This window comes from Bubalus kerabau, chromosome 4, assembly GCF_029407905.1.
Source record: "Bubalus kerabau isolate K-KA32 ecotype Philippines breed swamp buffalo chromosome 4, PCC_UOA_SB_1v2, whole genome shotgun sequence".
Lineage (NCBI taxonomy): Eukaryota > Metazoa > Chordata > Mammalia > Artiodactyla > Bovidae > Bubalus > Bubalus kerabau.
The window spans coordinates 116,999,306-117,060,253 of NC_073627.1; the positions used below are offsets into that span (position 1 = coordinate 116,999,306).

The 60,948-nt window shown below is 38.7% G+C and overlaps 1 long non-coding RNA gene across 1 annotated transcript; it reads right to left on the reverse strand.

Annotated features, from left to right (window-relative positions):
* Window positions 1–8,095: 8,095 nt before the first annotated feature.
* Window positions 8,096–60,201, reverse strand: LOC129651578 (uncharacterized). Its single transcript, XR_008714209.1, has 3 exons — window positions 59,947–60,201; window positions 20,012–20,131; window positions 8,096–8,222 (listed from the first exon to the last, which is right to left on the reverse strand). It is a non-coding gene; the product is annotated as an uncharacterized LOC129651578 (long non-coding RNA).
* Window positions 60,202–60,948: the final 747 nt, after the last annotated feature.

Sequence of the window (60,948 nt, forward strand, 5' to 3'; positions counted from 1 at the left end):
TGGATGCTTGTGTGGTTGGGAACTTTACCAGTCCTGCTGCTATTGACACATCCTTTAGAGAACACACCACAGCCAACGCCAAGCTCTTCTGAGACAATGAAGCGGAAGGTGAGGCTTTAATTAAAGGAGGAGAGAGAAGAGGAGGAGCAGGTGGAGAGGAAGGAGGAAGAGAAAAAGTCTCAGTGCTGTGATTTAATGAAAGCCAGGGAACCTACTTTCCAAATATCTCCTACTGCCACTCCCATGTGGAAGTACAAAATGTCATTTCTTAAATTCTTATCAGTAACAAACTGTTTTAGCAAACCCTAGGACTTGAAGGTGTGTTAGGAGAAAAGAAACGAAAGCATTCTAAAAATATCACAGGGCTGGGGGGAGAGAAGATAGGAGGGAAGAGAAGCTGGGGGAGCAGGGCATTAGAGCATGGTGCTGGGGAAACAGTATCTTGCATGGAAAGACATCTGTATATTGTGCACAACTTATTGTAGAGTAAGTTCTCACCTCATTAAGAGATCAAGGAGAAGGTGGTGACTATTACTGAAATGAAAACTTACAGTAAACCCTCCAAATTCAAAGGAGAAAATGTGAACATAGAGCATCTTGATCAAACCAACAATAATTAAGAGAAAGAAAAATACAAAGGATACAAAATACCAAAAGCGTAGGAAAAGATGAAACAAAAAACAGAGAATAGAGTGGACTTATGTGCTCAAAATATACTTTTAAATGAGTTTTTTTTTTAATTATTTTAAATGACACAACAATGTTTGTTTTCATAGCAATGCTGAATACTCATGAGGGTTTAAAATGTAGGCTCTCAGACAATAGTTCTAGAAGTGTGATTTAGATCTGGAAACTCATCCATTCCTAGAATTAGGAATGGCTAAGATCATAGACTGTGAACACAGGGCCAGCAGTCTATTTTTAACAAGTCTTCCTTATGATTTTGTTTATGTTAGGACTTATAAGAAGGTATACACATACTAGTAGTCTCAGTAGTCTAAAGGCAGTGCTCTGCCACAGAGACACTGATTTGGGCTATAGAAACGGAAAACATACCAGAGGCAGGAAAAGGTAGAGAAATTTGAAGGAATATGGTTGAGCCACTAACTACTACCTACTATAGTTTCCCAAAAAAGTTTGTTTTTAGAAAATCTGTTTTAGAAAAGAGAAACCAAACCAAACATTATTCATATGCTCAAGAAAGTTGTCTAAGTCTTTGGGTTAAAGCAGTCTTGAATTTCCCAGCTCTGTCATTTAGAAATTGGGATGACATTAGGCAATTCGTTTAATTTCCGTAAGTCTCAGTTCTTTCATATGTAAAATGGAGAAAATTTTTGTGAGAATTAAATGAGCTAAAGTAATAAAGTACTTAGCATATTGCTAGCACTTAGGAGTCTTAGTGATAGTTACAATAATAAATATGATGATAGGTAGTCCAAACTTAACTACTCTAAATGCCTTATATGTTTTAACTCTGTAAGCCTCATAATAAACTTATGAAGCATATACCATTGTCATCCCCATTTTACAGGTGAGTAAACTAAGCCATAGAAACACTGGCTGAAGGTTATCAGCTGCTAATGCTGCTAAGTCGCTTCAGTCGTGTCCGACTCTGTGAGACCCATAGATGGCAGCCCACCAGGCTCCTCCATCCATGGGATTTTCCAGGCAAGCGTACTGGAGTGGAGTGCTATTTCCTTCTCCAATGCATGAAAGTGAAACGTGAAAGTGAAGTCGCTCAGTCGGATCCAACTCCTAGCAACCCCATGGACTGCAGCCCACCAGGCTGCTCCGTCTATGGGATTCTCCAGTCAAGAGTACTGGAGTGGGGTGCCATTGCTAGTAAGTGGCAGATACAAGGTCTACCTCAAGCAGGCTGGCCTGAAGCCTGTACAGTAACCATTATGCAATAAAGCGAGGCTAATGACAATTATAATGCCTTTCCTATGATTACCAGCTGAGACACTCAAACTCAATGTATTTTTCCATTTGGCTTCCCACCCATATATCTTTGGAAGTTTATTTATAAAAAGTAGACTGCCTGCCAAGAAGGGTAATAAACTAGCCATGTCAGAGTCAGGTCTTTTCTGGTAATACAAAAGATGACTGAAGATTTGGTCCCATAAATTTATTCTTTTATTCATGGTCCATTCAGCCAGGGCTTTGGTGCAAATCTGCCCTTAGCCCCGCACAGTGCATGCTCTTTTACAACTTCTCCTATCTAGCAGAGATGCACGATCACTCCCCTCCACCTCTCCCATGCCACATCATCAATTTCCTTTTAGCACTGCCTTTCCATTGTACCCACGTGGCAAACATCCAGACCTGAATCAACATCTTCCTACACTTGCGCTGCTGAGGATCGATGGAAAAGTATACAACTATTATGTGACAGCACATATCAAACACTTAGCACTGCAGGGAACACATAGTGAGTGCACAGAAGAAAACACTAGCTATTGTTACTTGTCAATTATCTTTCATTCTTAATAGTGGCTATTTTAGACATACTCTCTTCTCCTCTCAGCAGATGAACTCCATAATCACTTAAGGATTCCCTTGGTTTCTTGCCACCAAACCGAAGGCTTCCTTGCATACACACCTACAATTGTGCTTTCCCTCACATACAGGGGATAGCATATTCTGTCTGCACTGCTAATTTTTCCATGGAGCTTTTGATGTTCTGGATCCCAGATCTTCCTGTCTTTTCCAGACTTCATTATTTCAGCCTTTCCTTTTTGTTCCTGTAACTTTAATTTTTTCTTGAAAATATTTTTTAGCATAAGCAGAAAAACTGTCCAGTTCTTACCCCCATTCACTCTTCGACCCACTAAAGAAGACTAGCTTTTATTCTCCAACATCCCATGTAATTGGTTTTACCAACATCACCAATTAAAGGGGCATGCCTTACTGTTATCTAAAAACTTATCTTAAGAAATTTCCCAGAATATGGAAGACACAATGATTGCAAGGTATTCATTGAGACACACTGAATAATCCAAAATGTTAAAAGTCAATGAGATGCCCACAGGTAAGAGACTAGTTAAATAAAGTATATCTACCTCATTGAAAATTATACAATTGTTTAAACTAGATAATTATGAGTCAACATAGCAAAACATAAAAACCCCTCCTAAACTGACTTTAATAAGAAAGAACAAAGTTGTAATGAGGACATTATGGTTGCAATAATGGAAAACTTACCATTTAAATGAAAAACAAAAGGAACAGAACCCACAGATATTGTACTCGGTTTAATGTTTGAATGTTGAGATTATGATTGATATCTTCTCCTCTATTTGCCAAACTCCCTGTAATGTTGTGACATTGTTTTCACAATTAAAAAAAAAGAGAGAGACTTTTTTTCATAGACCAGACAATTCTTATATAAGTTATGACATATCAGTAAACCTGCCAAGTTTTTGCAGCCTTTCTCACATTTAACAAATGTATTGAGGGACTGTGCATGTCTAGCCTGAAGATGGCTGGGGGGTAAATATTTTTTTCATTTCCATCTGACATCTCTTAAGCTTCCTCTGTTTTCAGAACCCTCTATTAAGCTTGAAGCTAGTCAACAAGTGAATTGAAGCCGACTTTGATTGGCATAAATACCACATTTATCTTCTCAGATATGTAATCAGGAGACAGCTGTCTGGCCACACTTGATTACTAGCATATCTAAGGTTAATGTAATATCCAAGTTCAAAATTTTGAGTATTAGAGATAAAATCTGAAGCCCTCTGAAACAGCAGGCCTCATTTACTCTGCCCACATCTTTCACAAAGAGGCTGCAATGTCTTTATTCATTAATTAGTATATCAGAGCAAATTTAAAGACAATTATATTACATTATCACTATAACTGAAGAAGTCTTTTGAAAAGGTATATGCAGCATGTAGTATTAGCAATACTCTGATTAATGAAGGAGTGGAGAGGAATCAAAAATATTGCCTACATTAAATACTATACCCATTCAAATAAATACACACAGGGGAAGGGTTGGGGGAAGGGATAGTTAGGGAGCTGGAGGTTGACATGTACACACTGTTATATTTAAAATAGATAACCAACAAGGACCTATACTGTACAGCTCAGGGAACTCTGCTCAGTGTTAAGTGGCAGCCTGGATGGGAGGGGACTTTGGGGAAGAAGGGATACATGTGTATGTATGACTGAGCCGCTCTATTGTTCACCTAAAACTATCACAACATAGTTAATCAGCTATTCTCCAATACAAAATAAAAAGTTTAAAATAAAATGAAGATGAAATAAAAAACATTTGAAGGTAAAATAAATAAATACACAGAGTGTTTTACACAACGTAATTTCAAACTTGGTAACCAAAACATTCAGCCTTTTTTATCTCCAAGTTTTACCTCATGTTCTTTTTGTTGTTTTCCAAGGATGGATGGATTACAGGATAAAGTTACCCTCAGAGGCTCACATTCCCCAGACATTATCATTCTTTTTCTACATTTACCTTTGAAAGGGGGGATGCAAATATCGTTCACTACTATTTATGGCCTGTCATTTTGATTAGCTCTTACAAAAGAGATCTCCGCTCGAAATTAGTGTTGCTGGAGTCAGAGGGACAGTGTGAGAGGTAAACAACAGTAAATCGTATTTTGCTCCAGGCTTTCTCAAATAACCATCTCCTGGATGTTGTCATTTACCCAGTTTCTTCAGTTTTCTGTGCTCGATCCAACTCCGATCCCACTCCCACTCCATCAACCTCACTGCTATATGGGTATGATTTCATATTGATCAGTTATTGGTAGCAAAAAATAAGTTGAGAACTGCTTTAAAAGATCAGAAGAATGTAACTTCTTGTACAGCACAGAGCCTAAGCCTTGCGGACTCCAACAAGCTGAACCTATTTGTGGAGGATACAGCGTTACCAAAAAAAAAAAAAAAAAAGATTCTAAATCAGTCTGAGGAAGTTCAAGACTAGACTAAGCTATTATTGATGTTAACATATAGGTGCTTGTTCCCTTAGAAGCCTGCCATGTAAAACTGCCTCTTGTGTATTTGCTTCTGTCTTGGCAAAAGGTTGGGTAAGCAGAAAAAGAAGTCTGTTGAAAGAGTATTTGAGGCTCACAGAATAGATGAGAGGACTGGAGTTCCAGCTAAGAGGTGAAGCTCCTAAGGCAGAAGTATAAATTGTCTGAAAACAGTCTTAATGATCCTCTGCTTCCGCTGCCATCACAAACGAGATGCTGAAATGTATCTGGCCACCAGGATTGAGTCTCCACTCCCATCACCATAGTCACTGGTACCATTTCTACACTAGAGACTTAAAACTGGCCACAAACACTTCAGTTCAGTTCAGTTCAGTCACTCAGTTGTGTCCAACTCTTTGCGACCCCATGAATAGCAGCATGCCAGGCCTCCCTCTCCATCACCAACTCCCAAAGCCCACCCAAACTCATGTCTATCTAGTCAGTGATGCCATCCAGACATCTCATCCTCTGTCATCCCCTTCTCCTCCTGCCCCCAATCCCTCCCAGCATCAGGGTCTTTTCCAGTAAGTCAACTCTTCTCATGAGGTGGCCAAAGTATTGGAGTTTCAGTTTCAACATCAGTCCTTCCAATGAACACCCAGGACTGATCTCCTTTCAGATGGACTGGTTGGATCTCCTTGCAGTCCAAGCGACTCTCAAGAGTCTTCTCCAACACCACAGTTCAAAAGCATTAATTCTTCAGCACTCAGCTTTGTTCACAGTCCAACTCTCACATCCATACATGACTACTGGAAAAACCATAGCCTTGACTAGATGGACCTTTGTTGGCAAAGTAATGTCTCTTTTTTTAAATATGCTATCTAGGTTGGTCATAACTTTCCTTCCAAGGAGTAGGCATCTTTTAATTTCATGGCTGCAATCACCATCTGCAGTGATTCTGGAGCCCCAAAAAAATAAACTCAGCCACTGTTTCCCCATCTATTTCCCAAGAAGTGATGGGACTGGGTGCCACGATCTTCGTTTTCTGAATGTTGAGCTGTAAGCCAACTTTTTCACTCTCCTCTTTCACTTCAATCAAGGGGCTTTGTAGTTCCTCTTCACTTTCTGCCATAAGGGTGGTGTCATCTGCATATCTGAGGTTATTGATATTTCTCCTGGCAATCTTGATTCCAGCTTGTGCTTCATCCAGCCCAGTGTTTCTCATGATGTACTCTGCATATAAGTTAAATAAGCAGGGTGACAGTATACAGCCTTGACGTACTCCATTTCCTATTTGGAACCAGTCTGTTGTTCCATGTCCAGTTCTAACTGTTGCTTCCTGACCTGCATACACGTTTCTCAAGAGGCAGGTCAGGTGGTCTGGTATTCCCATCTCTTTCAGAATTTTACACAGTTTACTGTGATCCACACAGTCAAAGGCTTTGGCATAGTCAATAAAGCAGAAATAGATGCTTTTCTGGAACTCTCTTGCTTTTCGATGATCCAGCGGATGTTGGCAATTTGATCTCTGGTTCCTCTGCCTTTTCTAAAACCAGCTTGAACATCTTCATACCATTGCAAAAACCTCCCCGAGAAAATGTAGTCACATTACTCATCTCCCAACCCAAATCTTGGGTAAATGCATCTGATTTGTGACATACTCATGTTCTACCTGCAAAGGTATTTTGTGGCTTCTTCCTTAGCGGGATCAGACTCAAAAGTATAGAAATACCCTAATAATCAAAAAGATATTTTATAATGGGGAGCAGTGGAAATCATGACAAGTATCTATTTTAACATTTTACTGTCATTTAAGTGTTTTAGTTACTTAATGAGAAATCTGTTTGCTTAAAAGAAAAAAGTTGAGCAGAAACTGATACTATATAAACTCTTCTTCTGACAGGACTGGTTGCCCTGAGAAAAGCTATTGTTTCTTGAGTTCTTTCTCTGTATCAAACAGGGCAAAGTAATCCACAGACACAATCACACCTGACCTGACAGCAATCCCATCAATTATTTATAGATGAGTTTCAGAGAGACTGGGTAACTTGCCCAAGGTCATATAGCTAGGATGAAACTGAGCCAGGATTTTGGCCCAGGATGAGTCCTGGTAGATGTTCAGTATTTCACCTGAACCACCCTCATCCCCCACCCCAGAGGCCAGTCAGGTTTGGCAATATGGCTGCCAGGGGAACTGCCAGCCACAGACTGAGACATTATCTAAAGCAAAGTAATGAGCAATAAGAAGAAACAAATTCAGAAGAACAGGATATAGAGAGATGATTCAAGAATTGCTGTGTGACAAACCTACCATTTTCCAAAATATGCCACAGTAGTGGCCTTGAAAATTTTTTCACTCATGTACTCCCTAAAATAATTTTGAATAACTATCTACCCTTCCCACATTTTCTAAGTCGATAACTTTTTTCATTATAAGTTTAAATAACCAAAAAGCAAGCAATGCCCACCATATTATAAATACTGATACTTCAAAATAAAGATCTCATTACTTTCAACATAGCCAATGGAAACTAAATACATTAGACTTCCCTGGTGGCTCAGACAGTAAAGTGTCTGCCTACAATGTGGGAGACCCGGGTTCAATCCCTTGGTCAGAAGATCTCCTAGAGAAGGAAATGGCAACCCACTCCAGTATTCTTGCCTGGAAAATCCCATGGACGGAGAGGCCTGGTGGGCTACAGTCCATGGGGTCACAAAGAGTCGGACACGACTGAGCGGCTTCACTTCCACTTCCACTTCCATCATCTATTTTCCCTGGAGCAGGAAATGGCAACCCACTCTATTCTTGTCTGAAAAATTCCATAGAAAGAGGAGCCTAGTAGGCTACAGTCTATGAGGTTGCCAAGGGTCAGATAGGACTAAGCACACACACACACCATTGACCCACTGACTTAGGAGGCCATGTAGATTTCTGAGACATGTTTATGTAGAAATTTGTTGGGAAGAGGTTACATTAGGGCTCAGACCCTCCAGTTAGGGAATGCAGCCTACCTTTTTCAAAACTCTGCATTACCTTTCAAAATGATCTGTGTCTAAGCAGACCTAAGATATTAAGAGTCTAGCACTTACCATGCTCATGATTATATTTAGTTACTGTACCAGTGTTCTGGGCTTCCCTGAAGCCCTGGCTCAGACAGTAAAGAATCTACCTGCAATGCAGGAGACTCAGGTTCGATCTCTGGGTCAGGAAGATCCCCTGGAGTAGGAAGTGGCAATCCATTCCTGTATTCTTGCCTGGAGAATTCCATGGGACAGAGGAACCTGGTAGGTTACAGTCCATGGGGTTGCAAAGAGTCAGACACAACTGAGCGATTAACACACACACACACATTATCTATTTTAAACTACATGAACAAGCCAAATGAACAAACATTTGGAACTCTACCTTTTCCTTTTCTCCCTGAACTCATATTTTCATTATACTTCTTTTATATAATTTTATTCTAATAAAATATTTTATCCTTTAAAGTGTTTTACTGATCTCTTATCATGCTTCTCTGTACCAAAAAAAAAAAAAAAAAAAAAAGTGCTGTGTTTATTAATTGGAACTTAAAGTTTACTTAAATAGATAAACCTTATTTTATTCCCCAATGTGTTAAATCTCTAAGACTAAAAAAAAACTAGATTAAATGATCATTTTGTTAGTAATAAACAGTTGATAAAAACTATATAAATAAATGTATTTAAAATGTTGATATATAATTTTTAAACATATCTGATTTCATTTTAAATATATGCACCCTAATGAGATAAATGGAGACTAAAAGAATCATCCATGCTTCTGTAGGATAGATTCCTAGAACAGTTTTTGGCTATCTCAAATTCTGTAGTTCCAAGAAGAACTTAGCAGTCTTTACTTTCAAATTTGCTCCTCTGGTCCTTAGTTTCCCCATGTTTTTTAATGGAACTTTCAGTAACCTCACAATTATACCCAGAATCAAAAAAACATTATGTTCCTCTCACCATTGTCGCCAACATCCAGTCAAGTTCCATCTGTTCAGTGTCTAGGCTCAATACCTTCTCTTCTGTGACTGTATCTTGACCATGACCCTGACCTTCACTTACTAACTGGCTTCCCTCTTTCCTTTTCCTGTTTCTTCACCCCTAATCTATCTAAAATATTCTGCCAAGTCAAGCCTGATTGTCCAGAGTAAGCTGGAGTCACCTAACGGCCTGATTTAAAACTTCCTTCATTTCCCCATTACCTAAAGAATCGCTTCCAAGTATTTTAGCCTAGAACTGCTCACTCAAGGCCAGCCACAATGAGGTGTTAATCTTCCTTTCTCCTCTTGTTTTCTGCTGCTCGTATCTGAGTGACTATGTGCCCATGCCTCTACAACTCAGGACTCATACATCCAGGAGTATGAGCCTTATTTTCCATGATAAGAGGTAAGTGCAGTCACAGATGGTAGTATCTTCCTGAAAACAATTTGAGACTTTATATATATATATATAGAAGCATATGTACTTGCATTATGAAATAAAATATGAACTTTGTATAAATTACTAGGAGAAAAAGGTCAGACTTTAAAGAAATTTAAATCATGCAGCTGGCCATCTCTGGCCCCATTGCCAATTTCCTCTTGGTTATTAGTATATTCTCAGGGAAGTTTTAAGAATCCCTCTATAATGTTAAAGCTCCTTAATAAATTAATAGCAACTATAATAAACATTATTGTTTAATCATCTTTCTCTTCATTTGCGTCACTCACTCTCCTAGCATATACCCTGTACCTTCCTGACTCTGTTAAAGGCACCTATGCTACTCATTCCCCTAAAAGAAAAACATGTATTTTACAAACGTATTATAAAATTCCATCTATCTTTCAAGGCTTGGATTTAAAAGTTGAGTCTTCCATGGAGGTTTGGAGAACCACACACCCTCTCCTCTCACTCACCCTCCTTAAGGAATAATCCTCTATTAAGGGCTACTTTAAGCATGAAGGTGCCTAAATGCAAGATGTAAATAAGTGCCCCTGTTCCTCCATCAGTGCATAGTATTATAGGTGCTTAGTAAACAGCTGAATGGCTGAATGAATAAATAAAGAATTTTTATATCCAGGTATCACCATCAAATCACCTTTGCTTTGTTTTATAATCCTGTGATCCCTTTTATTGAGCACATATAAAATATATGCTTGCCTCTGCTCAGAGTAGCAGACCATGGTCAACTCTGAGTTACTGAACACTGATTCTCCTGGTACAATTTGATATTTAGTTCTCAACCAGAAGATTCTCTCAAATCTTTTCTGAGGTTAACAATGTAACTAGAGGACTCACTTCAACTGTCAACATTCCACCTTCAAAGGAAAACACAGAGCTTTCAGTGGCATTTTTAAAAGGTGACTATATCTGATATAAATAAAATACTGAAATATTTACTAAAGCTTTAGTCTTAGGCATGTATAAAAGAGAACATTAGTGTGGGGTGTCTTTGCAGCACAGCTGCTAGGTCATTTCAGAAAATATGGGTCTAACAGATGGAGAGAAACTAGAATTAAACCTGCAGGTATTTCTTGTTCTTTCTCAAGTCATGTTTATTTTAATTAAATTAGGGAAAAGAGAGTCTCATTTCTTAAAGGGAGAAGTCTTAGAGGACTTTCATCTCCCTACCATTTCTTTCCCTATAGAATTCTGAATGGAGGCAGGGTGAGGTGGGGGAGGAAAAAGCCTGTGGCACTTTATGATTGGAATGAATAGCTTTCAAAGGGAAAGATGTATTTCTTTTTCCAGAAATGTTTAACAGATTATGCTGTGTGAGCTGTTAAGGTAAAGAGTCTTCAATTTGGAGGTAAAATGTAGAGAGAAACATAAAACCAAATTAGGTATCAAACTAATTAGAATCAATTAGTTCTTGCCAATAAATCCTGCATTTGTATCTGATGCATTATAAACCACGTTATTTTTTAAAGGTAATTATTTAATTATCATAGCAAGATATGAATTCATAGATATTTTGACCCACTTGTGAAAAACGGATTTATAGACATCCATTTTCTCTGATGTCAGGAAACTAAGTTTTACCAATTCAAGGTAAATTTAGTTCTTTCTGGTTTTAATTCCATTCCATCTAGATAAATATACTATCAATTTACTATTTTTCCTCCCCATTAATATTTTCTTCCTACCAGGGGGAAAGGATGAGAGAGTGACTTACATTTCCAACAGTTCTGGTATTTTCTTCTACAATCATTGTCATTAACAATCACTTAAGTAACAATAATATGTGTCAGAAACTTTTAAGTACTTTAGAAATCATCTGCCCACTTTACAGATTAGGAAACTAAAGAATAGAAAGGTTAATATGACATGTGCCAAACTCATCGCTAGTAAAGATTTAAGCCTAGGTGTTAGGAGAAAGACCCTTGATTCCCCACCACTAAGCATGGGCATATCTTGTAGCTATTGAGACAAACCATCTTTGATCACTGGTACCCATGACTGCTACACCTGTACTAAAACTTCAGAGGCTCCCTCTGCTGGCTGGTGACAAATTCTGCACAAGGCACAATGCATCCTCCTCTTTCTGTCTAAAATGAAAATGCATGTCAATAAATAGCTGCTGGGATTTGTGTTTGAAAAATAGTTTGAGATATTAAAATCTGTGTGGTCCTTTCTCATCTGATTGCATTATTAATATTAACTTTTTTTTAATACTATCTTTTTAAAGCAATCTGCTCTTGAAGAAATTAGACGAGCTCTGTATCTCAAGGAATGGTGGATATAAAAGTCACCTACCTACAAGTCCGTCTGGATTTTTCCCCTTACATGCACATACCATGAAGGAACTTTAAAGTACTAGGAATAGAGGCAAGGAGTCCAATAGAAATCAAGTAAGCGCACAGGTCTCTGGAAAAGGAGAATCTATGGGCTGCTTGTAGAGAGGTAACAGATTTGAAAGAGATGCTGTGTGATGCTTCAAATAAGTGACACTACAGACAGCCTGGCACAAATCTCTAAGTCACAACCATGACACAGGAAAAACAGAAAAGTGTCAGGCTTGATGAGGCCATGGGGACAGGCACAAGACCATCTCATCATCATCAGTGTAGACAGATTGTATTAGGCAGTTAAAGCTGCTATAACAAAGCACTGAGTTTGAGTTGTTTAAACCACAGACAGTTATTTCTCACCATCCTGGAGGCTGAGAAACCCAAGATTAAGGTGCTAACAGAGTCAGGCCCTAGTGAGAGATTCTCTTTCTGGCTTGTGGACTCCTCCTTCTCGATAGACCCTTACATGACAGAGAAAGAGGGAGGGAGGGAGAGAGACAGAAACAGTTCTCATCTTTCTCCCACTTTTTGTAAGACACAATTCCTATCATCTGGGTCATTTTCATGATCTCTTCTAACCCAGTTATCTCTCAAAGGTCCCATCTTCAAATGCTATCACCATTGGGGTAAGGGGTTAGGTCTCAACACATGAATTCTATAAGGATACAAATATCCAGTCCATAACACAGATATCCTATGATGACAACCAGGGAGCCTTCTTTCTAACACTTTATCTCGGCAAATGACCCCAGATTCATATTTCAACTCAGAGAAGAGAGTGAGACACTAAGAAAAGGAAAAAATCAATCTTCCCATCATCACAGCAGGAAAGGTTCTCAGAATTTGGCATTGAGTTCACTCACTGAAAAATGAAGACATGGAACATTGTGTGGACACTTGAGTGTATAGATTGAGAGCTATCCCTCTACCAATGATTTTTGTATTTTAACAAGAAGGTTGTGAGCATGCATGTATAAATGCCAGGAAAATAGAGAAAGAGTATTTACAAAGATAGATCATACTCCATGAGATAAACTATCATTTTCTCCAGTCTTTACAAATCAGAGCTGACTAAGAATAGATATTTGAAGATATGGATTAACATTTTCACATTATGCAGACATCACTCATTAGTTAGTCAAAGTTAAGCAAGTTCTATATTAGTGATCTAAAGGTATAATGGGAAAATTGCTAAACTGAGAGAAAGTTCTGATTCAATAATCAATATTTGCACATTCTAGGAACACTTTGAAATTGGGGTTTGGCAGAAATGGTCTCTTTGTGAATGTATCTTTGTATTGTGAATTCTCTCCAAAGTGAAATGATAAGCAAATTAAATTAAACTGATTCAGGCACCATTTGGTCTTAACACACAGATGCTAGAACTCTACTATGCCTGGCAGAGATGGCTGGCTCACTCCCGTAGGATGAGCTCTACGTTGTTCTTTAGACAGGTGTTTCATGGAAATTGACACCAAGAGTGTCAAAATAAAATCACAATAACAGGTTTGATCGGGCACACCAAAAACATACACAGAAAAACCAATGTGAGCTTACAAATGATGAAAATTGCAAAGCAAGATGGAAAATAACATTCAGAGAAATATTTTAAATATTATTCTTCACACATAACAGAAATGACAAAACATTTCCTGGCTCCTAACATGATGATGCTTTCAACATCTGGAATCCAAAGAAAGATCTTCTGGGAAACAGAATAAGGTGTATAATATCATTTATGTGGGAATTCAGATATTCAACGTATGGTGCTTAGCCTGAGAGACCACAGTGAGGCTGTTAGCTATTGGTCACGGCTGAAATACAGTGGAAATCATTTCACATGCTTTAAACTGAACACACAATTCATTTTCATGGGTGGGGAGGGAAGGGGATGTTCCTCATGGTAGTTAGAATGGAATACATGAACGTTTAGGATTTCTCAAAACTGAAGATATTGATTTAGCATATATGGCTAGATACAGTCAGAAGTAAACCCAGACTGAGTATAAGGAGGTAGGCTGGCCACCACATCTTCTGAGTCAGGGTAGCGACAGCCTCCAGACTATGCACATGGGGCATAAAAGCAGCCCAGATTAGCTTTCTTTTATACACACTGAGGCTGTTGCAGGTTAGATTTCCTGGGAGACAGAGACAGACTCAGAAGGCATTAGTGGGCAGAAGGATGTTGGGAATGCTCTGTGATCAACTCCTGTGGAAGTGAAGGAAAAGACGCAGGGCTGAGAAGAAGGAAGAGCTGAACTGTGATCCAGTCTCAATGAAAGCCTTAGCCAAATTCATGGAGGTTCTGAAAACAGAATGGATTTTGAACCTGTCTCAAGTTGGGATGAGAGGCCAGGCTGTTATAAGCTTCCTCTTCCCATACCCCATTCAGTGCTGGAAAGAAGCATGACCTTGGACAAGTCAGTGTTCTTCAGAAGGGGGTTCACAGCTGAATGCTGCTGCCCTGCCTGTCAACTATGGAGGTGTAATGCTGCCTGTGTTCATGAGTGAATTGCTTCATTCTTATTTTTTAAACTAATTTTATGTATTTTCAAGGACTCTTCTTTAAAATACTGTTTCATAGTTGATTGTCAGTAGGGGTACCACATATATTTTAATTCATCAAGTAACAGTCCTGCTTCAGCAAACTGGCCAATCAGGTTTTGAATATGCCCACTTAACATTTACCAATACAAGGGAAGCATAGTTCCCAATCACAGGCAGTTCCATTCTACTCACTGAAAGTTATCTAAAACAAGTTTTATTGATATTATTAAAAATACATCTGGATCAAAGATTCACTGACTCTAAATTCCAACAACCCCCACAAACAATCACCTAGACTATAGGAGAATGAATCCAATAACTATAAATAAAGGGACCAAGGAGCAAGAGATTAAATGTTGTTTCCAAACAGAATTTACTATAAATCAGAAGGAATTAGCATTCTTGACTTTTTAGTCAATGCCCAAAGTCATTATGTTGCTTTTAAATAGAATTCTCATCCCCATTTGAGAGCAAGGAAAAAATGTAGACAGAAATAATCATAAGAACATAAATATTGAGGTTGTATCTTCAGATCCCAGCTCTTTTACCATAAAAGATCTGTTTTTTATTACTACTTTCCTCCACAGTGAAAATCTAAAATGTTATCCACAGTCAATCAACTAGTCAGGGTGATACAATAATGTTGAATAAGAAAAATATTTCATTAGCCTTAGAGTCCTTTCATGCTAATGAAATGTATGACTTTTGTTAGGCTTTTGACATATTAAGAAACTTTAACGTTCCTAGCTACCTTCAAGAACCTTGAAACGAATGAAAACTCTGGATTAAATACATCTAAGAAGGAAATAAATTTTGTGGCAAAATAACACCCTTATCTATCCCTTTTAGTTTAAGTATCCTTCATGAATATTTAATAAATAAGTTAACCTATTTAGTTAGCTATTATCAGAAAAATTAAATCTTTGAACACATATCAACCTAAGAATTTTCTCAGCCAATCCTATTTTGAACTGAGTATTAAAGAACACTCATTAAAATAATGGTGAGTTTTTAAATGCAATAATTCAAGCTTTTGTTCATCCCTGGTCCCCAAGATCTATATATTGCAACAAGTTCTGTGTGTGTGTGTGTCAAGGTTTAGGAACAGAGAGGATTCACACACTGACCTATAGATGAAAAGAACAATGGGAAGAGGCAGAGATGACATGTTTTGCTCAGACTGCCTCAATTAAAGTTAAATCCTATGCCCAGAGGTTCAGCAGCTTTGCTTCCCACTATTTAAAAAAAAAAAAAAGTCCTTCTTTGACATCAGCATTTTGTTTCCAAGCAGACACAATTCCACTGAGATTTGATGCATCTCATCAACACCATTCCTTCTCCTATGTTAAATGTGCTATTAGGAAAGGTTTGGAGTGTCTGGAAACTGGAAGGGGCTGTGCACAGGCTATTCCAGCAGCTTAGCTATTGCACTGGCGCATCTCCAGCTTCTCTGCTAAATACATAATTAAATCTCACGGTCGACATGGTGTGATTCATTCCCATAAAGTGTGAAAACAAACAACTGTGCATGCGCTGTCCCCAATTTCAAATTCAAAACAAAAATATCCTGGAATCTTCTATTTCCCCTTAAGTTCCAAATGTAATTAGACCATTTTTAAAGACAAGTAGTCTTTCAGTTTCCATGTGTTAAATCCAATCTGTCAGTTACAAATGGGAGGGACAAATGACTGCAAAATGTAACATCTTGGTTTCCTCTCTTTATCATCAAGTGCTCAAATTGACTTTTTTTCCCCTAGAATTACCAAAATGTCATTGCTCTCTCATGCAAAGCCTTTGTTTATTTACCAGTTTACAGCCAAGAGCAAATGTTCACAAGTAAGAAATCAGACCCTCCAAAGTGCTGTTGACTAATGCAAACTCACAAACTGCAGCAATGTGACAAAGGGCAGCCATAATGCTGGCTCTGGCTCTATGCCATGGCCTTAAGTCACGACAAATTTAAAGGAGATGCCCAGCATCTCTCCATAGACGTCACCACTGAGTTCTGGAAGGCAAAAATTCGTTTCATTCTTCCAAACGAATGAGAAAATAAACTTCACATATAATGAACTAGATTCTTCTGGCTGCTTCGCAGAAGAATTTTAGTACAGGAGGGCCTAGAGTAAAATTTTTAATCCACAAATAAATATTTACAGTTATTTCTATTAGTAGAGCCCAAAATAAATCAGCAAATATTTCTGGAAGGAAGAGAAGTCGTAAGGATACATTTTTCTTTTCATTAAATGTCAATTCTGTGACACAAGTCTAATATTAATAGCCTGAGCAACCTGAATATAGGTATTAGCTAATAATATATGAATATAAATGTATGTAAATGTGTTTATCTATGAATATAGCACATATACACAATTCTTCAATGACTAACAATATTCTATTACTTTAAGTCTACCATTTTTCATGTCTGATTCTATTCCACTGTATTTACATACTTCTTCTTACTATATTATACTTATATACTTTTCCATGTATGCTCCCTTTACACTCTAGCCATACTACATACTTAATTTCTCTAACACGGTACTTGCATTCCCTGCCTCTATAATTCTGCTAATTCTGTTCCCTCAGCTGAAAATACTATTCCACAAACTGTCAAAACACCCCCTCTGATAATTCACAGCCCAACTCAAATGCTACAGACAGCTAAATATTTGTCACCTCACAAACCCTCATAGTATTTTGTTTGTGCTTCTCTAGTTGCTTTGGTAAAATTTCTTGATATATTGGTATGTGCATTGGTACTATTTTCTCATCACCCACAAAGTTCCAAAGACTGATGACAAGAATTATATCTCACTCATTTTTGAATGTTTTTCAAAGCCAAGAGCAGAATTTTAAAGATAATCACTTCTCAAAAAGAAAAAAAGACTAAACAAAGCAATGAATGAACTAATATATCTAGCATGTATTTATAAAAAAATTAATGCAGAGAAGCAAAAATAACATTTCAAAACATCCATAATCCATGAATATATTGTATATTCTTCCTGTGTTTTTTGCCTCGTATATATAATATATGTTCATATTTTATATTTGTGAAAATGTATTTTGTCTATCTTACAACCTACAGCATTTACTTAACACTAGACGACCCCGGTTCGATTCCTGGGTCGGGAAGATCCCCTGGAGAAGGAAATGGCAATCCACTCCAGCACTCTTGTCTGGAAAAATCCCATGGATGGAGGAGCCTGATAGGCTACAGTCCATGGGGTCGCAAAGAGTCAGACACGACTGAGCGACTTCACTTTCACCATATATCATGACTGAATGTCACTATAATTTTTTTCTGTATATTACATATATTTTATATAATATTCATTATATGGCCACAACATAATTTAGACAATCTTCTACTCTTACATACTTTGATTGTTTTTAATTTTTCTGTCATCATCTTTCCTGCTATGTTCAAACATTTTTTTAATAATGCGAAAATACAAAAGTCAACTGAGTAAATTCTAAAGATCCTCTTAGCTTTATTTAACAACTCATGAATCCAGACAGCATTCAGTCTAGCAGAGAGAAAGGAACTCCAAGGAGCTGTACAAAATGAAAGGCTTTTTTTTAGGCAGAAGGGAGCAGAAACAAAGAAGTTACAAAACAAGTAAACAAAAATGAAGGTTGTTTATTGCAAGGTTACTTTCCTTTAGGGGATGGCAGGGGTCTATCAGGTAAGCCCTAACTAGTGATCAGCTGATTCTTGATTGACTGGTTTAAAATTCCATTTCTGGAAGAGCAGAAACTGAAATTAAGTTGTCTTGATTTGGTGACATGCATTTTAGCAAAAGCACTCCATTTTGATCCTACTGTCTTATTTTTTAAGAATCATATAAATAATTCTACACCCTCACTGCTAATTTCATTGCTTGAAAAATAGAGGTAAACATGGTCTCTCACATGGACTTCTACAGTAGTCTACCAACCAGTTTGAGGGTTTTCACTCTTGGTCTTTAGGATGTTCTCAATTGAGCACACAAGAGCCTGTCACCTGTCAGATCATGACCCCACCCATTCTAATCATCCAATGTCTTTCTGTTTTACTCAGAGTAGAAACCAAAGTCCTAATACAAGACTAGATGACTCTATTTCCAACAGCACTCCTCCCATTACCACTCATTTCTTTCTGGTCCTATTTATTACTCCCCTGCCTCATCTTGCTTTAGACACACTGGCCTCCAGGAGTTCTGCACTTGATGCTCCCTGGCTGGTCCCCCCTTTCACAAGCTTAGCTAAATAAAAAACATCTCCTTTGAACTCCACTGCATTTGTTTGTATTAGCGCCATTAAAGTATATTAACTCTCTCCCCTCTTTCACAACTTTACTGAAATAGCAACTTCTCAGTGAGGCCCTGAAATCAGTCTTTGTCTCCAATCCCAAAGTATCTTGTCCATAGACTCTTTACCATCTTACACATTTAATTTGTTTAATGTCCTTCTCCCAGAACTATGGACTCTATTTCATAAGACTGTCTTCAGCCCTTAGAATTGGTACATAATTGATAATTCAAAAAATACTGTTTTAACAAGTAGATATTATGGTGACTAGACTTTAGTTAAATCTTTACATCCATTCAAGATTACTCCTTCTTAATTGCTCTGTATAATCAAAATAAATGAAGTTCATCTTTACATTTCTAAAAAAATTTGTGTCTTTTGTTACAATGAATGCTCACAGCTAGCAGACTATTCACAAGTTCAACTACGTCCTTCTGCCCACACTTGTATTGTATATTTAATAAGGATCAGTTGTGTTTCTTCCCAAACGTGTGTATGTATGTTGCACCTATTATAAATATACAACTTCAATAAATATTTATATACCAATAGACAATACATTTGAAAATAGATATATCACTATGAAAATGCTATTGAAGTTTTTAGTAAGATTCAGTAAAGGCAAGTTACAATAAAAAAAAATGCCAGATTTGATAACAACAAAATATTTGTAAAACAGCTATAACAATACAGGAGGCCGCACTCATTGTTTTAAAAAAATGTTTTTAAGTAGTCAACTCCTCCCCGCCACAAACCCTAAAAATTATAGATGATTCAATAAGAAATCATAGAGAATTTCAAGTCATCAAAAATATATGCAAATAAAAGGGCTTAGCCCATGTCAAGTTGTACACTCATATATTTAAAGTTAAAATAAAATGTTAAGGCATAGTTATAGACAGATATAGATATACTTTTTAAAATAATCAACTTTATTGTTTAACTGACTCACTACCAGTAATAATAGTAATAATAATTTACATAATATTTCTGCCTCTCAGTTTTTTTTAAATCAGCAAAATGGAGAAGATACTAACTGTGTTGCCTACAATGAAGATCTACTGTGAGAATAAAATAAAGTTACACATCACAAAGTGCCCTGAAAAGCTATTAAAGATGTAAGCTACTGTTATAATTAAATGGATTTAAGGAAAAGCTGAAAGTAATAAAAGACACCTTTACTTCCTCATTCCCCTTGGACATATTCTTTTCTGGAATTATTGAGGCATTTTCACATAATACTGTTCTAAACTTGAAAATTCAAATGCATCGACATTCCAAGCATAACTGGAACAAATTCAAATGAACATCAGATTTCCATTTAAATCCAATTTTACTCTTTCTCCTTCCTCTGTTTCAAGTCTCAGAACACTCTTTCCTCTTATAGCTGAGCTCATCTCTCAAGAGTCAAGGAACTCACTTGGGTCATCTTCCTACCTGGGGCAGCAGCCATCTTCAAGGGCCTTCGTCTGTGCCTGCATACCAAGGAGATTCCCACAGCAGAGCCCTGGCAGTATGCTGAGATGAGTCCTGAAGTGCTCCCTGAATGTAAATGACCTGAAACAATAGGACTGCAATTAAGAAGAAGGCCCAGATTTCTACGAGTACAACCATTCCAACCTTTCCATACACTGCCTGAACTGAACACGTGGCAATCACACCCACTTGGCTGGCAGCAGCTCTGCCATCTTTCTGTGTGTGTGAGACCCATTTTATCAGTAGCATGACAATGAAGCTGGAGGATATACAAAATGTGTATAGGTTCTAGTTTGGAAAATGAAAAAAGGGTCTACAGTTTTTTCAAAGATTCTAACAAGAGAGGCAACAAAATTGGTGGGCAGGGTATGGGCTTTGGGTTCAAATCTTTACCTCTCAGCATTTTGTGATTTTCTGCAAATTCCTTAAATTCTCTTGTTTCAGTTTCCACCTATCTAAAGTACACATAAAAATGTATGCCTCAGAGTGGGGGCTTGGTGTATGTGTATGTGTGTGTGTGTGTGTGTGTATGCATATATATACATATACATAGTACATATTTATTATTATATTGCATTTTAAAACTCTAAGGGTAAGACAGAAATGTGTGGTATTTCAGACTTAATAAAGAGAAGTTTCTCTTCTTCTTTCAAATCAGAAAGAAAGATTCTGTATAATTTGAAGAAAGCTTTGTGCATTCTATTTTCATACTTAGTCACACATAGGGGTTCACTTACATTTGAGTGCAGCACCCTTTCTGCCAGTCCCAGGTAAGTAGAATGCAGTAGGTACAGAAATATTTTAAATAACAGAACAGCAACAAACATGAATAATAGACACATAAATTCATGTTCTGAACCTTAACTCTGTTCTCAACATTCCGCAGTCCCAGATGTTCAATTTAATCTTAGGGGGATTAGTTTTCTAGTTCCTTCTTTGGACTAAAGACATTTAAATGAATAAAGGTTTAATAAAACAGCCCCTAAAAATATTTCAGCATATTTCCATATATTTACTATATATTTTATCCATTGTAAATAACACATTTTCTATTAATAAGAACATCTCCTAAATGATGTATCTGTTTTTAAAATACCTCTAAATAGATGTCAATGAAACAATAAAATAAAAACAATTGTAGAATATATTTGTATATTTATTGTAACAATATATAATCAGTATATATATTATCATAATTATATGTATAATCTTGGTACTTTTTCTAACAAAGTAGCTTTAAATAGATATCTGCTAAGAAAAAAAAAATATATCCACCTTCTGTTTTTAAGAAGCTGACTAAATACAAAAACTTTCTCCCAGAGACGAAAACTATGGCCAAAAATATTTTCCAAGAAAGAATTTTTTTTTTTTTGGAGTAGAAGTTTAATTTTAAAAAGTACGCCAAGTGAGAAAAAAAAAAAAAGGTTGATTCAAAGGACTTTTGTGCTTTGCATCTGATACTTAATAGACTTTTGTATACAGCTAAGCTGAAGATCGGAGAAGGCGATGGGACCCCACTCCAGTACTCTTGCCTGGAAAATCCCATGGACGGAAAAGACTGGTAGGCTGCAGTCCATGGGGTCACAAAGAGTCGGACACGACTGAGCAACTTCACTTTCACTTTTCACTTTTATGCATTGGAGAAGGAAATGGCAACCCATTCCAGTGTTCTTGCCTGGAGAATCCCAGGGACGGGGGAGCCTGGTGGGCTGCCATCCATGGGGTTGCACAGAGTCAGACACGACCAAAGCGACTTAGCAGCAGCAGCAGCAAGCTGAAGATAATCATTTTCACCATTTTATCAGAAACTTTAGAAAGCCTAGTCACATGCAGAACAGGTAACTGAGATGTTAAACAGCTGATGGTCATCCCTTTAGGGGAACTCATCTATTGTCAAAGCCTCAAATCCTTCCTTCCCCTCTAGGTTTCTAAATTCCCTCTGTGACAGCATTCCTTTTTGTATCTAATGTGTTGAGAATCTTAAGCACAGCCTCAGTTTTCCACCAGCCATAACTGCATTATCTTCTTGGATAGAAACAAAAGGAGTTTCAATAAATATTTTATAAATATAAATGGTATATAAAAAGAAGCCCAAAAAGTTTGGATAAACAGTACTTTTAAACATACTATCAATTCATTCTTGTGTTTGGAAAAAGGGAGAACTCAGACATCAGGCAATGTTAACTATAAAGCTAATGAGAATATAGCTACCTTCCAGGTCTAAAAATTAAAAATGCCTTTCAATTATTTTGCATATTTCTTCATACAAATGAACAGTTAATAGTTATAAGGATTTCCTCAGGATAAAGATACAATCAGCCCCAGATCTTCTAAAAGAATAAAGCTAAACACTGTTTAGCTTTGAGAGTCCCATGGACTGTAAGGAGATCAAACCAGTCAATCCTAAAAGAAATCAGTCCTGAATATTCACTGGAAGGACTGATGCTGAAGCTGAAACTCCAATACTTTGGCCACCTGATGCGAAGAACTGACTCCTTGGAAAAGAGCCTGATGCTGGGAAAGATTGAAGGCAGGAGGAGAAGGGGATAACAGAGGATGAGACAGTTCGATGGCATCACTGACTCGATGGACATGAGTTTGAGCAAGCTCCAGGAGTTGCTGATGGACAGGGAGGCCTGGCGTGCTGCAATCCACGGGGTTGCAAAGAGTTGGACACGACTGAGAGACTGAACTGAACTGAACTGAAACACTGTTTGAACTGCTGTTTTCTGGGAAATACTACTAAATAAAATGCAGTAGCTGGCGTTGTGGTCTCAACAATAAAGAGCATTTCAATATCACTGAGAAGCAAGTGACTTCAAACAATGTGTTTATAGAAAATTGCCATATCCCTTCAGTATATTCATATCATAGAGAACTCAGCCCAGCTGAATTATCTCCTAGCCTCAGAAGTCTCGACTGCATGCAGATTTTTAGGGTATCATTTATAGGTAACAGAATAAAGAATGATACTCAATATTTTTCTCCATTCACTTCAAATTCTTTTACCTTTCAGAAAGCAAAATTCTTTTCCTTTTTAATGCCTACAAGTGTGTGTGTGTACATGCTAAGTCACTTCAGTCATGTCTGACTCTGTGTGACCCTATGGACTGTAGCCTGCCAGGCTCCTGTGTACATGGGATTTACCAGGCAAGAATACTGCAGTGGGTTGCCATTTCCTACTCCAGGTGATCTTCCTGACCCAAGGATCGAACCCATGTCTCCTGCATTTGGAGGCATGTTCTTTAACAATAGCGCCACCCAGGAAGCCCCGCTTTTAATGGATAAACCCTTTTATTTTGAGGACATTATGTGTGCTAAATTTCTTCAATTAGATGTGATCTGAGTTGTGCTTAGACTATTATCTATTATGTCAAGTTCCAACTTAAATGCCACTTTCTTCAAAAAGCTTTTTCTAAAAGAAACCAATTCTCTTCCTAATATTCTATATATCTCTTTCTCTCTTCTGCATGTTATTACTTATTGATCACTTGCTAATGTCAGGGGAGTATGTAATCTCCTCAGTTCTGTCTCAGCACAACAAAAATTTGAAGCTATGGACCAGTGTTACAGCCTTCAGAGGGACCAGTGTTACAGCTCAGTTTTATTTAGAAAGTACAGGAAAATACTTCCTCGAGGTATGAGGGCATACCAACCCAAAAGACGCGAAGAGAAGAGAGGCACCCAGTGCAATTTTGGCTCGTCTTTTTATATGGTTTTTCTCTTCCCCCTGGGCCTGCCCTATGTCTATCTGGCTCACCAGGAGTGCTGTTGGTTTTACTGAGGTCCTCATTCTGGTGGTCGGACTTTCCTTTGTTCTATTTTTGCTTTTCCCTTCCTTGTCTTTTAGCCACCACCATTCTGGACTCCTTTTTCCTATTCTTTTTTTTTTTAATTTTATTTTATTTTTAAACCTCAAACACTGTATTAGTTTTGCCAAACATCAAAACGAATCTGCCACAGGTATACATGTGCTCCCCATCCTGAACCCTCCTCCCTCGTCCCTCCCCACACCATCCCTCTAGGTCATCCCAGTGCACCAGCCCCAAGCATCCAGTATCGTGCATCGAACCTGAACTGGCAACTCGTTTCATACATGATATTACTCATGTTTCAATGCCATTCTCCCAAATGTTCCCACCCTCTCCCTCTCCAACAGAGTCCATAAGACTGTTCTATACATCAGTGTCTCTTTTGCTGTCTTGTACACAGCCTATTCTAACTACCTAACACTAAGTAAATGATTACATAAGCTTTGTGCTATGCTGTGCTTAGTCACTCAGTCGTGTCTGACTCTTAGTGACCCCATGGACTGTAATTCAGTAGGCTCTTCTGTCCATGGGGATTCTCCAGGAAAGAATACTGGAGGGGGTTGCCGTGCCCTCCTCCTGGGAAGCTCCCCAACCCAAGGATTAAACCCAGGTCTCCCGCATTGCAGGCTGATTCTTTACCATCTAAGCCACCAGAGAAGACCAAGAATATGGGAGTGAGTAGCCTATCCCTTCTCCAGGGGATCTTCCTGACCCAGGAATCAAACTGGGGTCTCCTGAATTGCAAGCAAATTCTTTACCAGCTGAGCTACCAGGGAAGCCCTGCTGCCCATCAAAGATCAAATATACATAAAGACAAAGCACTGATGAATTATAATGCAAGTACACAGTTCAGTTTACATACACACTTCTATTAATAAACAAAAAAATTGCAGCATATGCAGCAGCAAAAGCACGTTAAGTTTTTGCATTGATCTCAAAATAGACAGATATCACTGTTTTTTGAAAGTCCAAAGGAATAGCCCACAACCTTGCAGTGAATGCATCCAATTCCTTAGCAATTCCCCCTGAGAGTTTAAAAGACCCCACAAGACAACAAACTTCACGAATAACATAATTTTCTTAAACACTGTGGGACCCCCAGTATCTTGTAAGAGCACAATTGTAGGTGCAATACTGACATCTATTAAAATATTAAAGTAATATCACATTTAAAAGTTATAATAATACTAAGAGGAGAAATTATTTTCATCATTATTTTGTAGACAAAGCAACAAAAATAAAGAAGTTAAGTAATGTTTGAGAAAATGCAGACAGGAGGAAATTCAATACACATCTTCTTGGCTCTAAGTCTCACTTTAAAGTACTCCACTATGTTTCCTGTTATAATAATTAGCATTTCTTTTCTTCATTGTATTAGACTTAACATGAGGAGTCGTGTCTTTACAAATTATCCTATGGGATCTTACATGTGTAAGAATCAAAATGCTGCTAAACTAATGTTTGAACTACTAAATCAATCAACTCTAATGCATTCTGTAACAGATTTACTAATAACATAGAGCAAATAATATTAAAAATAACTAATATTTGAAGAGCTCTATGTACCAGGATTTTCATTTTCAATTACCTGTTTTGAAATCATTGTGGATTCACATGCAGTTGGAAGAAATAATAGATTCTATTACCACCTAGTTGTACATAGTGTTAACATCTTACAAAACTATGTACAATCACATCCAGCATACTAACTTTGATCTAATCAAGGTACAGTACCTTTCCATCATCACAAGGCTCCCTGGTGTTTCACTTTTATAAACACATACACACAACCACCATCACGAGCACCCCTCCCCGGGTGTCAAGCAAGATTAATGCATCAGACAGTTCATTGTTTTTATATTGCTGAGAACTATTTCATAGTTAATCGCAGTTTGTTTACTCATCTGATTTAAGAATGGCTTTTATTATATTGTTTTGATATTTGGGGCCTTACTGACCCTGGGGAAATTGCTCCCCGATGTCCAGGGCTAGCCAGTTCCTAGAGACAGTAAACATGCACCTGTCCATACTCCCACACACATAATTCCTCTTCAGGCTTTTACACTCCAAGGCTGCCAATAAACATTTTACTTTGTGATATAATATGCCAATTATTACCACCATGAGTATACTATATCCCTCTCCAGCATCTCTTAGTAAATATGGTTAAAAACTTTAAAAAAAAATTTTTAAACTGGCATTTCTTAGGCAAACTTAAGGATATGATGTAGCCCACTTGTGTCTTGGGAGTACAACATGCCAGCTTAAAGAATAAAGTTGGACAAAGGTTTTATATATATATATATGTTTTACTCCTCCATATTGCAAAAACTTTTCAAGTTCCCCTGCTATCTCCATAATAATCCTAAAATGAATGCAAGGGCATTATCCTGAAAGATGAGAGGAGTGGAGATATTTATCCTTATAGAGTGCCCTTATCTTGGTATCTTGTCTTGAAAAGTGAAAGTGAAGTTGCTCAGTCATGTCCAACTCTTTCAACCCTGTGGACTATAGCCTACCAGGCACCTCCATCCGTGGGATTCTCCAGGCAAGAATCCTGGAGTGGGTTGCCATTTCCTTCTCCAGGGGATCTTCCCAACCCAGGGATAGAACCCGGGTCTCCTGCAATGCAGGCAGACACTTTACCCTCTGAGCCACCAAGGAAGCCCATCCTGTCTTATGCAACGCTAAAAATGTTCCCAGCTGGGTTCAAGCAAGAAGTCAGCAGCAAGGCTCTCACTTAAATCCATACTTTTCTCCAGTGTCCAGAACAAAGAGCTGAGAGATGACAGATTTCCACTCTAACCAAAACTTCACAAATGTTGCAAAAGAGTATTTAGGATATCACCGGATGGACTCATCCTTAAATAATTGAGCAGGATTTTAGAGGACTATAGTAACATGGGGACAAAAGTAAGGACAGAACAAGGCAAATATCTGCAAATATCAGGAACAGAGGCATGAACTTTTATTTATTTATTTGGTAGATTGCTTATACCTCTCCTGCTCTTTAAAATGGTTTTAAATTATCAACTTTTCTGGTAATAGAAAATTTAAGGTAATAATATTAATGAAAACTTACACATCCTCTACCACCACAAAAAAATAAAACATGGCACCACTTTGGACTGAAGACCTTTATGGATCCCTAAACAATCTCACCCTGCTTTCCTAGAGATGACTATTTTCCTGAATTTTGGGTGTATTATTCTTGTGTATATTTTTATTCTTATTATATATGTGTGTGTAACCTTAAATCATAAAAGCTTTTCTTTAAAATTTTATCCATCTTGGCACATTGGCTCTACCTTTTTTTTCATTTTCACTGCTGAATAATGTTATACGGTATCATTGTGTTTGTGTGTGTGTTCAGTTGCTCAGTTGTGTCTGACTTTTTGTGACTCCATGAACTAAATACCCCACCAGGCTCCTCTGTCCATGGAATTCTCCAGGCAAGAATACTGGAGTGGGTAGCCATTCCCTTCTCCAGGGGATCTTCCCAACTTAGGGATCGAACCTGAGTCTCCTGCATTGCAGAAGGATTCTTTACTGTCTGAACCACCAAGGAATCCTGTACTTCAATATATTGATCCATTATCTTGTTTTGGACACTTAGATAATTTTTTTTTTGCTTTTACAATAATATTTCAATAAACATCCATGTATAACTGATTGAGCAAATGTGCAAGAGTGTCTCAAGTATATATACCTAATAATTGTTACTGCTGAATCAAAGGTATACACCTATTCAACTTTACCAGGGATAATCCTTGGAATCTTATCAAGAGTTAGATAGCACATTCAAACTGGTAAATTTAAGGAGAACTGAGTAAAATTTAATATGCATTGTCAGGGTTTGGGGGAATGTCAGAAATAGTGCAGTTCTCTGGATTATCTATAGCAGAAAGATAGCACCACTCTTAAGCCTCAAATAGTGAGGGAAGGAAGCAGTTAAAATTGTTAAAAGATGGCAGGCCCAAAATGGAGTTGCTCATGCTAAGCCCCACAGCACCAAACCAAGACCTAACCTACTGATATTTTTGGCTCTTCAAGAAATAGAATCTTAAACCAGTCAGTCAGGAATTGCCTGATATGCACTAGTTCACAGATGCTAACTAAAGGAAAAGGAAAGTGACCTTTCAGTAACCAGTTTTTGTCTCGTATAACTCCCTTATTCTGCTCCCTTTTGCCTACAGAAGTCTTTTATTCTTTACAGCTCCCCTGAGCTCCTTTGTATCTACCAGATTGGATGCTGCGATTCATGAGTCATTGAATAAAGCCAATAATATCTTTAAAATTTACTCAGTTGAAATTTGTTTTTAACAGTTTGGTAGCAGTGATGGGACCCAAAAGAGACATCTGATGGCTTCAGGGACAATAAGAAATGTAAGCATTGGTACCTACAATGCTTTGTGGTTTCTTTCTCATCATTTCCAAGGGCCATGGGTAAGTTACTCTCAGATCTCAGTTCCACTCTCTTTGTGTCAAGCTTCCAATATAATTAACTTTTCAGTCTAGGGTTATTGGGTGAGTCTAGACTGACTAGAGGCAATAACAGAGCACCAGTCCTTGGTTAGCCCACAATCCCGATCCAGACTCAGCAGGTCAGCTTCAGCTAGCAGATAGTTCTACCCAGAACCTGAATCCATAGCCCTTGCTTCAGCCTACAGTCCCCATTTAGTGGAGTCTGCTGGATTAATCTGTTCATTTTGGGAACGGCTGGTAGTGTGCACCTAAGACTTTCTCTTGGTCAGTCACATAACTATCTCTTTTGTTACTGCTCATTCTGTTTCCTTGGGTTTCATTGGTTTCTGTTATTGAGTACATAAGGTAAAGGAATAATGCATGATTAGTCACTCAGTCGTGTCTGACTCTTTAGTGACCCTATGGACTGTAGCCTGCCAGGATCCTCGGTTCATGGGATTTTTCAGGCAAGAATACTGGAGAGGATTGCCATTTCCTTCTCCGGGGGATCTTACTCACCCAGGTATTGAACCTGCATCTCCTGTGTCTCCTGCATTGAGGTGGATTCTTTATTCACTGGGCCACCAGGGAAGCCCCCAAAGGAATCATAGATTTATTGTTAATGAGAACCTTGGAAACCTAAGCCACAAAGTTGGTGGGTGGGCAAAAGTCAAGCACTCAAAAGATGTTAGAGTGCTCACCATCTAACTCTTAAGACTCATGTACTAGGCTAAGTTGATCATGGAATGGGTTAGATTGCTGTTAGGTCACCTAACCAGCTCAAGAAAATTTATGTACAATTCAGTACACTATTAAAAAGCCACACAATCTGCAATCCAGCAGCCCATCCCTCTTAAGTATTAATTTGGTTCCAAGAGACCTAAAGCTTAGCTAAAGAAAGGGGATCCTCAAGTTTCAAAGAATTAAGCACACCACGTTCCAGCACAACTGCTTATTTTAGATCTAGAAACTACGGCCCCAGAAGCTGTAGATATCCACAATAATGGAAAAATATCTCTAAAACAACCTAGAATTACAATCACTGTTACAGTAAACATTCCAGTTAAAAAAGATTACTCATTTAAGAAGTGCACATGAATGTAAGAGCTCACAAATCAAACAGAATGGAATATCTATTTTAATTGACATGCAGAAGCCTTCAGAAGGCTTCCTTAAAAAACTGAAATAGAACTGCCTTATGATCCAGCAAGCCCACTGCTGGGCATACACACTGAGGAAACCAGAAGGGAAAGAGACACGTGTACCCCAATGTTCATCGCAGCACTGTTTATAATAGCCAGGACATGGAAGCAACCTAGATGTCCATCAGCAGATGAATGGATAAGAAAGCTGAGGTACATATACACAATGGAGTATTACTCAGCCATTAAAAAGAATACATTTGAATCAGTTCTAATGAGGTGGATGAAACTGGAGCCTATTATACAGAGTGAAGTAAGCCAGAAAGAAAAACACCAATACGGTATACTAACGCATATATATGGAATTTAGAAAGATGGTAACAATAACCCTGTATACGAGACAGCAAAAGAGACACTGATGTATAGAACAGTCTTTTGGACTCTGTGGGAGAGGGAGAGGGTGGGACGATTTGTGAGAATGGCATTGAAATACGTATAATATCATATATGAAATGAGTCGCCAGTCCAGGTTCGATGCACAATACTGGATGCTTGGGGCTGGTGCACTGGGACGACCCAGAGGGATGGTATGGGGAGGGAGGAGGGAGGAGGGTTCAGGATGGGGAACACGTATATACCTGTGGTGGATTCATTTCTATATTTGGCAAAACCAATACAATATTCTAAAGTTTAAAAATTAAAAAAAAAAAAAGAATCCAAAAAAAATAAAAAAGAGGAAAGAACTGTATGAAAGTGAAAAAGTGAAAGTGAAAAGCCACTCAGTCGTGTCTGACTCTTTGTGACCCCATGACTGTAGCCTGCCAGGCTCCTTTATCCATGGAGATTCTCCAGGCCACAATACTGGAGTGGGTAGCCATTCCCTTCTCAGAGGATCTTCCCAACCCAGGGATTGAACCCAGGTCTCCTGCATTGGGGGTGGATTCTTTACTGACTGAGCCACCAGGGAAGCCTAAGAATACTGTAGTGGGTAGCCTATCCCTTTTCCAGGGTATCTTCCTGACCCAGGAATTGAACCAGAGTCTCCTCCATTGAAGGCAGATTCTTTTCCAGTTGAGCTACCAGGGAAGCTCATGTATGAAAAGTAGGCAAATAAAGTAAAATGACTGATTATTTCAGAATGAAAAATAATAGCAACAGTAACAACAACAATGAAAATAGGACAAAATCTGAACTGATATTAAAAAGTTCCCTAAGGTTTGTAGAAGAGTGATCTTGGGAAGGAAATTTTATGTGTAGTCAAGCTGACTAAAATTGAAATGGATTTATTTATTTTTAATAAGTTTTGATATTAAAAATATACTGGTTCAAAACTAAAATTTGGTTTTCACTCTGCTAAAATGATAAAGTGCTATTGGACTTTTAGTCTACTTTTGATAAGCAACCGTAAAAGTATCTCTACCTTTTAAGTAATCTGCCTGGACAAAGATTTCATGTCTTAGCAATGTTATGGTACTTCACACTGACTTTGTAAAATAATTTACTGTATTTCATATTGTCTTTATCAAGTCTTTAATTATTTAAGAAAATCCAGTCTTCTCATATTAAAATAGCCAAGTTTTGCTCACAACTATGTAACCTTCTGTATTTGCTTTTAGTCTCTTCTACTATCACTTTGGTTAAATGATAATTAAGCATTATTTCATAATGATCTTTGATATAATTTAGTCAAATGTTCGGGAGACGGCAATGGCAACCCACTCCAGTGTTCTTGCCTGGAGAATCCCAGGGATGGAGGCATCTGGTAGGCTGCATCTATGGGGTCACACAGAATCCGACACAACTGAAGCGACTTAGCAGCAGCAGCAGCAGTCAAATGTTCAAACTGTTAGTCATTTTGGCAACTTCCCCAAATCAAATTCTAAATGGAATCTTTCTGACCTCAGAATAACTTGAAGATTTCCCAGAGAGAACTTGGAAAATCTCAAAAGATTTGTCTCTCACATGGTAAAATGTTACCTTATTCAGATCAGATCAGTCACTCAGTCGTGTTCGACTCTTTGTGACCCCATGAATTGCAGCACACCAGGCCTCTCTGTCCATCACCAACTCCCAGAGTTCACTGAGACTCACGTCCATCAAGTCAGTGATGCCATCCAGCCATCTCATCCTCTGTCATCCCCTTCTCCTCTTGCCCCTAATTCCTCCCAGCATCAGAGTCTTTTCCAATGAGTCAACTCTTCACATGAGGTGGCCAAAGTACTGGAGTTTCAGCTTTAGCATCATTCCTTCCAAAGAACACCCAGGACTGATCTCCTTCAGAATGGACTGGTTGGATCTCCTTCAGTCCAAGGGACTCTCAAGAGTCTTCTCCAATACCACAGTTCAAAAGCATCAATTCTTCGGTGCTCAGCCTTCTTCACAGTCCAACTCTCGCATCCATCACATGACCACTGGAAAAACCATAGCCTTGACTAGACGAACCTTTGTTGGCAAAGTAATGTCTCTGCTTTTGAATATGCTATCTAGGTTGGTCATAACTTTCCTTCCAAGGAGTAAGCGTCTTTTAATTTCATGGCTACAGTCACCATCTGTAGTGATCTTGAAGCCCAGGAAAATAAAGTCTGACACTGTTTCCATTGTTTCCCCATCTATTTCCCATGAAGTGATGGGACCGGATGCCATGATCTTCGTTTCCTGACTATTGAGCTTTAAGCCAACTTTTTCACTCTCCACTTTCACTTTCATCAAGAGGCTTTTTAGTTCCTCTTCACTTTCTGCCATAAGGGTGGTGTCATCTGCATATCTGAGGTTATTGATATTTCTCCCAGCAATCTTGATTCCAGCTTGTGTTTCTTCCAGTCCAGCGTTTCTCATGATGTACTCTGCATATAAGTTAAATAAACAGGGTGACGATATACAGCCTTGACAAACTCCTTTTCCTATCTGGAACCAGTCTGTTGTTCCATGTCCAGTTCTAACTGTTGCTTCCTGACCTGCATACACATTTCTCAAGAGGCAGATCAGGTGGTCTGGTATTCCCATCTCTTGAAGAATTTTCCACAGTTTATTGTGATCCACACAGTCAAAGGCTTTGGCATAGTCAATAAAGCAGAAGTAGATGCTTTTCTGGAACTCTCTTGCTTTTTCCATGATCCAGCGGATGTTGGCAATTAAGTTTAAATTACATGGGAAAAATATCAAATAAGAAGTTATGCTCAAACTTCTTAGTTTATATTTGTATGGAAGCATGTTATTAACATAAGTGTTATGAAATTCCTAGAATGCTGAATTTCACTTATTATCTTAAAATATTGTATATCATAGAAATGAACAAATTTCCATGTCAATTTCATTATAATGCTCTCATCACATCTTTAACAATGGGCATTTTTAAGTCTTTTGCCATTTATGGACAATTATTGTTTTACGCTTGTGCAAAAGTGAGATTCATGGAAAGGACTCTACCAAGTACACTTGACTACTGACACTGCTGCTAAATTACAAGGTGTCGTATTTTATAACAAAGGAAAGCTCTGTCTGACATCTGGTTCTGGGCAAAAGCTCAGGACTTAAAGATCAAATTGCCTTGCAAGGGACTTCCTTAGCAGTCCAGTGGTTAAGACTCCACGCTCCCAATGCAGGGGCACAGGTTTGATCCCTAGTTGGGGAACTAAGATCCTGCATGTTGTGCAGTGCAACTGAAATAAAGAAAAACAAAATTGATTAGGAAGAGAAGTAGCCAACATTAAGGTAGTCTGCTTCCCGCAAAGGTGCTAGATCAAGAACATTTCCTTCCATTCCTCCTTCCCTCTCTAACCATCCTTTTCCTAATTCTTACACCATGAAGTTCTTTATGCTTACTTTATATTCATGTTTTGCCTCAATTTGTCCTAGAAAGATAATGCCATTGTTCACATATATCCAACTCCAAATAACTGCTGGATTTCCATGCCATTGGTGATCCTATAGTTTTTAACATCTCAAATTTCTTCCTAAATTACAAGGTCTCAGTTTCTCTGGAACAAGTTCAGCCCTTCTCTGTTGTGCCAAGCTCCCTAACCCTGTGGGTCCATTTTCCTGCCTCTGCCTCTGATTAACAACTCCAAACTCAGGGAAACTTGCATCCAGGCTCTGTACAAAGAAAAGTACACAGGCCAGAGTAACCAGAATAAAACAACCTATGAGGTCTACAGACCCTTAAGTTTTATTAGACTCTGTGGCTGTCACCTTTCCAGTCATGAGCCAAAGACTCAAACTGGAATTTCCTGGAGATATTCATGATTCCAAATTTGCTTCCATTGGCAGATTCCTACTCCCATGGCCAGAAGTAAATGCAAATAAGGCTATGATTAGGAATTTCTCAACTCTTGAAAATATTGCAGAATCTGTTGCTAAAACAGTAAGTTTGCTCAACAAAAATTCCTAAATTCTCTGGCCAAAGTTGTTCTTTATAATAGCATTATCTTTTAGCAGAGCATCCAAATGTTTGTGCTGTGGCCAACACTGCTTGCCGCACTTCTGGGGAAGCTAAGACTCAGTTACATAAGATCACTGAACAAGCCATTTGGCTTAAGAAAGTGATTCCTTCAATAGGGTTTTTCTTTATTTGATTCCAATTGGTTTGGGTCTTAGAGGCCGTGGCTCTGAAGTGAACTCCAAACATTAGGAATTATCATGCTTATTATAATAATCAGGCTTCCCTGATAGCTCAGTTGGTAGGCTCCCTGGGTGCTGTATTCTCTCAGAAGCTTTAAATACATGTTCACAGCCACCAACTGCAAAGCAAATGATCTCCCTAAGACTAGAATGTTAGAAAAGGATAAAAAAAAAAAAAATCACTGACTTTAAGAATGTGAATCCAATGTCATGACCTATAAATACCACAAAAAGATTCAGAAAAATGTATATGAGAACTCCAGGGAAGTAAGCTTAGAATAGCATTGATGCCTTAAATTTTGATCAAATCTCTCAGACTGAGTCTGATCAAACGGGGGAATTATTAAAAACAAGAAAACAGACCCAAAACAGATTGCCTGTGCTAAACTCGACATCACCAAATTGAGATCCAGCTTAACTATAGTTTCAGCTCTTTTCAGGAATGGAACCTTAAACCAATCAATCAGGAGTCACCTGTCAGCACTTGTTAGGTAGTCTGCCTGATAGATCTTTGCCATTCCATAAAGGAAAATGGCCTTGCAATAACCAAGCTACTTTTTTGTTTAGTATAACATCCTTATTCCTGCTCCCTTCTGCCTATAAAAATCTTTCATTCTGTATAGCTCCTCAGAGATCCTTTCTGTCGCTAGAGTGGTTGCTGCTTGATTCATGACTTGCTGAAAAGCCAATAAGATCCTTCAGATTTGCTCGGTTAAATTTTGTTTTTTAACATAAGTTTAAAGATATTTGTTTCTAGTGGCTGCAGATTTACTAGGTCATGAAGGAGATTTCTGGGATGATGGAAATATTCTGTTTCTTGGTAGGGATATGAGTTAAATGTATAGTATGTGCATTTGTCAATACATATGAAACTAAACACATTAAATCAGTTTGTTTCATAAGATGTAAATTGAACTTCAGTTTTAAAAATTTGTTTATTTAGAATGGCAATTGGTTTGTATTCAAAAAAGACCATGAGTTTAAATGAATTATAAAGGTGTTCATTAGCTTAAAAACTTATATTTGCTTGAAGAAAATCAGTCAGACTTCTTATTATAGTTTATTTGCATTTGAACACCTAATTTCACTCAAAGTCTTTTGAACTGACCCTTTGGAATACATAATACATGAAAGATCAGAATCAATGATTCCAAATGTTGAAGCTAAACTGCATATACTCTAGCCACAGAGATTTATACAATTGTTAAATGTGAGTTATAAATTTGGTTTTGAAATTCTTGGTCACCCAAGTGAAAGGTGAATACAATAAATTCTATAACCTTCAATATCTAGCTTTTAAAAAATCCAATTCCAAATGGGGAGCAAAGCTTTTTCTAGCATTATAATCTTGTTAGGCCAAGGAAAAAGAACAAAAAAGCCAAAGAAAAGAGACTCTGTGTTTTTTAAGAAATTTTTCAATAGCATAAGTTAATGGCATCACCAACTCAATGAACATGAGTTTGAGCAAACACCGGGAGATAGCGGACAGGGAAGCCTGGCATGCTGCAGGCCATGGGGTCACAAAGAGTCAGACTCGACTGAGCAACAACAACAATAATTTAATGTAGACTTGTTCTAAAATTATAAGACAAGCAAACACATTAATTTCCCCACAAGGAAATATACAAAGCTAATACTAGGAAGAAAAGGAGATGAAAAGAGTTCTAGGAATGCACGGGGAATGCCCAATAACTCAACCCTTTCTAGACCCTATTTGCCCAAGAATGCAGCATACGAATGATGGGTATATTAATATTTTCTCTACTAAGAGAGAACAGAAATCTGCAAATTTAGTGAGCACCCTAGGTGACTCTGATGTATTAATAATTTGTACTAAGACTACCTTAAAATAAGAATATCTCTGTGCTACAGGAGCAGCCTGGTCATGTCAGTGAGAGAAGCAGGTCAGACAAGACTGTTGAGAGTCAAGAATGGGCAGCAATCAAATTGTGAGCTAAAGAACATATGTCTCATCTTAAGACTCTAGGTGTCTATAATTGAATGCAAGCACAGTGTAGGTCCAGTGTTCCTAGAGTTTCTGATTTTTGAAGAAACAATTACACTGGAACCTTTATATCCTGTTTTAATATTTTACAACAAAGCACAACCAAACATGGGTGTGATCAAAGCACAGCTTTTAGTCATATAAAACCTGTCTGCACTCCAGCATTCTTGCCTGGAGAATCCCAGGGATGGGGGAGCCTGGTGGGCTGCCGTCTATGGGGTTGCGCAGAGTCGGACACGAATGAAGCGACTTAGCAGCAGCAGGCGCAGCAGGCCAACAGGTGGTAAACTCTCATCTTGACATTGGTCGTGTTCCAGAGTGTGTCTTTCAGATCTTAATCAACCTAAGTATACAGAAATTGCTGAATCACAGTCAACAAGATTTTCCTTTCTGGTAATTTGAGAGTTACCCCTGTATTGTAGTTAATGGAGAAGATCCACAGCCATTTTATGCCTGGTATTTGAGTGTTGTCTCTGGTATTTTCTATACAAATTAGGATCCTCACTGACCTTCAGCCAGAAAGATCACCAACCTCTGCACAGGGATGTATAACATAGATGCCAAAAGGCAGGGCCAATTTTTTTCAAAAGGAAAAAAAAGGAAAGGAAATCTTCTTAAATATGTAAACAAGGACTTGGTGGGGACCCAAGGCTTCTATTGTGCAGGGTTTGAAAGAGGATTTGACTGAGACAAATTTCAGGGTAGTGAAGGTATTTGTATTCAGCCCTTCAAGTTCTACCAGGAAGGTCAGTGTGAATCCATGAAATGCCTGACTTTGGGTAAACTGTCTCCTGCTGAGCCCATTTGCATAATTAGTGACAAAAATGTAATCTCCCCATCCTCTTTGATTTTCACACTAATATTTTTATGAAAAAGTTTAAAAAACATTAATAGCTGAAGCTTAGTCTACCAATGATAGAAAAAAAATGCGGCAAATATTATTTCACTCCTAATTTCTCAATAAAATAAAAGAATATATGTAATTAGTATAGTGAATTGGTTATATGTAAACCTACTTTCTTCTGTGTATTCTTGCAACCACTTTTTAATATCTTCTGCTTATGTTAGGTCCATATCATTTCTGTCCTTTATTGTGCCATCTTTTCATGAAAAGTTCCCTTGGTATTTCTAATATTCTTGAAGAGATCTCTAGTCTTTCCCATTCTATTGTATTTTTATTACTTTGCATTGCTCACTGAGGAGGGCTTTCTTATATCTCCTTGCTATTTTTTGGAACTCTGCATTCAAATGGGTATACCTTTCCTTTTCTCCTTTGCCTTTCCATCTTTTTTTTTTCTTTCCTCAGGTATTTGTAAAGTCTCCTCAGACAACCATTTTGCCATTTTGCATTTCTTTTTCTTGGGGATGGTCTTGATCACTGCCTCCTGTACAATGTCATGAACCTCCATCCATAGTTCTTCAGGCACTCTGTCTATCAGATCTAATTCCTTGACTCTATTTGTCACTTCCACTGTATAAACATAAGGGATTTGATTTAGGTCATACCTGAATGGTTTAGGGGTTTTCCCTGCTTTCTTCAATTTAAGTCAGAATTTGGCATGACTCAGATAACCACGATGGTGTGATCACTCACCAAGAGCCAGACATCCTGGAATGCAAAGTCAAGTGGCTATTAGGAAGCATCACTACAAACAAAGCTAGTGGAGGTGATAGAATTCCAGTTGAGCTATTGCAAATCCTAAAAGATGATGCTGTGAAAGTGCTGAGCTCAATATGCCAGCAAATTTGGAAAACTCAGCAGTGGCCATGGGTCTGGAAAAGGTCAGTTTTCATTTCAGTCCCAAAGAAATGCAATGCCAAAGAATGCTCAAACTACTGCACAATTGCACTCATCTCACACGCTAGTAAAGTAATGCTCAAAATTCCCCAAGCCAGGCTTCAGCAATATGTGAACTGTGAACTTGCAAATGTTCAAGCTGGTTTTAGAAAAGGCAGAGGAACCAGAGATCAAATTGCCAACATCTGTTGGATCATCAAAAAAGCAAGAAAGTTCCATAAAAACATCTATTTCTGCTTTATTGACTATGCCAAAGCCTTTGACCATGTGGATCACAACAAACTGTGGAAATTTCTTCAAGAGATGGGAATACCAGACAACCTGACCTGCCTCCTGAGAAATCCGTATGTAGGTTAAGAAGCAACAGTTAAAACTGGACATGGAACAACAGACTGGTTCCAAATTGGGAAGGAGTACATCAAGGCTGTATATTCTCACCCTGCTTATTTAACTTATATGCAGAGTACATCATGAGAAATGCTAGGCTGAATGAAGCACAAGCTGGAATCAAGATTGCCAGGAGAAATATCAATAACCTCAGATATACAGATAACAACCACACTTATGGCAGAAAGCGAAGAAATAAAGAGCCTCTTGATGAAAGTGAAAGAGGAGAGTGAAAAGCTGAAAACTCAACATTCAGAAAACTAAGATCATGGCATTTGGTCCCATGACTTCATGGCAAATAGATGAGGAAACAATGGAAACAGTGAGAGACTTTGTTTTGGGGGGCTTGAAAATCACTGCAGGTGGTGACTGCAGGAAAGAAATTAAAAGACAGTTGCTCCTTGGAAGAAAAGTTATGACCAACCTAGACAACATATTAAAAAGTAGAGACATTACTTTGCCAAAAAATGTCCATCTAGCTAAAGCTATGGTTTTTCCAGTAGCCATGTATGGATGTGAGACTTGAATCATAAAGTAAGCTGAGCACTGAAGAATTGATGCTTTTGGACTGTGGTGTTGGAGAAGACTCTTGAGTCCCTTGGACAGCAAGAAGATCCAACCAGTCCATCCTAAAGAAAATCAGTCCTGAATATTCATTGGAAGGACTGACGCTGAAGCTGAAACTCCAATACTTTGGCCACCTGATGCAAAGAATTCACTCATTGGAAAAGACCCTGATGCTGGGAAAGATTGAAGGCGGGAGGAAAAGGGGACGACAGAGGATGAGATGGTTGGATGGAATCACCGACTCGATGGACATGAGTTTGAGTAAGCGCCAGGAGTTGGTGAAGGACAGGGAAGCATGGCATGCTGCAGTCCATGGGGTCACAAAGAATTGGACATGACTAAGTAACTGAACTGAAACCTACTTTCCATAAACAGGTTATAAATTCTAGCAGCAGCAGCTATCAACAGTAGCGTAAACCAAAATCAAAGACCACCATGGATAATCTTGCTATCAAAAATTCATCTTAAAAATTAAAAATAAAAGAAAATGAAAAGGAAGGAAAATGTTTAAAATCTGAAGCTTACTATTATTATTCTCTTTTTCTTATTATGAAGGTAGTCATTTTTCTAAGAGTTTTGCAAATATTGATTCATCAAAATTGTCCTACAAGCAAATCATAAGATTTGAAGAAACAGAGAAGTAATTGATCAGGTGGGTTTTTTTCCTTAAATCAAGTGCCAATAATCCATAATTACATTATTTTTTTCCTATCTAGTATCCATTATTAAGTTTCACTTAAAGTGGTGACAGGAGTAGAAATTATACTTTGGCTGGTGGTATCACTTAATCCAAAAGCCAAACAATATAAAATACTCATGTGGAGGTCAATATAAATTTGAGAACTTCAGATCAAAGTTGCCATGTGAAGATTTTAAACATTCAAAGAAGATGTAAAGGAAGTTTCAAGCTGGAGGTATAGTCTATAAGACTGTTGTCTCTACCAAATTAAAAAAAGATTTAGTTTTGTTCTTGTCTTTGGCACAGTAGTGAAGAATCCACCTGCCAGTGCAGGAGACATAGGTTTTGTCCCTGGGTCAGGAAGATCTCCTTGAGTGGGAACTGGCAACCCACTCCAGTGTTCTTGCCTGGAAAAGTTCCGTACACACAGGAGCCTGACGGGCTACAGTCCGTGGGGTTGCACAGTGTCAGACACTACTGAGCATACACACCATTTCCTTATGTAAGTGTTCACTCTCGTTTTCTTGTGATAATACAGACATATGTGCATATTAAAAATTTTACCATGTTACAAAGGGCTTCCAAACTGAAGTGTTTCTTCCAGTCTTCTTTGGAAAATAATTAGGTAAGCCTGGACAATAAATACAGCCTGTCATCTTAGAATCCTATAAACAAGAGATTCCCCAAAACGCCAAGACAATTAGAGTTTTGTAGTTTTAATCTGTAAAATACTCTTATGGGAATTATCTTAATTGATACACATTTGTTGTTCAGTCACTCAGTCTTATCTGACTCTTTGCAACCCCATGGACTGTGGCATGCCAGGCCTCCCTGTCTTTCACCATCTCCTGGAGCTTGTTCAAACTTATGTCCATTGAGTCGATGAGGCCATCCAACCATCTTGTCCTCTCCTCCTGCCTTCTATATTTCCCAGCATCAGGGTCTTTTCAAATGAGTCTTTTCTTCACATCAGGTGGCCAAAGTATTGGAGTTTCAGCTTCAGCATCAGTCCTTCTGAAGGAGGAAACAGACAGAACAGGCTCCATCTTGAAAGCAAGACTCCATCTTGGGCTGGACTGTGGACTTTGAGGTATGTGCCCAGTATCTATGGAAACAACATACCAACTGGAAAACCAGGATCCCCGTATGGAAGAACCCCAGGGCTCATACCTTGACTCTCCATTGCCTAAAAGAATACCCTAATTATCTGTGTAACCAAATAAAATCATAAATTTGATTATGCTTATTGGGGTATGACCACAGGCCTATTAATTATCCACTGTTAACTACATAGGCTTAAGGCATATGAATCACTGGTTAACTTTGATTGTATCTTTCTCTTCCTTTGTTCCAACTAGTTTCAGCAAATCTGGGGAGGTGGGTTTGGGCACGTACACTTAGGGTATATAAGGTTTTCACAAAAACTGGTTGGGGTCCTTGGCTAAGAGGAGACTCTGCCTTGGGCCCGCTGGTGCAATAAACCGCACTCCACTATCTGCATTGTCCTTCTGAGTGAGTTTGTTTCCCAGAACCCATGGCTACAACAGTTTCAATGAATATTCAGGACTGATTTCCTTTAGGATGGACTGGTTGGATCTCCTTGCTGTCCAAGGGACTTCCAAGAATCTTCTCCAACACCACCATTAAAAAGCATCAATTCTTCGGTGCTCAGCCTTCTTTATAATTCAACTCTCACATTCCCACATGACTACTGGAAAAACTATAGCTTTGACTAGACAGACCTTTGTTGGCAAAGTAATGTCTCTGCTTTTTAATATGCTGTCTAGGTTGACCATAACTTTCCTTTCAAGGAGCAAGTGCCTTTTAATTTCATGGCTGCAATCACCATCTGCAGTGATTTTGGAGCCCCCCCAAAATAAAGTCTTTCACTGTTTCCCCATCTGTATGTCATGAAGTGATGGTACTGGATGCCATAATCTTAGTTTTTTGAATGTTGAATTTTACTTGGCTTTATCACTCTTCTTTCACCTTCATCAGGAGGCTCTTAAGGTCCTCTTCACTTTCTGCCATAAGGATCGTGTCATCTACATATCTGAGGTTATTGATATTTCTCCCTGCAGTCTTGATTCAAGCTGTGATTCATCCAGCCCAGCATTTTGCATGATGTACTCTGCTTGTAAGTTAAATAAACAGGATGACAATATACAGCTTTATGCACTCCTTTCCCAATTTGGAACCTGTCTGTTTTTCTAAGTTCGGTTCTAACTGTTGCTTCTTGACCTGCATACAGGTTTTTCAGGAGGCAGGTAAGGTGTCTGGTGTTTCCACCTCTTTAAGAATTTTCCACATAATTCACTTTATAAAATTTATGGAAGATAGAGCAAGAGAAATTGAAAGGGAATTTGGAGAACACTAGTAACTTGTTTTCTTAAATTTTTTTCTTCATCTCCTCATGGACTTAAAACCAAATGGCACTTTATTACATGACAGAGTCCTCTAATGTCCAATTCTAGTATATAGCAAAATATCATAATATTAGCATAAAGATTATTTTAGGATTCTAGGCTTTTAATAATATAGGGTCCTCTCAAGCAGGTCATAAACTCATTCTCAGGAAAAACAAAAAGGCAGTTTAGTAAGTGATACATCAAAAACTTTTGAGATCTTAGTATATTCTGGGAAAGATTATTAAAGCTTACCAGATATTCCATGTGATCTCCTATGTTTCCCAGTCTGCTTTGCAGTTAGGTTGGGACCATAGACTAGTTGTGACCAGAACATGTGCCACTTTGGGGCTAAGACAGTTAAGAATCAGCTTGTTCCATCTTCCCTATCTTCTCCTATCATGGAAAACTTGGTGACCACTGGCTCTTCATAGCAAGGCTAAAAGAGGGAGGAAAGTTTTTATTGTGTTCAGGCACTGAAATTTCAGTCTTGATTAGTACATGTATAAAATAAACCAAGGAAGACATGGGGAATATCTCATATAGGATATGCTCCTGTATAGGATCAGGAGCAGAAAAGGAAGAGATGAGTATATTCAATGCAATCTGAACAATGCAAACTGAGACAAAAATCAGAGAAGTCAAAAATCTATCACCAAGTTCATAATGTAAGAATGATGTTCACATCACATTAGGAAGTCAGGACCTAATTGGTTTTAAAAAAAAAAAGTGAAGAGTAATAGAAGATTCAAAGGATTTTCTTGGAATGGCCTGCAGTGAGGGCATTTTTCACCGACACCAGCCTTGGATTATGAGAATAGATTGGGTGACCCCACTCCAGTATGTTTGCCTGCAGAATCCTATGGACAGAGGAACCTGGTGTGCCGCAGTCCACGGGGTCACAAGAGTCAGACACAACTTAGCCACCGAACAAAAACAACAACAATGACTGCATTATAAAGCTTTTCATTTAGTAACTAAATTAGTTCATTTAGTTGTGAAGACTAAATGAATTAATTGCATAAAGCACTAGAATACTGCTTGGCATACATCAAGTGCCATGTGAACATCCCCAATTACTTCACTATCAATCTTCATAACAAAAATCACTTTTTAAAAACTTTTTATTTTGTACTGGGGTATAGACAATTAGCTGGAGAAGGCAATGGCACCCCACTCCAGTACTCTTGCCTGGAAAACCCCATGGACAGAGGAGCCTGGTAGGCTGCAGTCCATGGGGTCGCTAAGTTGGACACCACTGAGCAACTTCACTTTCACTTTTCACTTTCACGCATTGGAGAAGGAAATGACAACCCACTCCAGTGTTCTTGCCTGGAGAATCCCAGGGACAGGGGCGCCTGATGGGCTGCCGTCTATGGGGTCGCACAGAGTCGGACACGACTGAAGCGACTTAGCAGCAGCAGCGGCACAGACAATTAGCAATGTTGTGGTAGTTCAAGTGAATTTTAGCGGAGGGACTCAGCCATACATATACATGTATCCATTCTCCCTCAAACTTCCCTCCCTTTCAAGCTGCCACATAATGAGTTACAACATTCAACAGAATGAAAATACTGAAAATCCACTTTGATGATTCCCTGTGTAGTATAAAATTAAAATTAAAGACAGTTCACTGCATTGACAATCATGATTGAATTGTTCAAGTTAAGTGAAATACTTTCATAGGCACTAAGGCCCCAGAAGTTTCATGTTTTTTATTCAGTTCTCAAATGACTATTTATAGAAGTATTTATTTTTTAAGTGAGAAAGAGAAATGTCTAATTCATTTTTCTTTCATAGCCTCTATATTCCAAAATCAAAATTTAAATTATTGTACTATAGTGACAATTATTTGGAATGAAATATTACTCAGGTATGAAAGCTGTTATTCCACTTTAATTCAGTAATATTAGATGCTTTCATTCCAAATATGGAAAATATAAAACGGTGATAGATGATTATCTGACATGATTTCCACCCTAAATTTGTAAAATAGTTTGACTACAATGAGTTCACCAAGAATGAAGCATATATCAAAATAAGGAAGTCTGCGATATGTATACCATTTTTCATGCACATCAAATTATCCTTGACATAAGAAATCTGAGTTTGTTATATTTTTCCTTCTATCACAGTGATTATTCTATCTTGACATTGTTTGTTCTTAAAAATAATAACTGCTAGATATTTCAAGAAGCTAAGGGAGGAGGGGAAGCACACAAGCATTCTCTCAATTATTATAGATATTATCACTCTTTCCATTAATTAATAATGAGGATATTTAGGCTCCCAGTTAACAATCACTAGAAATTACAGTACCTTATTTAGAAGATGCATCATTCAAATTACAAATTGATGTAATGAATTCTAATGAACCCTTTCCTCCTACATTGAAGCCTAATCCCTATTCAAAGTGGATTAGTTAGTATTTAAATTTATCATAGGATCAAGAGTGATTAGTGGCCTATCATAAAAAAGAATCCCATGAAATTCATGGTTCTTTATCACATGCAAGACTGAGGGTGAGCTGTTTGAAAAGTTCCAAGGATGGTGCATTGTATTGAAAGTCTTGCCAATGATGCCTATTCCTGAGGTGTTCTGCAGGAAAATGCAGCCCAGAAAGAAAGAGGTCCACTTGTAGGAAAAAATTATTCTCTAAGAGATGAAGCAGCTGCATGCAAATGGTTTTCTAAGTTCTTATTATCTGCATTCTCATTGACTGCTGAGCTTTGGAATGTGTGACTCTAAGTCTCCTTTGCTTGAAAGATTTTCTAAGGAGCTTTTGAAAACATTAAAGCTCCTGAAGGACTTGGCTAAGTTTGAAATTTAACTGAAATGAATATAACCGAGATATAGTTTAGTAATTGAAATTGCCATTTTCCTGAACTGGTTGTGTTTATGTCCTCCCAGAATTGGCACAGGAGTGAATTAGACTTGAGGATACATATTATAAACTCAGAGATACCAGAATAATCAGAGTAATAATAAGATCCAAATGCCATACTTGCTTAGAAGTCCATTCTGTTTCTAGGAATGTAATTGATAAAGATATTGGGTAGATCAGGGTTGCTTTTCAACATATCATAATTAAAAAGTCAATAGTCTCATCCAAAACATCCCAAGCTTCCTTTAATAAACTATGGAAATGTGTCCAGTAGCTCATTCATATCCGACTCTTTGCAACCCCATGGACTGTAGCCCACTAGAATCCTTTGTCCATGGGATTTCCCAGGCAAGAGTACTGTAGTGAGTTGCCATTTCCTGCTCCCCAGGGGAACTACAGAAATATCTTTCCCTAAACTCACATAAGCCCTTTTACAGGGTACCTTTCAGTTCAGTGAATTTACTAGTTTTTTTTTTAACTAGATTCATTTTCTTTTTTTTTTTTCTAGAAAAATACAAAATATTAATCATTATTTTTTGGAAGTATAGTTGGCAGAATGGCATGACAGAGGTTACCTTTTTCAAGTATCTTCCCCATCATGTTTGCTTTATGTGCCTGTCCAATTGCCTTTTGAACTGGTCAAGCTCTATTCTTCAAGCTGCCAATATATCCATTTTCCTCTTTATAGCTGAATCCCCTAAACTGAGCAGAGAATTCATCTCTCCAGACAAATAGGTCTTATATTCTCTTTTAATGTACTCATTAATCTCTTCTTATTTTTACTTATAATCTAATATATGTTTTTAGTGTGAGGATCTAAATCCATGTCTTCTTTTTTCCCAATGGTTTTACTATCACTGTACTAGTTATTGTGGGAGAAATGGAGGACCTAGAATTTTTTTGTGTGTACACATACATCATTTAGTGTAACATAAAATCCAGGATATATTTTTCTCAGTATATATATTTTTTCAAATTTTCTTGAGGTCTAATGGAAATACCCTTCTTAAGACATTCGTAATATGGCTAAGTTTAGTATCGCCTTATCATACTCTCCATGATTTTATAAACACCACTTATTTCTTCTCTAAGCCTTTATTTTGCACTGCCTGGGTCATCTGTGTATAGTACAAGTTTTTAGCAATGGAACTATTGATATTTTGGACCAGATAATGCTATGTTGAAATGGGCTACCTATGCATTGTACCATACTTAACAACAATCCAATCACCAGATGCTGGTAGCACCTCCCAAGCTGTGATGATCAAAAATATCTTCACACATTGCCAGAAGACACTTACTGGGCAAAACTGTACCATGATAACCACAAGTGTGGCAGTCTATGTAATTACAAAATGGTTTGGATATATATATTATCAGTTCAGTTCAGTGCTCAGTCGTGTCCAACTCTTTGCATCCCTATGACCTGCAGCATGCCAAGCTGCCCTGTCCATCACCAGCACCCGGAGTTTACTCAAACTCATGACCATTGAGTCAGTGATGGCATCCAACCATCTCATCCTCTGTCATCCCCTTCTTCTCCCACTTTCAATCCTTCCCAGCATCAGGGTTTTTTTAAATAAGTCAGTTCTTTGCATCAAGTGGCCAAAGTATTGGAGTTTCAGCTTCAGCATCAGTCCTTCCAATGAATAGTCAGGACTGAATTCATTTAGGATGGACTGGCTGAATCCTTGCAGTCCAAAGGACTCTCAAGAATCTGCTCCAACACCACAGCTCAAAAGCATCAATTCTTCGGCGTTCAGCTTTCTTTATAGTCCAACACTCACATCCATATATGACTACTGGAAAATCCATATCTTTGACTAGACAGACCTCTGTTGGCAAAGTAATGTCTCTGCTTATTAACATGCAGTCTAGGACAGTCCCCTCTGGCTCAGACGGTAAAGCGTCTGTCTATGATGCGGGACACCCAGGTTCGATCCCTGGGTTGGGAAGATCCCTTGGAGAAGGAAATGGCAATCCACTCCAGTACTATTGCCTGGAAAATCCCATGGACAGAGGAGCCTGGTAGGCTACAGTCCATAGGGTCGCAAAGAGTCGGACAGGACTGAGCGACTTCACGTTCACATTAGGTTAGTCTAACTTTTCCTCCAAGGAGCAAGTGTCTTTTAATTTGTTGGCTACAGTCACCATCTACAGTGATTTTGGAGCCCAAAAAGATGAAGTCTGTCACTGTTTCCAGTTTCCCATCTATTTGCCATGAAGTAATGGGACCAGCTGCCATGATCTTAGCTTTCTGAATGTTGAGTTTTAAGCCAACATTTTCACTCTCCTCTTTCACTTTCATCAAGAGGCTCTTCGGTTTTTTTTGACTTTCTGCAGTAAGTGTGGTATCATCTGCATATCTGAGGTTATTGATATTTCTCTCTGCAATTGTGATTCAGCCTTGTGCTTCACCCAGTCCAGCGTTTCTCAGGATGAACTCTGCATATAAGTTAAATAAGCAGGGTGACAGTATACAGCCTTGACATACTCCTTTCTGAATCTGAAACCAGTCTGTTGTTCCATGTCCACTTCTAACTGTTACTTCTTGACCTATATACAGATTTCTCAGGAGGCAGGTCAGGTGGTCTGGTATTCCCATCTCTGGAAGAATTTATACAGTTTGTTGTGATCCACACAGTCAAAGGCTTTGGCATAGTCAATAAAGCAGAAATGTATGTTTTTCTGGAACTCTCTTGCTTTTTCAATGATCCAGAGGATGTTGGCAATTGGATCTCTGGTTCCTCTGCCATTTCCAAAACCAGCTTGAGCATCTGTTCATCGTTCATATACTGTTGAAGCCTGGCTTGGGGAATTTTGAGAATTACTTTACTAGCGTGTGAGATGAGTGCAATTGTGCAGTAGTTTGAGCATTCTTTGGCATTGTCTTTCTTTGGGATTGGAATGAAAACTGACCTTTTCCAGTCCTGTGGCCACTGCTGAGTTTTCCAAATTTGTGGGCATATTGAGTGCAACACTTTCACAGCATCATCTTTTAGGATTTGAAATAGCTCAACTGGAATTCGATCACCTCCAATGGCTTTGTTAGTAGTGATGCTTCCTAATAGCAACTTGACTTTGCATTCCAGGATGTCTGGCTCTAGGTGAGTGATCACAGCACTGTGATTATCTGGATAATGAATATCTTTTTGTATAGTTCTGCATATTCTTGCCACTTCTTATTATACCTCCTGCTTCTCTTAGGTCCATACCATTTCTGTCCTTTATTGTGTCCATCTTTGCTGAAAAGTTCCCTTGGTATCTCTAATTTTCTTGAAGAGATCTCTGCTCTTTCCCATTCTGTTGTTTTCCTCTATTTCTTTGCATTGATCACTAAGTAAGGCTTTCTATCTCTCCTTCCTATGCTTTGAATTTCTGCATTCAAATGGGTATATCTTTCCTTTTCTCCTTTTCCTTTTCCTTCTCTTTTCATAGCTGTTTGTAAGGCCTCCTCAGACAACCATGTTGCCTTTTAAAATTTCTCTTTCTTGGGGATGGTCTTGTTCACTGCCTCCTGTACAATGTCATGAACTTCCATCCATAGTTTTTTGGGCACTCTGTCTATCAGATCTAATACTTTGAATCTATTTGTCACTTCCATTGTATAAACATAAGGTATTTGATTTAGGTCATACCTGAATGGTTTAATGGTTTTCCCTACTTTCTTCAATTTAAGTCTGAATTTGTCAGTAAGGAGTTCATGATTTTTGAGCCACAGTCAGCTCCTGGTCTTGTTTTTGCTGACTGTATACAGCTTCTCCATCTTTGGCTGCAAAGAATATAATCAATCTGATTTCAGTCTTGACCATCTGGTGATGTCCATGTGCAGAGTCTTCTCTTGTGTAGTTGGAAGAGGGTGTTTGCTATGACCAGTGTGTTCTCTTGGCAAAATTCTGTTAGCCTTTACCCTGCTTCATTCTATACTCCAAGGCCAAATTTGCCTGTTACTTCAGGTATTTCTTGACTTCCTACTTTTGCATTCCAGTCCCATATAAAGAAAAGGTATTCACATCTCTTTCTAAACTTTCCACAGTTTATTGTGATCCACCCAGTCAAAGGCTTTGGCATAGTCAATAAAGCAGAAATAGATGTTTTTCTGAAACTCTCTTACTTTTTCGATTATCCAGCCAATTTTGTCAATCTGATCTCTGGTTCCTTTGTCTTTCCTAAAACCAGATTGAATATCTGGATGTTCACTGTTCACGTATTGCTGAAGCCTGGCTTGGAGAATTTTGAGCATTACTTTACTAGTGTGTGAGATTGGTGCATTTGTGTGGTAGTTTGAGCATTCTATGGCATTGCCTTTCTTTGGGATTGGAATGAAAATTGACCTTTTCCAGTCCTGTGGCCACTGCTGAGTTTTCCAAATTTTCTGGCATATTGAGTGCAGCAGTTCCACAGCATCATCTTTTAGGATTGTGGAAAATTCTGAAAGAGATGGGAATACCAGAACACCTGACCTGCCTCTTGAGAAACCTGTATGCAGGTCAGGAAGCAACAGTTAGAACTGGACATGGAACAACAGACTGGTTCCAAATAGGAAAAGGATATCAAGGCTGTATATTGTCATCCTGCTTATTTAAATTGTATGCAGAGTACATCATGAAAAATGCTGAGCTGGATGAAGCACAAGCTGGAATCAAGATTGCCTGGAGAAATATCAATAACCTCAGATATGCAGATGACACCACCCTTATGGCAGAAAGTGAAGAAGAACTGAAGAGCCTCTTGATGAAAGCGAAAGAGGAGAGTTTTTCACTCTCCTGAAGTTGGCTTCAAGCTCAACTTTCAAAAAACTAAGATCATGGCATCTGGTCCCATCACTTCATAGCAAATAGATGGCAAAACAGTGGAAACAGTGGCTGACTTTATTTTTGGAGGCTCCAAAATCACTGCAGATGGTGATTGCGGCCATGAAATTGAAAGACACTTACTCCTTGGAAGGAAAGTTACGACCAACCTGGACAGCATGTTAAAAAGCAGAGACATTACTTTTTCAACAAAGGTCTATCTAGTCAAGGCTATGGTTTTTCCAGTAGTCATATATGGTTGTGAGAGTTGGACTATAAATAAAGCAGAGTGCCAAAGAATTGATGCTTTTGAACTGTGGTGTTGGAGAAGACTCTTGAGAGTCCCTTGGACTGCAAGGAGATCCAACCAGTCCATCCTAAAAGAAATCATTCCTGGGTGTTCTTTGGAAGGACTGATGTTAAATCTGAAACTCCAATATTTTGGCCACCTGATTCAAAGAGCTGACTCTTTTGAAAAGACCCTGATGTTGGGAAAGATTGAAGGCAGGAGGAGAAGGGGACAACAGAGGATGAGATGATAAATGGCATCACCGACTCAATGGACATGAATTTCGGTAAACTCTGGGTGTTGGTGACGGACAGGAAGGCCTGGCATGTTGTGCTTCATGAGGTCGCAAAGAGTCGGAAACAACAGTGACTGAACTGATACTGATAATGAAAAGGACATCTGTTTTGGTGTTAGTTCTAGAAGGTCTTGTAGGTCTTCATAGAACTGTTCAACTTCAGCTTCTTCAGCACTGTTGGTCAGGGCATAGACTTGGATTACTGTAATATTGAATGTTTTCCCTTGGAAATGAACAAAGATCATTCTGTCATTTCTGAGACTGCATTCAAGTACTGCATTTTGGTCTCTTGTTGACTATGATGGTTACTTCATTTCTTCTAAGGGATTCTTACCCACAGTAGTAGATATAATGGTCATCTGAGTTAAATTCAACCATTACAGCCCATTTTAGTTCACTGATTCCTAAAATGTCGAGGTTCACTCTTGCCATCTCCTCTTCGACCACTTCCTATTTCTCTTGATTCATGGACCTAACATTCCAGGTTCCTATGCAATATTGCTCTTTATAGCATTGGACTTTATTTCCATCACCAGTCACATTCACAACTGGGTGTTGTTTTTGCTTTGGCTCCATCCCTTCATTCTTTCCAGAGTTACTTCTCCACTGATCTCCAGTAGCATATTGGGCACATACGGACCTGGGGAGTTGAGCTTTCAGTGTCCTATCTTTTGGCCTTTTCATACTGTTCATGGGGTTCTCAAGGCAAGAATACTGAAGTGGTTTGCCATTCCCTTCTCCAGTGGACCACATTTTGTCAGAACAGTGATGTGAGAAATAGATTCAAGGGATTAGATCTGATAGACAGAGTGCCTGAAGAACTATAGATGGAGGTTCATGACACTGTACAGGAGGCAGTGATCAAAATCATCCCCAAGAAAAAGAAATGCAAAAAGCCAAAAGGGTTGCCTGAGGAGGCCTTACAAAGAGCTATGGAAAGAAGAGAAGCAAAAGGCAAAAGAGGAAAGGAAAGATAAACCCATTTGAATGCAGAGTTCCAAAGTATGTCAAGGTGAGATTAAAAAGCCTTCCTCGGTGATCAATGCAAAGAAATAGAGGAAAACAATAGAATGGGAAAGACTAGAGATCTCGTCAAGAAAATTAGAGATACCAAGGGAACTTTTCATGCAAAGATGGGCACAATAAAGGACAGAAATGACATGGATTTAACAGAAGCAGACAATATTTAAAAGAGGTGGCAAGAACACACGGAAGAACTATACAAAAAAGATCTTCATGACCCAGATAATCACGACGGTACCATCACTCACCTAGAGCCAGACATCCTGGAATGAGAAGTCACGTAGACCTTAGGAACCATCACTATGAAGAAAGCTAGTGGAGGTAATGGAATTCCAGTTGAGCTATTTGAAATCCTAAAAGATGATGCAGTAAAAGTGCTGCACTCCATATCCCAGAAATTTGGCAAACTCAGCAGTGGCTACAGGACTGGGAAAGGTCAGTTTTCATTCCAATACCAAAGAAAGGCAATGCCAAACAATGCTCAAACTACCACATAATTGCAGTCATCTCACACACTAGTAAAGTAATGCTCCAAATTTTCCAAGCTGTGCTTCATCAGTACATGAACCATGAACTTCCAGATGTTCAAGCTGGTTTTAGAAAAGGCAGAGGAACCAGAGATCAAATTGCCAACATCTGCTGGATCATGGAAAAAGCAAGAGAGTTCCAGAAGAACATCTATTTCTGCTTTATTGACTATGCCAAAGCCTTTGTCTGTGTGGATCACAACAAACTGCGGAAAATTCTTCAAAAGATGGGAATATGAGACCACCTGACCTACCTCCTGAGAAATCTGTATGCAGGTCAGGAAGCAACAGTTAGAAGTGGACATGGAACAACAGACTGGTTCTAAATTGGGAAAGGAGTACATCAAGGCTTATATTGTCATCCTGCGTATTTAACTTATATGCAGAGTACATCATGAGAAATGCCAGACTGGATGAAGCACAAGTTGGAATCAAGATTGCCAGGAGAAATATCAATAAATTCAAATATGCAGATGATATCACACTTACGGCAGAAAGCAGAAAAAACAAAAGAGCCTCTTGACGAAAGTGAAAGAGGAGAGTGAAAAAGTTGGCTTAAAACTCAACATTCAAAAAACTAAGATCATGGCAGCTGGTCCCATTACTAATGGCAAATAGATGGGGAAACACTGGAAACAGTGACAGACTTCATCTTTTGGGGCTCCAAAATCACTGTAGATGGTGACTGCGGCCGAGAAATTAAAAGACACTTGTTCCTTGGAGGAAAAGTTAGACCAACCTAGACTGCATATTAATAAGCAGAGACATTACTTTGCCAACAAAGGTCCATCTAGTCAAAGCTATTGTTTTCCAGTAGTCATGTATAGATGTGAGTGTTGGACTATAAAGAAAGCTGAATGCCGAAGAATTGATGCTTTTGAATGGTGGTGTTGGAGAAGACTCTTGAGAATCCCTTGGACTGCAAGGAGATTCAACCAGTCCATCCTAAAGGGAATCACTTCAGAATATTCATTGGAAGGACTGATGCTGACGCTGAAACTCCAATAGTTTGGCCACCTGATGTGAAGAACTGACTCATTTGAAAAGACCTTGATGTTGGTCAAGACTGAAGGCAGGAGGAGAAGAGGATGACAGAGGATGAGATGGTTGGACAGCATCACTGACTCAACATTACATGTTTGAGTAAACTCTGCGAGTGGGTGGTGTGGCAAGCTACAGTCCATAGGGTCACAAAGAGTCAGACACGACTAGCGACTGAGCTGAATCTAAATACCATCCATGGAAAAGAAGCAGTGCAGAGATTACTATTCTGTTTTGAAGATCAGAATACCAAAATTCAACAGTTACTTTTGAATTAGTTAATAGTGTTTTCTCCCCTGAGAAACTAGAACCAAATTTTATGATCACAACTCAAATAATAGAGCTGGGAATGTTTTAAGAAAAAAAAGCTAAATCAATAATGAATGGTTTCCACTTTCAATAAGTAGAGAAACCAGACAAAAATAACAACAAAGAAAAGGAAGACTTGAATAACAATGGTAAGCCCGTGAAAGTTAACAGATATGTATAGAACACTCCACCCAATACAACAGAGTATGCAGTTTTTCTCAAGAGTACATGAAATATTCTCTAAAAAAGACTAAACCATAAAACAAACTTTAATGGACTTAAAAAGACAGAAAAAAGATAAAGTGTATTCTGTGGCCGCAAGTAATGAAATTAAAAAACAAAAGCAGGGGAAATTTTTGAAAACTAAAAAACATGTAGAAATTGAACAATACACATAGATAATCAATGTATCATAAAATTAAAATTAAACCAGAAAATACTTTGAGAAGAATGAAAATAAAAACACAATATACAAAAAATTATGAGATGCAGCTAAAACAGTGCTTAGAGGGAATTCATGGCTGTAAATGTCTACATTAAGAAAGAAGAAAGATTTTAAAATCAATAACTTAAACTAATATGGGAAAAAGAACCAAGTACTAAATCTAAAGCAAGTGAAGGAAAACATGATAAAGATTAAAGTGGAAATTAATGGAATACAGAAAATATTTAAGAAAATCAATGAAGTCAAAAGCTGTTTTTTAAAAAAGATGAACAAAACTGACTTCTTAGTTAGATTGACATGGTGGGATAGGGACAAAGGATGTGAAGGCAGGAGGAAGAGAAAGAGAGGGGGAGAACAAACTCAAATTACTAGACTCAGAAATAAAAGTGGTGACAGGACTACTGACCTTACTGAAAAACAAAAAAGGATTATAAATGAATACTATGAATTATTGTATGCCAACTAATTAGATAACTTAGAGGAAGTGGCTGTGGCTAAGTCGCTTCAGTAGTGTCAGACTCTGTGTGACCCCATAGACGGCAGCCCATCAGGCTCCACCGTCCCTGGGATTCTCCAGGCAAGAACACTGGAGTGGGTTGCCATTTCCTTCTCCAATGCATGAAAATGAAAAGTGAAAGTGAAGTCGCTCAGTTGTGTCCGACTCTTAGCGACCCCATGGACTGCAGCCTACCAGGCTCCTCCATCCATGGGATTTTCCAGGCAAGAGTACCGGAGTGGGGTGCCATCGCCTTCTCCATAGATTAAGTGGACAAACGCTTAAATAGATGCAAACTACTAAAACTAACTCAAGAAGAAACAGATAATATGAGTAGACCTAAACAACAAAAGACTGAATTAGTAATCAAAAAACAACCCACAAAGAAAAATCCCAGGCCTCGGTGTCTTCGATGGTGAAATCCAAAGAAAAATCTAAAGAATTAATACTGCATCTGTACAAACACTTCCCAAAATTTAAAAAGGAAGGACATTTCACAACTCATTTTATAACTAAAGTTTATCTGCCATGAGAACAAAAGCATTCCTTTCTTAGGAAATATCAAAAGAATAGAGGGACATTAAACTCACAGCCATCATGTTTTCTAAAAATAGGAACTCTGGAAAGGTATTTAACACAAGTTGAACTTATGAGCAAAATGACTTGCAGATATCTTGCAAATCAGTTTCAGTCAGTTCAGTTGCTCAGTTGCCTCCAACTCTTGCGACCCCATGGACTGCAGCACATCAGGCTTGCCTGTTCTTCACTAACTCCCGGAGCTTGTTCAAACTCATGTCTAAAGAGTCCATGATGCCATCCACCTATCTCATCCTCTATCATCCCCTTCTCCTCCTGCCTTTTACCTTTCCCAGCATCAGCATCTTTTCCAATGAGTCAGTTCTTTGCATCATAGAAAGCAATGGCGACCAACTCCAGTATTCTTGCCTGGAGAATCTCAGGGACAGAGGAGATTGGTGGGCTGCCGTCTATGGGGTCACACAGAGTTGGACACGACTGAAGTGACTTAGCAGCAGCAGCAGTAGTTCTTTGCATCAGGGAGCCAAACTATTGGAGCTTTGGTTTCAGCATCAGTCCTTCCAATGAACATTCAGAACTGATTTCCTTTAGGATTGACTGGTTTCATCTCCTTGCAGTCCAAGGACTCTCAAGAGTCTTCTCCAACATCACAGTTCAAAAGCATCAGTTCTTTGGGGCTCAATTTCTTTATTTAGCTCCACTAAAATAAAGCAACAATACAGTCCTAGTCACAATAGTAGATACTTTTAGGGAAGAAAGGGTCTAAAAAGAAATTTGTATTGTTTGATCAGATTAACAAACTTGTCTTATTCTATATATTATTAAGTTTGTCCCAATATGCATTGAAAAAAAAGCCTCAAGCACAGGGCCATAGAAAAGTCTTACAGGGAATGCTTCACATGCCACACCCAATATCCACACCCATCTCACCACTTCAGGAAAGACCAGTCCAACTTCCCAAATTCAGTGCCTAAATGTATTTTCCAGAAGAACTTTTTCTGGCCGCTGAAGCCCTCTTTACTACCCATTTAATAGACCACAGAAGTACCTTCAGTTCAGTCACTCAGTCGTGTCCGACTCTTTGTGACCCCATGAACTGCAGCATGCCAGGCCTCCCTGTCCATCACCAACTCCCGGAGTTCATTCAGACTCACAGCCATCGAGTCGGTGGTGCCATCCAGCCATCTCATTCTCTTTTGTCCCCTTCTCCTCCTGCCCTCAATCCCTCCCAGCATCAGAGCCTTTTCCAATGAATCAGCTCTTCGTATGAGGTGGCCAAAGTACTGGAGTTTCAGCTTTAGCATCATTCCTTCCAAAGAATACCCAAGACTGATCTCCTTCAGAATGGACTGGTTGGATCTCCTTGCAGTCCAAGGGACTCTCAAGAGTCTTCTCCAACACCACAGTTCAAAAGCATCAATTCTTCACCACTCAGCTTTCTTCACAGTCCAACTCTCACATCCATACATGACTACTGGAAAAATCATAGCCTTGACTAGACGGACCTTTGTTGGCAAAGTTATGTCTCTGCTTTTGAATATGCTATCTAGGTTGGTCACAACTTTCCTTCCAAGGAGTAAGCATCTTTTAATTTCATGGCTGCAGTCACCATCTGCAGTGATTTTGGAGCCCCCAAATATAAAGTCTGCCACTGTTTCCACTGTTTCCCCATCTATTTTCCATGAAGTGATGGGACCAGATGCCATGATCTTCGCTTTCTGAATGTTGAGCTTTAAGCCAACTTTTTCACTCTCCACTTTCACTTTCATCAAGAGGCTTTTGAGTTCCTCTTCACTTTCCGCCATAAGGGTGGTGTCATCTGCATATCTGAGGTTATTGATATTTCCCCCAGCAATCTTGATTCCAGCTTGTGTTCCTTCCAGTCCAGCGTTTCTCATGATGTACTCTGCATATAAGTTAAATAAGCAGGGTGACAATATACAGCCTTGATGTACTCCTTTTCCTATTTGGAACCAGTCTGTTGTTCCATGTCCAGTTCTAACTGTTGCTTCCTGACCTGCATATAGGTTTCTCAAGAGGCAGGTCAGGTGGTCTGGTATTCCCATCTTGAAGAATTTTCCACAGTTTATTGTGATCCACACAGTCAAAGGCTTTGGCTTCCAGCAGCCTTCAAAGAATGACCGATGTGGACTGTGTTCCATGTACCCCATCTTTCTCATCCTTTAGGTAAGACAGCACAAAAGTGTGTAGTCTATAAAGGTTTCCAGAGCTTCCCAACATGGTGGATGAGGGATAGGTGGTGACCTTCTGTTGCCCAGCAGTTTGCCTGCTTGGCCATAGTCTCTGTCACTTTATTTTCTTTCCTGTATCATTTCCCCTCTCCTCTACTTGCCAAACTTCCCAACTAACTAACTTATATCTGGTCAAGTGATCTGCTTTCAAAGGAAACCAAATTAAGATAGTTATGCTTGACAAGAGAGCTAAAAGATTCCTTTAGCTTAAAACCCAACAAAGAACATAAAACAATCTTTTATAGTTAATAAAGTATATAAATCATGGAATCCTCTTTGGAAGTTTTGCAGTGCAGTATTCTGGGAAGCACATGTACAGTCCTTCTAAATCCTGATGAAAAAGTAGCACAGGAATGATCTAGATCACCACCTGAGGTCCCAGCTGCATTGTACAGGAGAAAACTAAAAGGAACAAGTGAGAAACCAAAAAAACACAAGCTGTGCTATTGTTTCTTGCAGGTGCTCATTTCACTGCAATAAAAAGCCAAAAATCTCTAACATCAAGGTTCTTAGTTAAGATTCTACAGTTTGGCTTCAGACTTTGCACATTCAGCTAGAATTGTGTGCAAAAATTCTGTACTGGTGAATGTGTACATTTTTATGGGAATAACATTCATAGTTTCTATGAAATATCCAGATTGTCCTATAAAGTAACAAAAAGATTATTTATCCCTGATCCTGTGACCTAGTAGTTGGAGACAAATAGCATAAACATCTAATATGTTCTTTTTTTATTTGGTAGAAACAGAAGTCTATGTTAATTACAGTTACAGCTACAGCCAACAGGAAGTTGTGCATAGGAGAGTAGACACACAGATGCCATAAATAGGAATAATGGACTAGAATGTCAGGGTGCATCACTGAGTCACTTCCAGAATGAAGGCTTCATCCCATGACCCCCTCTCAAATCACAGAGTCATAATTACAAGAGTTGGATGGGCCCTTGGAAACCATATACTCTTCCACCCCATCCCTATCAATGACAGAAAGCCTCGCCCAGCATCTAAACAGACAGAAGCTCATGCACTCTCCCTCTCATCCCTCCAACTTCTCCCAACCACTAATACTTCAAAGAATTAAGACATCACTGCCTTCTATTTTTGTTTTGGATATTCTGTTTAAAGATCTAATGAATAGCTCTCCATGCAGCCAAAGCTCAGGGAGTCTGAAACTAATGGACCAACTGCCACCAGGACTGCAGGAGGAACACCATGGCCCGGTGCGGCTCACCACTTGTCCCCACACCCTGGACTCCCACCTATGCCCCTGCATTGATTGCTGAGGAAGGCTTTCTTATCTCTCCTTGCTATTCTTTGGAACTCTGCATTCATATGCTTATATCTTTCCTTTTCTCCTTGGCTTTTAGCTTCTCTTTTTTTCACAGCTATTTGTAAGGCCTCCTCAGACAACCATTTTGCCTTTTTGCATTTCTTTTTCTTGGGGATGGTCTTTTTTTTAGTTTTTTTTTTTTTAAACTTTACATAACTGTATTAGTTTTGCCAAATATCAAAATGAATCCGCCACAGGTATACATGTGTTCCCCATCCTGAACCCTCCTCCCTCCTCCCTCCCCATTCCATCCCTCTGGGTCGTCCCAGTGCACCAGCCCCAAGCATCCAGTATCGTGCATCGAACCTGGACTGGCAACTCGTTTCATACATGATATTTTACATGTTTCAATGCCATTCTCCCAAATCTTCCCACCCTCTCCCTCTCTCACAGAGTCCATAAGACTGTTCTATACATCAGTGTCTCTTTTGCTGTCTCGTTCTTGGGGATGGTCTTGATCCCTGGCTCCTGTACAATGTCACGAACCTCCAGCCATAGTTCATCAGGTACTCTGTCTATCAGATCTAGTCCCTTAAATCTATTTCTCACTTCCACTGTATAATTGTAAGGGATTTGATTTATGTCATACCTGAATGGTCTAGTGGTTTTCCCCACTTTCTTCAATTAAATCTGAATTTAGCAATAAGGAGTTCATGATCTGAGCCACAGTCAGCTCCTGGTCTTGTTTTTGTTGACTGTATAGAGCTTTTCCATCTCTGGCTGCAAAGAATATAATCAATCTGATTTTGGTGTTGTCCATCTGGTGATGTCCATGTGTAGAGTCTTCTCTTGTGTAGTTGGAAGAGGGTGTTTGCTATGACCAGTGTGTTCTTTTGGCAAAACTCTATAAGACTTTGCCCTGCTTCACTCTGTACTCCAAGGCCAAATTTGCCTGTTACTCCAGCTGTTTCTTGACTTCCTACTTTTGCATTCCAGTCCCCTATAATGAAAAGGACATCTTTTTATGGTGTTACTTCTAGAAGGTCTTGTAGGTCTTCATAAAACCATTCAACTTCACCTTCTTCAGTGTTAGTAGTTGGGGCATAGACTTGGATTACCATCATATTGAATGGTTTGCCTTGGAAATGAACAGAGATCATTCTGTCGCTTTTGAGATTGCATCCAAGTACTGTATTTTGGACTCTTTTGTTGACTATGATGGCTACTCCATTTCTTCTAAGGGATTCCTGCTCACAGTAGTAGATATAATGGTCATCTGAGTTAAATTCACACATTCCAGTCCATTTTAGTTCGGTGATTCCTAGAATGTTGATATTCACTCTTCCCATCTCCTGTTTGACCACTTCCAATTTGCCTTGATTCACGGACCTAACATTCCTGGTTCCTAGGTAATATTGCTCTTTACAGCATCGAACCTTGCTTCTATCACCAGTCATATCCACAACTGGGTGTTGTTTTTGCTTTGGCTCCATCCCTTCATTCTTTCTCGAGTTATTTCTCCACTGATCTCCAGTAGCATGTTGGGCACCTACTCACCTGGGGAGTTCATGTTTCAGTATCCTATCTTCTTGCTTTTTCATACTATTCATGGGGTTCTCAAGGCAAGAATACTGAAGTGGTTTGCCATTCCCTTCTCCAGCAGACCACATTCTGTCAGATCTCTCCACCATGACCCATCCATCTTGGGTGGCCCCACATTGCATGGCTTAGTTTCATTGAGTTAGACAAGGCTGTGGTCCATGTGATCAGACTGGCTAGTGTTCTGTGATTGTGGCTTCAGTCTGTCTGCCCTCTGATGCCCTCTCTCATTGCCTATTGTCTTCCTTGGTTTTCTCTTACCTTAGATGTGGGGTATCTCTTCACGGCTGCTCCAGCAAAGTGCAGCTACTGCTCCTAACCTTGGACATGGGGTGTCTCCTCACAGCCGCCCCTCCTGACCTTGGACATGGGGTAGCTCCTCTCTGCCACTCCTGTACCCCACAGCCACTGCTCCTGCAGTGCAAGACAATATGGAGATTCCTTTAAAAACTATGAATAAAACCACCATGTGACACAGCAGTCCCACTCCCAGGCGTATACCCTGAGGAACCAGGATTGAAAAAGACACATGTATCCCATTGTTCACTGCAGCACTGTTTGCAATGACTAGAACACGGAAGCAACCTAGATGTCCACCGACAGATGAACGAATAAAGAAGCTGTGGTACATATACACAATGGAATATACTCAGCCATAGAAAGGAATGCATTTGAGTCCATTCTGATGAGATGGATGAACCTAGAACCTATTATACAGAATGAAGTGAGTCAGAAGGAGAAAGATAAATCCTGTATTCTAACACTTATATACGGAGTCTAGAAGAATGGTGCTGAAGAACTTATTTACAGGGCAGCAATGGAGAAAGAGACAAAGAATAGACTTATGGACATGGGGAGGGGGAGGCGAGGGTGAAATGTATGGAAAGAAAACATGGAAATTTACATTACCCTATGTAAAATAGATAGCCAATGGGAATTTGCTGTATGGCTCAAGAAACTCAAAGATGGGCTCTGTATCAACCTAGAGAGGTGGGATGGGGTGGGAGATGGGAGGGAGGTTCAAAAGGGAGGGGATGTATGTATACCTATGGCTGATTCATGTTGTGGCTTGACAGAAAACAGCAAAATTCTGTAAAGCAATTATCCTTCAATAAAAAAATAAATTTTTAAAAAGATCTAATTAATAGGGATAATAGAAATCTCTTTCCTCTATCAAGCTAAAATATGCCCTCCTTAACTTTTGCTTAGTGGTTCTGGTTCTGTTCTGTCTTCTACTTCAAGACAAATAGAGTTAAGCAGCGA